This window comes from Rhinoderma darwinii, unplaced genomic scaffold (assembly GCF_050947455.1).
Source record: "Rhinoderma darwinii isolate aRhiDar2 unplaced genomic scaffold, aRhiDar2.hap1 Scaffold_514, whole genome shotgun sequence".
NCBI lineage: Eukaryota > Metazoa > Chordata > Amphibia > Anura > Rhinodermatidae > Rhinoderma > Rhinoderma darwinii.
In genome coordinates, this window is record NW_027464062.1 from 1,925 (window position 1) to 74,013 (window position 72,089).

Here is a 72,089-nt window from a genome sequence, read left to right on the forward strand (position 1 = left end):
TTTTATTTTAATTAGTTAGAACGAGAAAAGTCACGTGTTGTTGTAGTCTTTCTTATGGCTCTGTTGGAATGAGGTCACTTCCGGTCTGAGATTGAGTAATCTGTTTGCGTTCCAGGGCACGTGGACAATGTGGAGCGCAAACAGGAAGCGAAGGAGACGCCTGGCTGCGAGCAAGCGAAACCAGGAAAAGCTGAGTCGATGAGTGAGTAACGAAGTTTGTTTATCTATGTAGTAACCTATTTTCATATGAATGTTAAGTAAATATGAGACATTTTTAAATATAAAAAACCGAATATGTTTATATTATGTTTTAACGCCCATGCACTGATTACTCCGTTTGTGATTGGAGAAAAATGACATTGTTATTGATACTCCTAGGTGTTACTTAGAATCAAACAGTCAATGATATTAATTGATTGTGACCAAGATAAAAGTAAAGGGGAGGTTATTTGAAAAGAAATGCAGGGATAAGGTGGAAGAAAATATAGTGGCTAAAAAACTTTAACATGTAAGAAACATATAACATGCATGTACAGTTGGTTAAAATGTGAGATGGAATAGGTTGGTAGGGATCGACTGGATAGGAATAATTGCGGGTGACTCATAGGGTTTTATGCAATATTTGTAGCTAGGCTGCGTTATTATAGTATATTCTATACAATTTGATTCCTAATGTATGATCAGACATTAGTTATTAATAATGTATATGGAGGAAAAAGCTGGAGGAGAGGAGAGACGTATCTCTTGTGTAGTATGAAAAATTCTCAAAATCGACGGTGTTATGTACGGTGTTGTGTAAATTTCTTTGGTGTGAGTATTATTGATCCGAGGTTGGGAAAATGGTGTTGGTAGTATATCTATATATTATTAATAGTGGAACATCAGTTCCTTTTTAAGGTTGAGGCCATTCGAGATTCGGGTTTTCAGTCTATATATCCAAAAGGCCTCTCTTTGGTAGATCTTATGTTGTAGATCTCCGCCTCTTTTGGGAAGATGAACTTTTTCTATCGCGTGGCATTTGAGTGTTTTTGTTGCTCTATTGTGATGGTGAATGAAATGTTTAGCTACGTTGGAGGTGTTACTAATGTTAGGGTTACGGATATAGCTTAGGTGTTCCAATATTCTGATCTTAAATTTTCGACTGGTACATCCAATGTATTTTAAATTACATCCAATACATTCAATGATATAGATGACTGAAGTTGAGTTACAATTGATGTAGTTTGATATTGTGAACGTATCAGAATTATTTGAGTTTGAGAAGGTTTTTGTGGGATGAGCATAAGAGCATACTTTACATGGATGTTGTCCACATTTGAAAAAATCTTTGTTTTCCAACCAGGTCATTTTGGTTTCATTTGAAGTGAAAAAGGACGGTGAGAGGAGACTGCTAAGTGAGGGGGCTTTTCGGGCCACTATTCTGCAACCCCCTTGAAGAATGGAGCGCAGGCTATCGTCTTCCATCAGGATTGGTAAGTATTTATTTACAATTTGTTTTATTTCAGGGAATTGATTGCTCTGTTGTAAGACCAAAGTAGGTATGTTAGGGTCTAATTTTTTTGGTTGGTTACATTGTTTGAGTAAATTGGCTCTAGGTATTTTAGCTGTGATGTTATTTGCTCGGTTGAGTGACCAATTAGGGTATCCTCTGTTGTGGAGCCTGGATTGTATTTGTTTTTGTTCAGTGATTATAGTATGTCCAACAGATTCAGGAATAATCATTTGAGGCCACATAATGGATGTTCTATTTGACGCAATAGATTCAGCATTGCGGGTGATTCCCTAGTTAATGTGGTAGTCACAGACTATATAGACTATATAGTCCATGCAATCTAAATGTAGTATAACTGCATAAACCATTTTAGTCAAAAAACAAACAAAATGTCAAGTAAATCCAAATATTTGTAATCTACATTATGAGAAAACAAAAAGGGTATTCCCTACCTCTATACCGATCTCTGTTGCTATTTCAGGAAAATGAACATGCAATGCATGGGCAAAATGATGACTTTACAGGACCAATGCTCCAAGGTAACCTTGAGTATCCAGCATAAAGTAGCCCCTATTCTATAATGATAATATCATAGAAGTTTCCTTTATAACTATCCCATTACAAATAGCCAGGGATGGAAGCAGATACAAAGATATCTGGGCTTTGCATATGCTAAATACATTATTAATCATTTCCAAGCAGAACTGAAGTTTTTCTGTCCTCTTCTAAATATAATTGCACAGTTAACTACGGAATTACAAGAACTAAGTAAAGGGGGTTTTACACTGGACGATTATCGGGCAGACGAGCGTTCATAGAACGCTCGTTGATGGTAATTGCCATGTGTAAACAGGGGAACGATCAGCAGATGAACGAGCAAACGCTCGATCATCTGCTGGTCGTATCGTTTTAAAAAAGTGAAATATTATCGTTTGCGGCAGCACATCTCCCTGCCGACATGATAATATTGTATGGGGACGAGCGATCGGAGTAAAGACCGTTCGTCCCCATCCATAGCTCTGTGTGACAGGAGAAAATGAGCGCCGATCAACGATGTCTCCTAGATCGGCACTCGCTGCACCGGTCGCTTAACGGCCGGTGTAAAAGGGCCTTAACTTTGCATTACTTATCTTGCACTGATACTGAGATACTGCCTGTATGATCATGTGTATAGCCACATTCTGCCGATGTGAAACCTCCCATCATTCATTGTTGACTCTATAATCTGTAGAAAATATGTCCAAAAAGCTAAAACTGTCCCTCTGCATTATAGGGAGCTGTTAGGGATGGGTCTGATGACAATATTGGACTAAAATACAAGTTGTATACAAATACATAATAGAATAGTATATACAACATTGCTCACCTTTTATGTAGGTTCACTCCATATGTAAGTTATAAAAAGGTCCTTGAAGATTTAAATCAAACTTCTCCTTAAATGTGTTTACCAGGACCATAATATTGATGACCTATCCTTAGGATAGACCATCAATATTAGATTGTGGGGGTCTGACTCTTGGCACCCTCACCTGTCAGCTGATTAAAGGGGCTGCAGGCTCTCTCTAGTTTTGCAAAATCTCCCCAGTATGCAGCACAAGGAGACAGGTTGTGATAACAGTTGTGGTACTAAAAAGCCATGTTCAGTTCCGTATTAAAGTCTCCTAATTACTTGCGTTTGTTTTATTTACTTTTGTGATATTGCCATGAATTATCAGAAGTGTCTCTAACTTGATTAAAAGTATAATAGCAACTGAGGTTACCTACCATTAAAGGGGTTTTCCAGGGTGGCTTATCCTAGCGAATGCCTCATCTACTTCATTGTATACCAGGCATAGTGCATTTGGTAGTGGCTGCGTCTGGTACTGCAACTTAGTCCCATTCATGGACAACCACTACCAAATGTACAGCGCTGTGCCTGGCAAAGAATGAAGTAGATGAGGCACTCGCTGTAGCTCCCTGGCCCCTTCAATCAGCTGATATTGATAGGCCATCAATATTATAGTCCCAGAAAACCCCTTTAATGGTAGATAACTGATCAGTTACATATTATTTTTATATATTATTATACATGTAATCTATTTCGAGACATTTATGATAATTCATGACAATATAAAAGTAAAAAAAATAAATAAATAAAGAAGTTAGGAGACTAGTGACACTCTTGTGAGACTCTTAGAATGAGCAAGATAATAATCATGTTACAGGTATGAGAGGCAAAATTTAATATTTAATATACCTAGCTTTAATTAAGAAACTAAATATGGCTTTTTAGTACCACAACTGTTATTAAAGTGTAACCGTCTTTTAAATTTTTTCCCCAAAAGATTAATAGTACAAGCGAAAATAAAAAACTTTGCAATATATATTTTTAAAGAAAAATGCCCCTTTCTCCATTTTTCAGCCACTTATTTCCTTCTCTTCCTCCCCGTGCCTCTTGCAATGATCACTCACTCAGAATGCACTATTAAATTCATATTCAGTGAGGCAAAGATGAAGACAGCTCACCGAGGGATCAGGAGAGGGGAGGTGGAGCAGCTGCAGAGAGAGACACAGACAAACGCTGCTGCTTCTCGTAAGTGTTTTACTAGAATCCAGCACTGGGGTGAGATAAAACACCTACTAGAAGCAGCATCTGTGTGTCTCTCTTTCCTCTGTAGTCGTTTTTTGTTTTGTTTTTTGAGACAGGGTTTGAAATCCAAACCAGTGCTTTTGAAAAAATCCACCATTGTTTCTACTCACACTTTGTACAAATTGTTTTAGAAAAGAATGCTGTTACTACTGACCAAGTCAATTTTAATCAAAACTTATCTTAATGGGGTCAATACAGTTTTACCAATTTAATCAATGCCAAAGCTTGATATGTTCTTCGATATCTGGCCATGATTATAATTTTTACTTTATAATTCATAATTTATAATCAAAATATGTATAAGTATACTATAAAAATGGAGAGATGTGATACAAGTACCCCTAAAGCAGGGCAAACAGATCTATGGCCACGGACCGTCATTCTGACTTACCCCTCGACGGCCATGGCCATCCGACTTGTGTGCAGCGTCGTCCTCCTGTGAGGCGCCGGCACTCACTTCCGGATACCGAGACTGTCTCCGGAGGGCCCACGTGCCCGCGTGTGCACCATCCACCGCGCGTGCACGGTCTTAAAGGGCCAGTGCGCGCATATTGCAGGAAGTCTGCAATCTAGCCCAGAGTGCTCTGGGCTATAAAAAGGCCTCTGCCTTCTTGTTCCTTGCCAGAGCGTTGTTTGTTACCCGAAGTTTGTCGTGCTAATGGTCTGCTAGTATCTTCCAGTTTCCCAGTGTACCCTGTTCCTGTATCCTGTTTCCGTGCTATCCTGTTCTAGTGCCGTACTGAGCTGTTGCCATATTGTGCTGCGTTCCACGCCTGTTCTGCTACGCCACACCTGACGTCTACCTGCCGGCTGGTACTTGCTACTGTCTACGTTGCCTCAGGTATCCTCACTGAACTAGTGACTCTGTACTTTACCTGTTTGGCCAGCAGCCATCCCGCTACGCGGTACGGCCCAGTGGGTCCACACCCCACATTGTGACACCTACCGCAGGACACCAGCAGCGTAGCTAGGATTCATAGGGCCCCATAGCAAGGACAGGGATGGGCCACCACGTAGATAATACTAAATTACACTGCAGACAACAGTACAGAGGATAGAGATAGAGAGATAGAGAGATAGAGAGATAGAGAGATAGAGAGATAGAGAGATAGAGAGATAGAGAGATAGAGAGATAGAGAGATAGAGAGATAGATAGATAGATAGATAGATAGATAGATAGATAGATAGATAGATAGATAGATAGATAGATAGATAGATGGACAGCCACTGCTGCAGCTATAGTTACGCCCATGCAGGACCCTTTCCAGCCCCTTCCAAAAATCTATTTACAATAACACTACATGTATGAACATATATTAATTAAATTAATATATTTGTAAAGTTACCAGGAAAAAGCATAAGTAGCAAGAAGTAGCATATATATATATATATATATATATATATATATATATATATATATATAGAGAGAGATAATAAAGAATCGAAACTCAGTAATACTGGGATGTGATATCTTCAGATATGGACTGGAGTCTTATCGACTCCAGCAATTAATTTACGATAATCCAGAGCTCACAGTAAGTACAGTAGATCTATTAGAGGGATGTTAATATCCCAGAATATAAGCAATCACTGTAATTTATTCCCTCTGTAGATCAAAGTCTGTATCCCTCCTGAGACTATTGTTCGCATTCCTGATATATCGCTGCAATAAATAGTGCACCTTAAGCTGCATATATTAATGTGTATTGAAAATTAAAGTCAGCAGATATGTGATATTTTTACATAGGCTAGTTATATGATTACTGTATTACACATTAGCGTAAAGGACTCTTAATATAATATGCTATATATCAAGATGTAGTCGTACCTTGTTTGGGGACAGGATGTATGGTGGTCCTCCATTGGAGATGAATGACAACTGTCTCTGCAGCCATAGCAGCTCCTTCTGGGACTGCTTCAGCAAAAGCTCTACATCACTTGGCTTTTGACCCACTAATCCCTCCTGTATCAGAAGAAATAAAAAAGACATGCTGACATCGAAAACATCGAAAAATAAATGTGTATTTCAATTTACTGATTATCAGTGAACTTAGCCAATGCAGTAAATATTAGAAGAAATGAAAACTAGGAAATGGAAGTCTGGACACATTTTATAAGTGTCCCTGAAGTGATAATAGTAGGATATGTAACTTAGTTACTAACATCATTGATGTCTCCTGGTATAAAGGCTGTATATTAGATCTTTTATGTGGTTGTTAGCTGGAGAGGTTATATAATGTGTGTATATTCTGCATAAAAAGATAGACAAAGCTCTTACTACAATAATTATGTTTCTTATGTTCTAAACCTAAATTTGGCACTCTAGACTATTGGTACTTTCTAGAAACAAAGAGATGTCTGACCTAAATATGGCAGCAATTGATTTGAAGCCTAGACAAGTTTTAATTCTCCATATTGTAATATTTTGTCTGAAAACTTAATTTCTCAAGCCTGTGAATTTTAAGTTGCTGCTAATTTTCTGCATTTAGAAGTTTTCTCTTATTCAGCCCCTTATTTAGCTTATCAACCATATTTCCATACAATTGGGATTTACTCATTGTGCTGCTCCTCCTTTATGCTTTACAAATGTCTGACCTGTCGCCAACAGTTATTTGTGGGCTGTGGAGGTAGGTTATGCAACCATAATACACATTGAAGAGTGCAGAGTCACTAAAGGCCCTTTTACACGGGCCAATTATGGCCTGACAAATGTACTATAATTTACACCAGAAACTGGCATAAATTATAGCGCAAATCTATGCCAGCTTGTAGCTGGAGTAGATTCAACTTTCTGGTGCACGGACGACCCGTGATGCCCCTAATTTATTAAGAGGTGTGCACCTCCTAATAAACTAGACACATCTTACTCCAGCACTCTTTAGATTAAGACTGGCGTCTAAAAGGCCAGACTTAATAAATTCCCCCTAAAGGAATACCAGACACAGCTCCTGGACAGTCTAACCCAGCAGTTAAGATAGAGGATTACGCCAAAATGTTTTTACCTTCAGACATCCTAGTCTGGTCCTTAGCTCATCACACTCCACTTGCAAGAGCCGAATCTCTACTTCGCGCTCTGACTCTTTACTAGGACAGGGGGAAGGAGCCGGCCCTCCATTCACTGATCGCATGATGTCTCTTGTTGGTGGCGTCTTAGCCAATGTTGTAGAAGTTTTCTTCTGCTGTAATTATAAGCAGAATAGATGTCTTCTTACATGACATAAAGGTTTTACCACATCCTTGCTTTTCAGTTCACGGCAGCTCTCATAAATTATTTATGTAAGAGTCAATATATGAGCAAACAGAATAAAATAGATTTGAAAATAACACAAACATATTTAGAATGGTACAGACAGGAAAAAATGGAAATGGAGGAGAGACAGGAAGAGTCTCCATAGAGCCTGAGATGACATGTCTGATGTTGTTCATTAAAAACCAAACTGGATTTTTATATTCTAAACTGATGTTGGATTTTCAGGCTTTCTTGTTTGCTGCCATTACACATATGGAATTAGTTCTATTTCAAAAAATGACATACCAAATAACATATGCTCTTTAGTATTTTGGGCCAGATTTAAGGTAGGGCACATGAGGTATGTGCCCTGGGGCCTCCCCCACCCACTTTCTCTGATGGCCGTTTATTGATCATATCAAGCTAAGACGAGGTGGAGAGGTGCACAAAGAACACACAGAAAAGGCCATACTTACATAATGGGCAGGTAAAAACCCATTCCCAACAGGACACGGACAGGTCAGAAATGCTGCTGAAGGAGAGTGATCAGGTGCATTAAATAATAATAGCCACTCCCACTGGCCTTGAGGGGAGTGGCATGTGGTGCATGGGTATGGATGTGAAGTAAAGAAATAAATAGTGTATAATATACAAGTGGTAATACAATGTGTGAAATATAGGGGGCAGTATAGTGCAGATGGGTCAGGACTGTGAGTAGTAGATAAGGTTTAAGTGCAGTGTGTAAGAACATGGAGGGATAATGTGCGAGTCGTGAGGCACAGCATATATAGCCGAATAGCCACCTATTTGTAATGCCATGTTATTACATAGAGGGGGCTGCCCTGCTTGCTGTACTAGATAACAGCACACAATGCTCTCACAGCATTATAAGACCTGGCCGTGTCCTGAAAAAAATATATACGGTTTAAGTAACCATGGAAAAAAACATTGGGTATTTGGTAGTAATTTTGGCCCAAAAAAAGTGGTGTGGTGGGCACATTTGCGTGTTGCTTTCTCTTTTGAAGTCTAAGGGAGTCACTTGTTCGGTAGTCTCCATAACTTCCATAGACTTTAGTGGAGAGGACCACATGCATGCACTGCTACCTCTCCTATATGGGGCTGTAATGGTGGGGTCAGGTGGGATCTAATTCCAAATGGTAGGATAGGTGGGCCCACCAGCTTTTTTGCCCTCGGGCCTCCACTAACCTTGATCCGCCTCTTCCGGTGATTAAAGGTTGTTGAGATAATATAATACCATTCCATGTGTGCCCTGCTTACCCGCACAGGAACAATCAATACATAAACACTTTCTCCAGTTGGGCGATGGCACACTTTTTTTTAGATGTATCGCACAGAAAGCGCTGTATTACTGATAGTGCTGAATTCACCAGAAAGACAATGCTGTACACATATCTCTCCATCTATACAATAGGGGCTCTTATGGGACTGCATTTGGCTTTCACATTCTGTTAAAACTTGCAGTTCCTCAGCGAGTAGAGCTCTTCATTATTAAAATATCTGTATTACTGTTTGTAGAGTCAAAATGCAAATCGTATCTCTGCATCTCTATAGTAGGTGCGGTAGTGGGAATCCAAGTACCAAACAGCAGTAGATCTTTACAATTGTACTTTGGGCGAGTGGCTCTGCCGGCTGTTGTCGGATTAGTTTTAAAAGGATTGTCCCACAAAGACAACCCCTGTATCAAACCCCTTTTCAGATGGAAGCCGCTGTGGTAATCAGCTGATCTATGTGGGTATGGCTTCTCAAACCCTATAGATTTGTCGTACTACATACCAATTGTAACGTCTGTGGTCGCTGACCACGAACTCCTTCCATCTGGTCGACGCCCTTCTCTCCAGAGATGTCTGCACATGCGGCCATCCTGTTCCACAGTGACCACAAGGGTGCTCAGTCAGCCTTGGTGCGCACACTGGTGTGAGATTGAGCTGATTGTTTCCAGAGCACCCTGGACTATAAGAAGGGCTCTGCCCATGCCTATCTTGCCTGAGCCTTAATGTAGTTATCCTAGTATGTCTATGCAAATGGTCTAGTGTTTTCCAGTTCCCAGTGTTCCCCATTCCTGCTACCTGTAACCTATATCCTGTGCTATCCTGGTAAAGTGCCGAGTTGAGCTGAAGTCGTGCTGTGCTGTGTTCCATGCCTGTCCTGTTACACCACGACTGGCGCCTGCCTGCTGCCCAGTCCCAGCCAAGCCTGTCTTTCTGAGTTACCACAGGTACACTATACGAACTATTGACTGTGACGTGTGTCCTGTTGGCCAGCTGCCATACCATCAAGGCAGTACGGCCCAGTGGGTCAACGTACCCTTCGTGACACCAATCACATAAGTAGCCATCGGCTCGAGTCAGCTTTTTATCAGCGGATTTCAACTGTGGTCCAACCTCTGTAACGTTCATAAATGGACAGAGACTGTTTTTGTGAGACAGCCCTTTTATTAGCATAGTAAAAAGACTATGTACATCATAAGCATTGCAAGAATATTTAGTTATTTTAAAAGGACCAGCTTCCTCTAAGGACGTTTTTCCAGCTTTATTTTGAATTTTTTGCAAGACAATTTAGCCAAAAATTACAGAGAGGCAAACAAGCAACTAATCTCAATGACGCTCGATGGACCCCGATGTGGTTCATCTGAGTGTCCATTCTTTTTAACGTCAAGAATATCGGTGGATGCCGAGCCTTAGAGCACTAACTTGAAAAAAAAGCAACATTTTGTGTGAATTGTAAAATGTATAGATCTGTGATATTGCTATTAATATTGCCCATAAAATATAGGACCAGAAAGAGTATCAATACTAAAATTTTAGATTGGTACCAATAGTAAATTGCTACTTATCTCCTTCCTTGTTATCACTGAAGAATAGCGCACTGACTAGATGGAGATACTTGTCTGAATAAGTGAGAAAGCCTCTGCCCTTTGTGTTTGGAAAAATTGGCACTTGGTCTTGGATGTCTCAGTGAGTAGGTGAGCAAGTATGTGGGTGTCGAGATTGTGAGCACACAAGGTGCAATCACCCAGCCCTGTGTGTCCAGAGAAGTAAGTATGCAGGTGCATGCCTGTCTGTGATGCCTAGATTAGTGCCTGGCTGTATAGCAGTATGTGGGAACAATATAGCTCTGATAATTGGGCACTGTATGGCACTATTATGTAGAAAACGTTGGGCAGGGTTATTTACACCCTGTCACGGTTTATGGGTATGTGGACCCACTAGGCCGCACCGCCGTAGCAGGGAGGCAGCTGGCCAAACAACAGGGAACCCCAGCATTACAAAGTCCTGCACAAGGGTACCTGGATAGTCCAGACAGTGGCCGCAGCTCTGGCACAGATGGAGGTAACGCCAGATGTGGCGGATGACAGCAGGTGCCGCAGGTTGCGCCAGACGTGGCGAATCCCTCTGGATGTGGCAGATGACACAGGATGTGGCGGATGACACAGGACGTGGAAAACAACAACAGGTGCAGTAGACACGACTCCAACTAGTAGGCACAGGAACAAGAACACAGCACGGGATACAGGAACAGGTAACAGGGCACGGGTAACAAATAGAACGGGAAACACTAAGGGACCATTTGCAAGACAGACTTGGGATATACTAACAACACTCAGGTAAGGATCAGACGGACTGGGGACTTCTTATAGTCCAGGAAATCATGTGTGTTGATGATGATAATTTTCTTCATGTGCGCGCGCTGGCCCTTTAAGAGCCGGCACGAGCGTGCGAGCGCACCCTACGGGACACAGCGGACCGGAGCGGAAGTGAGTGCTGGCGTCTCCTGGGAAGGAGATTGGGACCAGCGCTCACATATCCATGACTGCGGGCGTCAGGAGGTGAGTAGACCCGACGGCCCGCGGCCATGGACGCTAAAGTATCCCCCCTCTTATGCCCCCTCTTCTAGGGGCCAGAGCGAGAGAGGAACTTCTTAACGAGAGCAGGGGCATCGAGGTTCTCCTCCGGCTCCCAGGTCCTCTCCTCAGGACCAAACCCTCTCCAGTCCATCAAATAGAAAGTCCTTCCTCCGGGGAGGACTTTTGTGCATTTGGCAGACAGAAGAAGAATTCTCCGATGGGGACACAGTTCTAAACTGGCTGGGCACCCTGGTGTTCGTAAAACCGGAGACCTGATTGCTCGTCACTTCTGGTGGCCCACGCTGCCCATCGATGTTGTGGACTTTGTCTCTTCTTGCATGGTGTGTGCTTCTAACAAGGTTACTCACTCCAAGCCTGCCGGCCTGCTTAAACCTCTGCCTGTACCCAATACCCCCTGGCAGCACATTGCGATGGACTTTGTCACTGACCTTCCTCCCTCAGCAGGATGCAACACTATCTTTGTAGTGGTGGACCGGTTCTCGAAGATAGCACATTTTATCCCGCTGACCGGCCTACCTTCTGCTCCCCGACTGGTGAGTCTCTTCATTTAGCACATCTTCCGCTTGCATGGCTTGCCCCTTCACATTGTGTCTGATCGGGGGTTATGGTTTACGTCGAAATTCTGGAGGGCTCTCTGTAAACTCCTGGATGTGAGATTGGACTTTTCCTCAGCCTTTCCTCAGTCCAATGGGAAAGTCGAGAGGATCAACCAGATCATGGAGAATTATCTCCGTCACTTCATCTCCTTACAGCATGTTTACTGGGTACAGCTTCTTCCATGGGCCGAATTCTCGTACAACAACCACACAAGCGAGTCCACTACTTCCACTTCGTTTTATATTGTGTACAGTCAACATCCTAGAGTCCCTCTTCCAGTGTCTACTACTTCTCAGGTACCCGCTGCTGACTCTGCATTTGGGGACTTTCTGCAAATCTGGCAACAGACCCGGTCCTCTATTTTGCTGGCTGTCAATCGCATGAAGCGAAAAGCGGATACAATAAGAAGAGACCCGCCTCAGTATCTTCCAGGTGCCAAAGTTTGGCTGTCCTCACAGAACATTCGTTCGAAGGTGCCTTCACACAAGTTTGCTGCCAGGTTCCTCGGTCCTTTTGAGATTCTGCAACAGATAAACCCTGTCTCCTATAAACTGTGGCTGCCTCCTACCCTCAGAATCCACAACTCCTTTCATGTGTCCCTCCTGAAACCAGTGGCCCTGAGCCGCTACAGCAAGTCTTCCTGTTCCACAAATGCTCCCAGCGGTTCTTCTGATGTGTTCGAGGTGAGGGAGATCCTGGACTGCAAACTTCAAAGGTTTGGCAGTGACAATACAGGACGGGTCTATGATACTTTGAAGGGACTCCACCGTGTCATCCGTGTCAAATGACCTAGACAGGGCATCAGCCTTCACATTTTTGTCAGCGGGACGGTAGTGGAGCACAAATTCGAAACGGGTGAAGAACAGAGACCACCTGGCTTGACGGGGATTTAGCCGTTGAGCAGACTGAAGGTAGGTGAGGTTTTGTGGTCAGTGTAGATCATGATGGGATGAGCTGCACCATCCAGCAGATGTCTCCACTCCTCCATAGCCAATTTGATGGCCAGTAGCTCCCGATCCCCAATAGAGTAATTGCATTCTGCATAAGAAAAAAGCATCGAGTTGTAGCCACATACTACTGCCCTTTCTTTGGAGCTCCTCTGGAACAGAAGTGCACCTGCACCAACAGAGAAGGTGTCCACCTCCAAAAGAACCTGCCGAGATACGTCAGGATGATGGAGGATCAAGGCTGAAGTGAAGGCTTTTTTGAGACTAATAAATGCGGACTCTGCCTCTGGGGTCCACACCTTGTCGTTCACACCCTTCTTGGTAAGGGTGGAAACAGGAGATGTCAGTGATGAGAAGTTTGGGATAAACTGCCGGTAGAAATTGGCGAATCCCAGGAAACGCTGTATGGACCTCAGGCCTTGAGGACGTGGCCACTCCAGGACAGCTCTCACTTTCTCAGAATCCATCTGGAGACCATGATCCGAGATGATGTAGCCCAGGAAGGGCAGAGAACTCCTCTCAAAGATGCACTTCTCCAGCTTGGCGTATAAACTATTCTCCCTTAATCGTAGTAGGATTTGACGGACATGCCTCCGATGAGTCGTCGGATCTGGTGAGAAAATCAAAATATCATCGAGATAAACAACAACACAGATATAGAGGAAATCTCGGAAAATATCATTAACAAATTCCTGGAAGACGGCGGGAGCATTACACAGTCCAAATGGCATCACCAGGTATTCATAGTGCAGGGTCGAAGGGATCCGTCTTTTTTTTTAACGAAGAAGAACCCAGCCCCGGCTGGGGAGGAAGACTTTCGTATGAAACCCCTCTCCAAATTCTCCTTGATATAGGCCGACATGGATAGAGACTCTGGCAAGGAGAGAGGATATACTCGGCCACGGGGGACAGAGACATTAGGAACCAGTTCAATGGGGCAGTCATAACTTCGATGTGGAGGCAGCGTCTCAGCCTCCCTTTTGCTGAAGACATCTGCAAACTGAGTGAACCTGGGGGGCTGTCCCGCCAATGACTGAGGTAGAGGAGGCTGGACAGGATGGATCTGCAACAGACAATGACCAAGGCACTTGGAGCCCCATTGGAGAACCTCTCCGGAATTCCAGTCCAGGACTGGGGCATGCAGTCTAAGCCAAGGCAGGCCCAGCAGAACAGGACTGATGGCCTTGGGCAAAAGAAGGAAAGAAATTAGTTCAGAATGAAGGACTCTAACCTGGAGCTTCAACGGCTTGGTTTTAGAAACTATGGGACCAGACAGAGGCAGTCCATTCAAAGAGGCAACAGCCAAAGATGTCTCCAGGGGAACTATGGGCAACTGGAGATGATCCACTAGCTCCTTATGGATGAAGTTTTCCGCAGACCCAGAGTCAAGATAGGCAGAAACTTGATGCATCCTCTCACCGTATACTAGGGTCACAGGAATAGTCAGCTTGGAACAGAATGCTTTATGAGGTACCGTTCCACCTAGGGTTGTCTCTCCAACCAATCCTAAGCAATGGGGTCTCTCTGGTCTCTGGGGACACAGACGCACAATATGGCCTCCGAGGCCGCAATACAGACAAAGTCCAGAAGTGCGTCTGCGTTGTTTCTCCTGGATAGACAATTTGACATGGTTCATCTGCATAGGATCCTCTGGTGGGACGACTGAGGAGGATAGTAAGTATTACTGGAAAGTAGAATCCAGCCTAGGAAGTTCTCTCTCCTGGAGAACCTCTTGGGAATGCTCCCAGATCCTTATGTCAACTCGGGTGGCAAGTAGGATAAGATCGTCCAGGGTAGATGGCAGATCACGAGTGGCCAGCTCGTCCTTAATCCCAGAAGACAGTCCCTGCCAGAATGTGGCCACCAAAGCCTCGTTGTTCCAGGTTAACTCAACAGCCAGGATACGGAACTGAATGGCATACTCGCCCACGGAGAGGTCTCCCTGGTGTAGGATCAGCAGAGATGCAGCAGCCGAAGAAACTCTCCCAGATCCTCAAAGATCAAGCGGAAGGTCCATAAGAAGCACTGCAAGTCACGCGTCTCTAGTCCCTGATGTTCCCACAGAGGATTTGCCCATGCCAGGGATTTGCCAGTAAGGGGAGAGATGATGAACGCGATCCTGACGTCATTCGAAGATAAGGACCTGGCATGTAGTCTGAAGTGGATCATGCACTGATTCAAAATACCCCTGCAGGTCCTCGGGTCTCCGTCATAGCGTGGAGGTAGCGGCAAGATGCACAGGGGATCGGCACTTGTACAGACAGGAAATGTAGCAGGAGGAACAGCAGGAATGGGTGCAGTGACGACTGTGGTTGGAGCAAGCAGCCGATGGGCAATGGCGTTCACCGACGGGAGGAGTTACATAGTTACATAGTTAGTACGGTTGAAAAAAGACACATGTCCATCAAGTTCAACCAAGGGATGTGAAAGGGGAAGTAAAAAATTTCTACACATAGGAGCTAATATTTTTTTGTTCTAGGAAATTATCTAACCCCTTTTTAAAGCCATCTACTGTCCCTGCTGTGACCAGCTCCTGCGGTAGTCTATTCCATAGATTCACAAAGTTGGTCTTGCTGTTACTGGAGGTCTTGCATCTCGGCCAGCACGGCTTGTGTCGTCAAGGTCTCAGGTTGACCAGCGGGGTCCATGGCCTGAGCGTACTGTCACGGTTTATAGGTAAGTGGACCCACTAGGCCGAACCGCCGTAGCATGGAGGCTGCTGGTCAAACAACAGGGAACCCCAGCAATACAAAGTCCCGCACAAGGGTACCTGGATAGTCCAGACAGTGGCCGCAGCTCTGGTACGGATGGAGGTCGGTGCAGCAGGTAACGCCAGACGTGGCGGATGACAGCAGGTGCCGAGGTTGCGCCAGACGTGGCGAATCCCTCTGGACGTGGCAGATGACACAGGACGTGGTGGATGACACAGGAAGTGGCAAACAACAGCAGGTGCAGTAGACACGACTCCAACTAATAGGCATAGGAACAAGAACACAGCACGGGATACAGGAACAGGTAACAGGGCACGGGTAACAACTGGAACGGGAAACACTAAGGGACCATTTGCAAGACAGACTTGGGATATACTAACAACGCTCAGGCAGGGATCAGACGGGATGGGGCCTTCTTATAGTCCAGGAAATCATGTGTGTTGATGATGATGATTTTCTTAATGTGCGCGCGCTGGCCCTTTAAGAGCGGGCACGAGCGTGCACGCGCACCCTACGGGACACAGCGGACCGGAGCGGAAGTGAGCGTGGCATCTCCTGGGAAGGAGATGGGGACCAGCGCTCACAGATCCATGGCTGCGGGCATCAGGAGGTGAGTAGACCCGACGGCCCGCGGCCATGGATGCTACACACCCTACATGACACTGTTATGTGGATATGGTTTTTCACTGTTACTTGTGTAGTGTATGACACTATTATTTGGACATTATTTGACATTATTATTTGCACGCTACATGTACAGTTATTTCGACTTTGGGTGGCCACACGAAATATTGATTTGATTTAGATTTTTCTTCTGTTCATTCCCTTTGCATTTTGTTAATTGATAAAAAAAAACTATTATTAAAACTTCTATTTTTTAAAGCATTCCAACTTTGCAGCATTTTTCCACAACTGCCTAAACGTTGGCACAGTACTGTATATGATTAAAATAATGGGTTCAGCTTATTATCCTTTAAACTGGGAAATGTAGATGCCTCTTATGGTTGGCTTTATGTATTAGTATTACTGTAATATTATTATACTGTATATGTAATAAAGCAAACACATTCGCAACGGCCACGTCAGCATAAAAAATAGCATTAGGGATAGAACCAGACTAAATCTTTGCTTCAGATAAAGAAAAAAAAAAAGCTATGTATGATAGTATATAGCATTGACCTTCTCAAGCGTTGTCCTGCTGCCTTCACTGCATAAATCCAATCTGTTCCACAATGGTAAATAGGGATACATAATCTTCGACAGTAGCTATGTAATTTGAGACACATAGTAGTGAATGGAAACTCAGTATCAAATTGTATTGTATGGGCAGGTGCTCTGTTTTTAGGAAATCTTTATTTCCATAGATTTAATTGAACAATGTACATCTTCCCTAGCATAATGGTAAGTTTTAGTGTTCAGGACCTCAGAAAAATTATATTATGTAGTCAAAATAGATTATTTCCATTGAAAGCTGTCGAAACCTACGTGTTACACATGCCATAGATGTTCACACTTGCAGAAACACATACACAGAACTCCTATAAATTCCCATACGTATGTTTGCAAATCAATATTAATTACTCTGAGTCGCACAGTGTAACATATTGAAGCTGATCAATGGCAGTTAATATCAATTTAAGCTTTAATAAGCAGAAAAAAAACGTTTAGGGTCATGATTAAACTTGACTTTACAGTTAAAAGCCCTAAGGCTTCACTTAAAAAACACACAGGATTTTCAGAATTGTGATACTAATTTTAAAAGTAACAATTCCCCTCTCTTTCCATTACTGCTATCAAAGAAATAAAGTCTTATAAATTCTTAAGTCTAAAGACAACAGGGTTTCTTTATGATGTGAAACAGGTTATATGTCATGATCTTTTCTGTTCTTTATGTTGTATTCTAAGCCCTTATTCACACGACAGGGTTTCCCGGCCGGGTGACGGCCGTTTATAAAACGTTTGTCACCTGGCTGCAGTAGGAACAATAGACCCCTAATGGGGCTATTCACACGACCAATTTTTTTGACGGGCCAGGAAAACCGGGCGTCAAAAAATGGGACATGCCCTATTTTCGGCCGTTCACCCGGCCGCCCAGCTCCCATAGAAGTCTATGGGGCCGGGTAATACACGGCCATCACCGGAATGTATCACGAGTGACGGCCATGTCTACCGTTGCTCGCTCTCGCCTCACAGCGCAGAGTGCATGTGAGGAGGAGTAGTTTATACCATTCGGACGAATGGCTGTACGCTGGAGGTAAGTTTCTACACTGTATGGCAGGGCCCGGGTGTACAGCAGGTGGAAGGGAGCACTGCTGTGGCTCCCTTCCCCTGCTTGTTTTAAAAGCGCCCTAGCCCGGCGACACCTCCCATGGCCGATGGCGCCGCTAGCAGCTGCTGCGGCTGCTACTGCTGTAGCAACGCCACTATAGCAGAGCAGGGAGGTATCTCCCTGCTCTGCAATGTGCTAGCCCCACTTTAGCTCCCTGAAGGAGCAGAATCCCTGTGTGTTCGGGGATTCCACTCCTGGACAGAGCGCTTGATGTCTCTGTCCATATATGGACAGTGAAATCAGGGGAAACTCCTGAAGCGGAATCCCCGAACACTCTGTGACCGGGGATTCCACACCAGGCGAAGCCAGTAACGTTCAGTATCCATAAATGGACACAGACGACAGGGGCTTTTCCTGAAGTGGAATCACCGGCCACATGGGGATTCCCCTTCAGGAGTTGCCCCTGATGTCACTGTCCAGATCGGCCCGGAACGGGTGCAAAACGAATGCAAACCGGCCGGGAAAAACGGCTGATTTTATCGGCCGATACTCGGGCTCGGTTGGGACCCTGTCGTGTGAATAAGGCTTTAGTGTTGCTCAACTATGAGCACATTCTATGTGATCTTTTTGTCTGTTAAAAACAAAATTTGAAAATTTGTCAATAAAAATTATGTTTTAAGAAAAAGACAACAGGGTTTATCAGTGTTGTCGGTATCCATTAAAAAATGGATCTGACATACAGCAGATGTCATGGCTTTATAAATGAAATCCATGCTGCTAGTATGAACAGAGCCTTAGTAGGTATTTTAGTTTTCCCTTGACATGCTTGAAACACAGGCGGTTGTGGATGTTACTTTAATTGGAATGACAATTATGATCTTAGACATGGGGAAGAAAAATAAAATTAGGCATCTCGCATAGTATAGAAATATACCCACTTTTGAAATGATATTAATTTTACATGGATTTTTATCATGCTATTTGAAAAAAATCCTCCCTTTCACAGAGTACAGGCACTGTATTCTAAACATGTACTCTGCTGATGGTAGCAGGATAGCAGCTGCAGGGGATTTGAATTTACCCAAAACTGCCCTGCTCTATTAACCAAACCACGTTCTTTCATAAAGAGATCAATTTGGTTGAAATAAAATATTAGGAAATTGCTGATAATGAACCTATTTCTTTAAATTGGCCAGATAATGCAGATGGTAAAAGGAAACAAGAATAGCCTATGTGATCTCCCTCTATGTAGCATTGTGGTTTGTCTGCGTCCTGCCGGGTGGTGTTATACCTGCCCTCGTGTGTAAGTATGGCCTGTTCAGTGATTTTAAAGTAATATAGTTCTTTTTCAGTGATTTGTTTGATAAATAGGAGTATAGGGACTCACAATACGATGAGGACCCTTGACGCGGGTTGCGAGCTTGCGTATTTTGGCCAAAATATTAACCAATACCTCACGTTTGTTATTGATATTTATCGTGTATCATGGATATCTTTTCAGGATGCAGCCAGGTCTAGTGCATGGGGGAGAGTGATTTGTCAGTATATTGGAAGGTGCTGGGCAGCCCGTCCTGTCTAATATTATGGGCGTGACTAATACGCTGTATGCCAGCATGGTGCACTACATGTAACCGTGTGACTGACATTCTTATAAAAGCTACATAGAGGTAGAATACACAGGAGATTACACATGGATATCTTTTCAGGAGGCAGCCAGGTCTAGTGCTGGGGGAGAATGGTTTGTCAATATATTGGAAGGTGCTGGGCAGCCCACCTTGTCTAATATTATGGGCGTGACTAATAGGCTGTATGCCAGCATTGTGCACTACATGCCCCCATGTGACTGACATTCTTATAAAAGCTACATAGAGGTAGAATACACAGGAGATTACACATGGATATCTTTTCAGGAGGCAGCCAGGTCTAGTGCTGGGGGAGAATGGTATGTCAGTATATTGGAAGGTGCTGGGCAGCCCGCCTTGTCTAATATTATGGGGGTGACTAATAGGCTGTATGCCAGCATGGTGCACTACATGCCCCCATGTGACTGACATTCTTATAAAAGCTACATAGAGGTAGAATACACAGGAGATTACACATGGATATCTTTTCAGGAGGCAGCCAGGTCTAGTGCTGGGGGAGAATGGTATGTCAGTATATTGGAAGGTGCTGGGCAGCCCGCCTTGTCTAATATTATGGGCGTGACTAATAGGCTGTATGCCAGCATGGTGCACTACATGTAACTGTGTGCCTGACATTCTTATAAAAGCTACATAGAGGGAGAATACACAGGAGATTACACATGGATATCTTTACAGGATGCAGCCAGGTCTAGTGCTGGGGGAGAATGGTATGTCAGTATATTGGAAGGTGCTGGGCAGCCCGTCTTGTCTAATATTATGGGCGTGACTAATAGGCTGTATGCCAGCATGGTGCACTACATGTAACCGTGTGACTGACATTCTTATAAAAGCTACATAGAGGGAGAATACACAGGAGATTACACATGGATATCTTTTCAGGATGCAGCCAGGTCTAGTGCTGGGGGAGAGTGATTTGTCAGTATATTGGAAGGTGCTGGGCAGCCCGCCTTGTCTAATATTATGGGCGTGACTAATAGGCTGTATGCCAGCATGGTGCACTACATGTAACCATGTGACTGACATTCTTATAAAAGCTACATAGAGGGAGAATACACAGGAGATTACACATGGATATCTTTACAGGATGCAGCCAGGTCTAGTGCTGGGGGAGAATGGTATGTCAGTATATTGGAAGGTGCTGGGCAGCCCGCCATTTCTAATATTATGGGGGTGACTAATAGGCTGTATGCCAGCATGGTGCACTACATGTAACCGTGTGACTGACATTCTTATAAAAGCTACATAGAGGGAGAATACACAGGAGATTACACATGGATATCTTTACAGGATGCAGCCAGGTCTAGTGCTGGGGGAGAATGGTATGTCAGTATATTGGAAGGTGCTGGGCAGCCCGCCATTTCTAATATTATGGGGGTGACTAATAGGCTGTATGCCAGCATGGTGCACTACATGCACCCATGTGACTGACATTCTTATAAAAGCTACATAGAGGGAGAATACACAGGAGATTACACATGGATATCTTTTCAGGATGCAGCCAGGTCTAGTGCTGGGGGAGAATGGTTTGTCAGTATATTGGAAGGTGCTGGGCAGCCCGCCTTGTCTAATATTATGGGTGTGACTAATAGGCTGTATGCCAGCATGCTGCACTAAATGCACCTATGTGACTGACATTCTTATAAAAGCTATACTTGTGTGCAATGATAATACTAAGCAGCCGCCCCCCTCACGAATAGTAGGCGTAAGAGTGGGTGTTCATCAGTATTTTGCACCTGTGTGATCTCCCTCCATCATTGTGGTTTGTCTACATCCTGCCGGGAGGTGTTATACCTGCCCTCAGGAAAAAAGAGGGTAAAAGGAGAGCCAATATTCTGGCCTTCCAAGGTTAAAAAAAATAACCTATCATTTTCAACTAATAGCATTATGAATCTCTAACACCTGTACTTGGCAGACTATTGCCATAACTGCACTTAGTAGGTTGTACTATATCTGTAGTAAGCAAAAAATCTTTAATCTAGACCAAAGTTAGTATTGTTCGGATTTTGGGCAGGAAAATCATGAAGACTCTTTACATGAAAGCATGTAGAAAAGTCAATTGTTTGCAGATTTCACTAGCTTTACACAAGCAAATAATTGTAACTTGGTTTGTTCATTTATCTATAAAGACCAGAGCACACTAGAAATAAGATTGTCATAAGTCTAAGCCCTGAAATTTCCACAACAGTTTATTTGCTAAAAAGTTAAAAACGAAATAAAATAGGAAAAAAAATTAAAAAAAATTAAAAAAGAGAAAGATCCCTTCAATGGGATTCCCTATGCAAGCATTTTGATCATTACTTCTTTGACAAAATGAAGTAAATTAAATTGACTCAAATCATTAAATCTTGATGGCGCTTGACTCTTATGATTAATTTATGTCATAAAAGATGCTAAATAAAGCAACAAAGTATTTTAACAGAACGACAAGATTTTTCCACCTATGTATTTACTGGAAACACTTCAATTTTGTGAGGCTGTTCAGCAGTCAAAATAGATTTCCGCTAGGCAGACCTTCAAGATGCAGAAGTATAAACTTGTAGTTATTTGCACTGACCATTGAGGGGTATTTGTGAAACACAGCTCCTACTACCCATGCTCACAACAAGAAGCCTAGTCACTCGGTGGACCAGCCTTGTAAACCCAGCCATTTCTACCTACCACTTCTTATTTTCCAGTTAAGTCAACCCTTCCACCATGTCCTATTAGGAGAGATTATAGAGAGGGTGTCCATCTTAACTAAAGTTAAGAGCCACGTCTAGTGTAGCTTTTTAATAGAGGACTTGAGACCTCCACTGACTAAAAAAAAATAAAAAATTATAATTGGTCTAATTCATTATTATATTAATCACAAAGCTGAGGGGATGGTATTTATTATGTATTTACCTATAGTGCATTTTTAGGCTTTTATCATATGCATTGGTATAACAATAGTTGGTGCTTACAATACACAATAGGCATCTCCCTTATTACATTTTCAATTACATATTTCTGTATACCTGTAAACTTGGCAGATCATCATGGTTATATCTCAAAGGGTACCTCCTGTTACATACATATTTAGAAATAAAGCAGATCTTGCCTTTTTTTTAGATTAGCCTGCAAGTTAGTAATATTAGACACCGTGCCGTGATACTTGGAAAATCACTTCATATACAGAGGGTCATGGCAACACCCCTGCATAGAATGTACTGTATATTCAATTTGAATACTTGCCACAACTGGCACCTATTCATATGAATAGAAAATATATAGTAATCTGTGTTCAAAATACATACAGATTATTACTAAGAACCCTGTGTGACTACAGTGATTTTCACAGAAAGGGTGCCAGGAGCCAAATGGGGTAAATTTAAGAGTTACCATGAAGGCTAAAGAAGAATAAAATATGCACAGAAGACTTTACCTGTTTGAGTTATTGCCAATTTACGTAAATTCTCTCACAGTTAGTGACATCTGAGTCTTACACATGTGAACCTTTATACGACAATTACCTATATTTGTTAATCATTGAAACGAGCTACAATCATTATTATATTTTTATTTGTTTCGATATGTCCAAGTTTGATTATTTTGTATGAACCACAACTATCTGATGATAAACAATTGTCCTGTTACATGTGGGCACGTTGAATCAGTTGAGTTTCTTGTCTTAAACAAAAAGTAAAAATAATTTTTTTTTGTAAAATCTCCTAATGATCAAAATTCATACAGTGGTTTTATACGTTAAAGTTTGAGTTTAAACACTACGTCTCTAGCTGTTAGGTCTGCCTCACATAATCGTTTCATGATCTCGAAGGACGAATCCAAGCCCATCCTTAATATACAGCTCAGGGGCGTAGCTAAAGGCTCATGGGCCCTGGTGCAAGAATTCAGCTTTGGCCCCCCTACAACTCCCCAACACCAGAAGACCCCTGCCGCGCCTATGGCCAGCCGGCTTGCCCAACAGCCCCCCAGTATACTTCCCCCCCATAGCCACCCCCACACAGTATAATGCCCCCCGTAGCTGCCCCATACAGTTTAATGCTCCCCATAGCTGCCCCAATACAGTATAATGCTCCCTGTAACTGCCCCATACAGTATAATGCTCCCCATAACTGCCCCTATACAGTATAATGCTCCCCATAGCTGCCCCCACACAGTACAATGCTCCCATAGCTACCCCCCACACAGTATAATGCCCCAATACAGTATAATGCCCTCCATAGCAGACCCCATACAGTATAATGCCCCATAGCGGCCCCATACAGTATAATGCCTCCATAGCTCCCACATACAGTATAATGCCCCCCATAAATGCCCTCATACAGTATAATGCCCCAATACAGTATAATGCCCCTCATAGCTGCCCCTACACAGTATAATGCCTTCCTTAGCTGCCCCACACAGTATAATGCCCCCATACAGTATAATGCCCTCTTTAGCTGCCCCCACACAGTATAAAGCCCACATAGCTGTCTCCGTACAGTGTAATGCCCCCATAGCTGCCACCATATCAGCCCCCTGACAGTATAATGTCCCTCATAGCTGCCACCATATCAGCCACCCAGACAGTATAATGCCCCTCATAGCTGCCACCATATCAGCCTCCCATACAGTAATGCCCCTCATAGCTGCCACCATATCTATCAGCCCCCCTCCTTATACAGTATAATTCCTCCATATGTGCATAATAGAAAAATAATAAAGTTACTTACCCATCCCCGTTCCCACGACGGGTGGAGGAGATCCTTCTCCTCCTTTGCCCTGTGTTATAAGTGACTCAGCGCAGACAGGCGCGATGATGTCACTAAATCGCGCCTGTCTGTGCCGAGCCGCTAATAGCTCATGGCAGTTAATACTGGAGGAAGGAGCCGTCAGCTCCTTGCTCCAGGATTAAATTCAACTGGATCTGCGTCCTGAGGATGCAAATAGAGTTGGAAGCAGGACTTCGGTGAGTGGTTCGCGAACCCCGGAGGTCTTCACACGACCCCCCCAGGGGGAGTGCGACCCACAGTTTGTAATGCATTGTGTCGTGCAGTTTATGTTTACTGTGGAGAGAGTGGAGGGGGGGCTGTAATTTAAAGCCTCCCTCTCCTCTCTCCACCGCAAACACAGACAGTACAATACAACAGACAGTACAGTACAATACAATATAACACACATACATTACAGGCCCCCTCTGCAGCTCACCTGCAGTCTTCCATGCTTTTCCGCATCGGCTCTTCCACAGTGGCTGGAATGCCCCCTCTCGTGACATCACAGTCACATGGTTCACTGAGTGTACCATGTGACTGTGACGTCTAAACAAACCATGCCCGTAACCAGGAAGTGCCGGCATCACAACACATACAAACTTTGTATTCGCGCGCTGCGTGGCAACGGGGGCCCTGCGGGCCCCCCAGGCTTGTGGGCCCGGTCGCAACTGCGACCACTGCGACCCCGATAGCTACGCCACTGATACAGTTCCTACACTGACCCGAAATATACTAGTGTGAAACAGGATATAATCCATAGATATTGTCGGTCTAGGGAACAGCGGCGTAGCTGTAGGGGTCGCAGCAGTCGCAGTTGCGACCGGGCCCCTAAGCCTGGGGGGCCAACGGGCCCCCGTTGCCATACCATATGCTTCCTAAATCAATCTTCTGTGCCGTGAAGCCGGCACTTCCTGGTTACGGTCACATGGTACACTTAGTGTACCATGTGACCGTGTTGTCACGTGACACGTCTTCCAGACAGAGCAGTGGAAGAGTCGGTGTGGAGGACTCCAAGTAAGCTGCAGTCTGTAATGTAATGTAATGTATTGTGTTGTGTTGTAATGTATTGTGTTGTAATGTAATGTAATGTATTGTGATGCCTTGTAATGTATTGTGCTGTTTGCGGTGGAGAGGGGGTGCCCGTTAAATCACAGCCCCCCCTCCCCTCTCCACCGCAAACTGCACAATACAACACAATACAGTATAGTAACACATGAATATATGAGAGCGGGGCTGCGGCTGTGTAATACAGTCATTGCCCCACTCCTGAGTCCTGACATGTGCGCGCCGTCAGGATGATACGATGCGGCCGGCGCTGCACTAATGATATGCGGCACTGAAGACAGAACATGGTGGGTGCACTACAAAACACCCCCATGTTCTGTCTTCAGTGCCTGAACCACCGCTTATTAGTGCAGCACCGGCCGCATCACCTCTTGCTGACCGCACGCGTCAGGAGCGAGGCAGTGACTGTATTACACAGCCGCAGCCCCGCTCTATAACCGCGGAGATCAGAGAAACCTCTCATCTCCGCCGCTATTCTCCTGAATGCTGCGATCAAAGCTGACTGCAGCATTCAAGAGGAAAGTGAGAAGGGGGATGCCCCTGGATCGCATCACAGGAATCCCTGTGACGCGATTGAGGGACATACCATATATGGGCAGACAGCCCAGGGTCCATTTTAGGACCCCAGGGCTGTCTTACCATATTTCCTGTTGTTAGGGCATACTTGGGTATGTCCTAACAACTGCCTGTGTACTATCAGTACACAGGCTAATGTACTGGCATATAGATATATGCCTGTGTACTATCAGTGTATAGATATATGCCAGTACATTAAAGTTTGAAAACAAAGTAAAAACAAAGTAATGTTAAATTAAAAAAAATACACATACACCTTTTTTACAATAAACATTAAAATAAGTCTCAATACATAATATATACACATAATCGGTATTGGCGCGACCGTAATAACCTGCACAACAATTTTTTTGCATCATTTGATGTGTACGCTGTAAAAAAATATAATAAAAACTGCTTTCTATCACTTATTGTGGGGCACGAGGTGCGATGATGAATTTAACCTCCATGTGCCTCACATTAATAGTAATTAACCCCATCATGTACCTTACATATTAACCCATTATGACTGAGAAACATGATGGGGTTAATTACTATTAATGTGAGGCACATTCAAAATTCATCACACCTCGTGCCTCACATTAGAAAACGTAAGGACTTTTTTTTTTTTATTACTGTTGGCAAAGTAAACGAAGTATTGGTATGGAAGTCCAAATTTTGGAATCGTGACATCCCTACACTGTGGGTCGCGTCCCCCTGGGGGTTCGTGTGAAAACTTCCGGGGCGTCGCGAGTCACTCACCGAGGTCTCGGTTCCATTCAATCCTGGAGCAAGGAGCTGACATCTCCTTGATCCAGCATTCACTGTGCCCTGAGCGGCTCGACGCAGGCAGGCAGGATGTAGCGACATCATCGCGACATATGGGGGCATTATACTGTATGGGGGCTGATATTGCGGGGTGGGGGGCATTATACTGCATGGGGGCTGATAAGATGGGGGGCATTATACTGCATGGGGCTATTATGGGGGGGCATTATACGTTATGGGGCATTATACTGTGTGGGGGCAGCTATGGGAGCATTATACTGTGTGGGGGCATTATGCTATGGGGGCTGTTGGGCAAGGCGTCTGGGCATAGGCGCGCGCAGGGGTCTGATGATGATGGTGGTGTTGGGGAGTGGTAGGGGGGATCAAGCTGAATTCTTGCACCCGGGCCCATGAGCCTTTAGCTATGCCCCTGCTAGGGAATCTTAAGCTCAACAGGGGAATTTATTGCTCGCCAACTATAAAAAAAATGGATGTTTGCATCAAATTGCATTGTACACTGCTGTTTTTATAGACGGCCATAATACCAGCAAGACATGATCAGCTTCACTGTCAGCGTCTGATGATCAGCGATACTGGGGTTTTCTTGGGACTTGTTGTGGCTGGCCCTACTACCATGTCAGAGTCTGAGAAAGTGAAATGTCCCAGAAGGAGCACAAATAATGGGTGCTACGAAGGTCAGTATCTCAGGGTGATGCAGGTTTTGCCATCTTGAAATGCTGCTTCGGCAGTGCATGTACTATATATTATATTATATCATAAAATACCATAATACATATAAAACATCAAATATAAACTATATAATATTATTTTTCAAATTCCCTCCTTGAGGTTATGACAACTATACACAGCACAGCACCTGTAAAGGTTTTGGTATATGCCGGCGTGCTTGTCTATAATTTGCTACAGATTTATCTTGGATCTTTATTTTAAATTCAGCGATAACATAAAACTATAGAATTGTGGAGAGGTGACAGGTTAAATGAAACAAGAAAATCTAAGTAGTGCATTGTATATCATGATTGTGAGAACACTCTAATGCATGAAAAAAAAACATCTGAAGCATCTTTGATTCAGTACAAAGCAGTTACCATAGCAACCAATCATGCGGCAAAATGCAGATCTGTGTATATGGTAGAAATATTGGGAAAATACTTTGACTGCACAACCATAAAACATGAAAGAAAAAAGAGGAGGGGAACCTCCAGCTCACCTTGTAAGTACAGGTTGGTGTACTGTGGTCTTCGCACGGATCCTCGCGTCGGCACGCGTTGTGTGAGATACAAGAGGAACAGGTGGTTTGGATCCAGCGTATGGCAGCCATGACTAAGAACGCAGCTAGCGTTTGAAACGCGTAGGCTTCCTCCATCCTCTCACTTCTCTCCCAGCACTTGAGGACATCATTCCGATTGACCTCTTTTAATACAATTTTCATTAAACTTGGAACAAGTTCCTTTTTAGTTGCAGCTACGCTGGATCCAAACCACCTGTTCCTCTTGTATCTCATAAAACATGAAAGTTCAGCTTGTGGCCCAATAAAATATATTGGACGCACTTTAGTTTTCTTTGCAATATTTGCTGCCTGGTAGCAGCTCACAGGGGCAGGAGAAACTATTGGTACTCAAAGCAGTGGTTTCAGAATACGCCCCACCCTCTTTAGTCCCTGAAGATAGCTGTCCAATGGGTAATCATCCAATTATTTGTCCTTTGTTGCATCTTTCGCCACCAATCCCCAGCATGCTTATTTATACAGAGAAACACTAATTGGTAAGAAATGTAAAGGCAGCACATAGCTTTTTTGCTTTTTTGCTTTTTGACTTGCAGCCAGCGCCTGCCAAAGGTTAGATAGTGCCCTATATGTATCTTCTCTTGATGCCCTCACCTTTGATATTTAGTGTACCACGCATCCACAGATTCTTATCATAGAGATTAAAGCAGTGCAGGAGATAGCACTGTGCAACTGTGCCAATTGTGGGACCAGATTGAAAGTGCCAGGTGCCAGGTCATCTCTGGTGCCCTATTAACCAGGCGTGGGTAATAAACCCTGTGTGACTGCACAGGTCACAGACAACTAAGGCCTCATTCACACAAATGTGTTTAACGTCCGTGATACACGCGTGAAAATCATGATTTTCACGCAGCGTGTGTCCGCTGTGTAAAACTCACATGTCCTATACTCGGACGTTTTTCGCGCATCACGCACCCATTGAAGTAAATGGGTGCGTGAAAATCACGCGCAGCACGCGGAAGCACTTCCGTGTGTCGCGTGTGATTCGCGCAACAGTAGATAAAGAAATGAAGGCAAAAATAAAAACACTTCCTTCATTTATTTTTCTAAACATCAAAACCGCGTGTCATAAGGATGGCATATGCGTGAAAATCACGCAGCCATGCAGCAAACACTTATGACACACGGAACTGCTACGCGCAAAAAACGCTGCGCGCGCAAAATGCACACGTTCGTGTGAAAAAGGCCTAAGGCTGGCCCTGTTTGCCCTGGTTTCATAGGGTATGAATCCAACTAAAGGCAACATCTGCAAGTTTTTATGTCCTCCCCATGTTTGCTTGTGTTTCCTCCCACTTTTAAAATTGGCCCACTTACTCTGGTTGGAAGCAGAAAGTTAAAAGTTTTCTATACAAGTGCCCTGGTATACACTCTATTTACCTACATTGTATATAAGGACATGATATTCATGTGTTCCTGCAGAAAGGATTCCTGAAGTCCATGTGTCCAAATAACAAGTGGTTAGGCCAGGGCCGCCATCAGGGCAGTCATACTGGTACTGCCGTCAGGGGCCAGGCCACAATGATGAAAAAATAGGGGCCCGCTTCTCAGCTGCTTTAAACATTGTCACATCGTTAGTCACTTGGAGAAAGGAACGGACCCTGCAATGTAATAGGGCCCGTTCTTTACTCTGAAGTAACTAACGCTGGGGCCTTGAGAGGACTTACAGAAGAAGAAGAAGATGCAGAATGAGAATCAGTAGCTCCATGTGGAGAGATCCCGCCCCACAGACACGTCCTTCTCTACACAGCCGACTGGACCTGCAGGCTGGGGGGTGTCCCCCCTCTCCATCCTGCTTCCCATTTTTCCTGACCCCACTTGTTGAATATATAAAGTTTGTTAAAATGTTTATTTTTTGTTTCCCTAGTGTTTTTTGCGGCGATTTTCGCAATCATGGCAAAAATGCCGCAGTTTTGGCGCGATTATATAAAAATCGTGGCAACACTGCGTGATTTCTGCCGCAATTATGAAAATAGCATAAAAAAAAGGATATGAAAAAATAGTCTATTGAGGGATCTGTGAAAATGGACAAAAATAGGACATGTCCTGTTTTTTATACAGGCCCTTCACACGGTCCGTTAAAACAACGACCATGTGAACAACCCCATAGAAATATGTGCAGCCGTGTGACGGGAGTTAAAAAAAAACGTCCTTCACACGGATGATTAACTTGTTAGTCTGAATAAGTCCTAACTCATGTGAATGAGGTTTTGAACCCCATGCATATGCAGCAGAAAAAAAATCTGCATGGAATTTAGGACGTGCTGCAGATTTTTAAATCACCAGCATGCCTATTATGTTGCAGAATTGTAAGATATTTCATCCTTTATAATTTAAAGGGTTAATTTACTGTAAATCCCTAGCAAAATCTGTAAGGCTACACGCACTCATTGAGGAATTTGGTGCACAAAATCTGCATCAAAACCGCAGGTAATTCCGCACGTAAAATCTGCAACTAATAGTGCATTTTTCGATACATTTTTAGATGCGGTTTTTACATTCTGATGCAGAAATAGGTGCAGGGTTTACGCTGCAGATTTTATTTATTTTTTTTCAAACTTGTCAAACAATTCGCAAGCGGAAACGCAGGATAAATTGACATGTACCATATTTTCAAACACGCACCGCAGGTCAATTTTTGGGCAGAAAAAATCTGCGACATGTAGATCTCATTTACATTGCTGGTACTGTATTAGAATGCGGATTTGCCACACGAAAATACTCATGACAAACTCCCTCTAAGGCCCCGTCCACACATGTTGGATTTGATAGGATTAAGATGACATGCCGATGATTCTGCATTCCATGCATATGAGGTTTCCGCAACCCAGTTCACATGCTACGATAATTTTTCACGTGTATTTTTGTCCGCACCATGAAAAGAAATCCACCACAGCAATAAGTAGCATGCTACTTATTTTGCATGGAAAAGCTGAGGATAAGCAAAATTGAATGACAATGGGACTTAGGGCCTGTTCACACAGTTTTTGCAGGCAGAAAAATCTGCCTCGAAATTTCTTCAGGCTTTCTCTGCCTCCCATTAATGTTAATGGGAGGTCAGAGAGGGAAATGGCAGAAGAAACGGCATGTTGCTTTTCTTTCCTGCGAGTCTTTTTTTCCTGGAAAAAAACGCCTCCGCCTCCCATTGAAATCTATAGGAGGCGATTTTGGACGTTTTTTTCCGCAGTTTCCGATGTGGTTTCCACGGCAAAAAATGCGCCAAAAACCTCTGTGTGAACAGGGCCTTATTTTCTTGCGGATCTGTTACACACTTGTGGAACATCTGCGTCAGAATTCAATGGGTAAGCCTCAGATTTTTGCTGTTGAAAAACACATTGAACTTTAATGGCAACGTAAGAATGGAGCATTAGTGCTCCTTACATTCTCACGAGCGCTTCCTTCTCCCTTAAGCCCCTTCACATTGTGTTGTTGCCCTAAGTTTATCGTGTACGTCAGGAAATCTCCAAACGTACACTATAAACAACGTAGATGATAATTCATAGGGCTTCATTATGTCCTTTTGGCCTCCGTCGGGCTGGTAGACATCGGTAAACCTTATATTTGAAGGATGGAATAGTGTAGTAGATTTTGCTATTCCATCCTGAGAGATTCCACAAAAAAACTTATATCGCTCCTGACATTAGTATGTGGACAGTGATGTCAGGAGCTTCCCAATGCCGGAGTCCCCAGACAGAGCATCACAAGTAATGTCAGGGGATTCTCCAGGGCCGGAATCCCTGGTCAGGGCATTGCCGACACTCCGGCCGTGTACTCAGGCTTTGCAAAGCTTCTGACGTCACTTTACGCATATGGACATCAGGAAGAGCACCATAGTCCCTGGGCAGAGCGCAAGTAGAAGGCCCCAGCCCTGGGAAAGCTCCAGACGTCACTGCCATTCATGGACCGTGACTTCAGGAGTTTCCTCAGGGCCATTCCCCGGGTGACGTATCCCATTGTATGCCATACAGTCGGATACGTTTTGGCTGAATAGATCAAAAGCCAGGGCATTAACCGCTCACTGCCTGCTCCATGGTTTCGTTCACTGTAAATTGACATCAGCCCCAAAATCAGTTAATGTGTATAATGTACAAACGTGAGCACCACACTTTCCGTTGCCCACCCTCTGTAATGGAGGGGGCGGGCCCAGACACCTTGGCTGTATGGGGCCCAGAAATTCCTGATGGCGGCCCTGGGTTAGGCCATTATAGGAGGTTGTCCAGCCAGGACAAAAACCTGTCTAAATATCCTATTAGGGTATTTGCAGAGTCCATAGCAGGGTGGTGTGACGTTGTGTTACTTTAACTTCAATGGGCGCAATGTAATACCACCCTTGCAGTCAGTGGCATTCCTATCATGACTTGCAGGCAGGACACATAGCAGCAACTTGGAGCCGCCACTAGGTCTTGAATGGTGTGATAGTTAAATAACTTTATAGAAGTCATGCATCATTGTACCCTTGAATCTACAGCTACAGTCTAGACCACTGTTTCCCAAACTATGGGTTTGCGACCCCCCTGGGGGGTCATGTGAAGACCTCTGGGGGTCGCGAGCTACTGACTGATTTCCCAGTTTCAACTGTATCTGCGTCCTCAGGACGCAGATACAGTTGAATTCAAAGCTGGAGCAAGAAACTAATGGCTCCTTGCTCCAGAATTCACTATGCCGTGAGAGGCTCGGCGCACATAGGCATGATGTAGTGATGTCATCGCGCCCGTGTGCGCTGGGCCACACACTGCACAGACCGGAGAAGCAGCAGATTCTCCTCCACCTGTCGTGGGAACGGGCATACTTGAGTATGTATATACTCTGTGGGACAGCTATGGGGGCATTATACTATGGGGGCCAGCTATAGGGGCTTCATCCTATGTGTGGGCAGCTATAGGGGCATTATACTGTGTAGGGGCAGATAAAGGGGCATTATCAGTGGCGTAGCTATAGGGGTCGCAGCGGTTGCAATTGCGACCGGGCCCAGAAGCCAGGGGGGCCTGCAGCCCCCCGCACCACATCAATGAATAGTTACTAAAGTAACCGGGGCCCATGTAATAAACTACACGGGCCCCTGTTGCTATAGTAACTGAGAGAACTTACCCTCCTCTTCCTGGAGCGCATTAGAGGTTCTGACGTCACAGCGCTATGCATAACGTCACGATGCTATGCGCTGCGCACAGCATCCCGACACTTGATGGAGTGAGGACCTGCGGCCGAAGAGGAGGTAAGTTTAATTTTAGTGTCTTGCTGATGGGTTGGGGTCAGACACCCGGGACCCCCGCTAATCAGCTGTTTTGAAGGGGTTGCAGCAGCTCGTACGAGCGCTACTTCCCCTTCATTCCGGTCACTTTATCACACTGAATCGCCGACACGGACGTGTCAGCCATTCACAGTGTGAGCAAGTGAGGGAAATGAAGCAGTAGCAGCACTCGTACGAGCTCTGCACGCCCTACAAGACCGCTGATTGGTGGGGCTCCCGGGAGTGGGACCCCGACCCATCAGCTATTGATGGCCTATACTGAAGATAGGCCATCAATGTTTAGAGACTGGACAACCTTTAAAGCCTACCGTGTGTTAGGCTTAGATACAGGGCGCCAGCTTATACTGCATAAGAATACTGTCTGCTGGGTCCTATATCTAATCCTATCATGTGTGATACTGTCTCCTGAGCCATTGTATCTAATCTTATCCATAACTTTAGGGTCGCAGTGCTATAGATATGCTGTCTCATATATATATATATATATATATATATATATATATGCACATATTCATACACGCACAAATTATTATTTTTTTTGGGGGGGGGCACATATGTATTGGGGCTATTCCCCCTGATGTTTTAAGTCCTTAGTGACGCCCCTGGCTGCTAGTGCTGCATTGTTGGATCACTTAGGAGACCCAGCGATGCAGCTGAAAGCTGCGGGCCATCGCCCCTGAGAAGTTTGGGGGGGGGGACCAAGAAGAACCTTTGCATCGGGGTCCATGAGCCTTTAGCTACGCCCCTGGGCATTATACTGTGTTGGGGTAGCTATAAGGGCATTATACTGTGTGGCGGCACTAAGGTGGGCATTATACTGTGTGGGGGCAGCTATGGGAGGCATTATACTGTTGGGAGGGCAAATATAGGGCCCTTATCATATTACATAGTTAGTACGGCTGAAAAAAGACACATGTCCATCAAGTTCAACCAAGGGAAGGGAAAAGGGAAGGAAAAATTTCTACACATAGTAGCTAATATTTTTTTGTTCTAGGAAATTATCTAACCCTTTTTTAAAGCCATCTACTGTCCCTGCTGTGACCAGCTCCTGGGGTAGACTATTCCATAGATTCACAGTTCCCACAGTAAAGAAGGCTTGTCGCCTCTGCAGGTTGAACCTTTTTTTCTCCAGACGGAGGGAGTGCCCCCTTGTTTTTTGAGGGGGTGTTACAAGGAACAGGATTTCACCATATTTTTTGTATGTGCCATTAATATATTTATATAAGTTAATCATGTCCCCCCTTAGTCGTCTTTTTTCAAGGCTAAATAGGTTTAATTCTTTCAATCTTTCCTCATAACTTAAATTCTCCATGCCCCTAATTAGCTTCGTTGCTCTTCTTTGTATTTTTTCCAACTCCAGGGCATCCTTTCTATGAACTGGAGCCCAGAACTGGACTGCATATTCTAGATGAGGCCTCACTAATGCTTTGTAAAGTGGTAATATTACATCCCTGTCCCGCGAGTCCATGCCTCTTTTAATACACCACAATATCCTGCTGGCCTTTGAAGCAGCTGATTGACACTGTATGCTGTTATTGAGTTTATGATTTACAAGTACACCCAGATCCTTCTCAACAAGTGAATCCGCCAGTGTAGCTCCCCCTAGGACATATGATGCATGCAGGTTGTTGGTACCCAGATGCATAACTTTACATTTATCTACATTAAACTTCATCTGCCAAGTGGACGCCCAAACACTTAGTTTGTTTAAATCTGCCTGTAATTCATGAACATCTTCCATAGTCTGAACTATATTACATAGCTTGGTGTCATCTGCAAAAATAGAAATAGTGCTATTAATCCCTTCCTCTATATCATTAATAAATAAGTTGAATAATAGTGGTCCCAGCACTGAACCCTGGGGTACACCACTTATTACCGGGGACCATTCAGAGTAGGAATCATTGACCACAACTCTCTGGATACGGTCCTTGAGCCAATTCTCAATCCAATTACAAACTATATTTTCTAAACCTATAGTCCTTAATTTACCCATTAGGCGTCTATGGGGGACAGTGTCAAATGCCTTTGCAAAGTCCAAAAACACTAAATCCACAGCGGCCCCTCTGTCTAGGCTTCTGCTCACTTCTTCATAAAAGCAGATCAGGTTGGTTTGACAACTTCTGTCCTTAGTAAAACCGTGCTGGCTGTCACTTATAATGCTATTTATTGTCACATAATCCTGTATATAGTCCCTCAATAGCCCCTCAAACATTTTCCCCACGATGGATGTTAAGCTTACTGGTCTATAATTACCCGGGGAAGACCTAGAGCCCTTTTTGAAAATAGGCACCACATTTGCGCTGCGCCAGTCCCTTGGCACTATACCAGTCACTAGAGATTCTCTGAATATTATGAAAAGGGGGACAGAAATAACTGAACTAAGCTCTTTAAGAATTCTAGGGTGTAACCCATCTGGTCCCGGGGCCTTGTGCACATTTATTTTATTTAATATAGCTTGGACCATCTCTACATTCATCCAATTCAGTATATCAACTGATATATTAACAGCACTGGCACCGGCTACATCAGCTGCTCCTTCTTCTGTTGTATATACAGAGCTAAAGAACCCATTTAGTAACTCTGCCTTCTCTTGATCCCCTGTGATCAACTCCCCATTACCACTATCTAGGGGTCCTACATGTTCAGACCTGGGCTTTTTTGCATTTATATGCTTGAAGAATTTTTTAGGATTTGTTTTACTATTCTTGGCCACCTGCCTTTCATTTTGTATTTTTGCTAATTTTATTACATTTTTACAGATTTTATTAAGCTCTTTATATTTTACAAAGGCTACAGCTGTACCCTCAGATTTGTATTTTTTAAATGCCCTTTTTTTGTCATGTATCGCCCTTTTTACAGAAGGTGTAAGCCATGTGGGGTTTAATTTTAGTCATTTATACTTGTTACCTGTAGGAATAAATTTTGCACTATAATTACCCAAAGTTGATTTGAAAATCTCCCATTTATCATTTGTTCCATTATTTGACATTAGTTCTTCCCAGTCTATATCCTGAATTGCCGCCCTCATCCTGGGGAAATTGGCTTTCTTAAAATTAAATGTTTTTGCCCTCCCAGCCTGCGTTTGTTTTTTACAGTATAGGTAAAATGTAACTATATTGTGATCACTGTTACCGAGGTTTTCACGAACATTGACATTCCCAACAAGATCTGCATTATTAGAAATGACCAGATCCAACAGAGCTTCACCTCTAGTCGGGTCTTCCACAAACTGGCCCATAAAATTTTCCTGCAACAGGTTGAGGAAATGTCTCCCCTTTGCAGTTGAAGCTGAACCATGACACCAATTAATATCCCGGAAATTAAAATCTCCCATTATCACTACAGTACCCGCCTGTGCAGCCTGCTCCATCTGTTTATATATCTGACCTTCCATCTCCTCAGTTATATTGGGGGGTCTATAGATTACACCAAAAGTAATTTTTTCAGTGTTTACCTCCCTTTCTAGTTCCACCCACAAGGTTTCAATCTCCTCACAGTATTCACCCACTATTGTCTCTTTCACACTCGCCTTCATATCACTTCTCACATACAGACATACACCACCACCTTTCCTATTTGTCCTGTCTTTCCGAAAAAGTGTAAAACCCTGTAGATTTACAGCCCAGTCATGTGAAGAGTCCAGCCATGTTTCAGCAACACCAACTATATCTATATTTTCTTCCAGTATCAAGGCCTCCAGCTCCCCCATTTTGCTTGCTAGACTTCTGGCATTTGTGAACATACACTTTAACTTGCCTGTCAGTTTTTCAGTTTTATTATCAGAAATGTGATTTGACATTAATCGGGCCTTTTTATTTACACTGATGTTTTGTAACGAAAGGATCTCCTTATCTTGTTGTCTAGTCCTCTCCCCACATTCTGTTTCTCCCCCCACCAATATAGTCTGACCCCTCTCTAACCTGGCTACCCCTTTTTTTTCTACATTGACCTCCCTCCTCAGCCCTAGTTTAAATACTCCGCCACCCCAGCTAGAATTCTCTCCCCCAGCACAGCGGACCCCCTTCCATTTAGGTGCAAATCATCTGCAGAATACAGTTTGTACCCCAATGAAAAGTCAGCCCAGTGCTCTAGGAACCCAAATCCTTCTCCTCTACACCAAGACTTCAGCCATGCATTTAACTCCCTGCACCTATGCGGGGGCAGCTATAGGTGCATTACAATGTGTGAGGCAGCTAAATGGGCATTATACTGTTTGCGGGCAGCTACAGGGGCATTATATTGTGTGGGTGCAACTATAGGGGCATTATACTGTTTGGGGGCAACTATATGAGCCAGGGGCGTAACTAGGAAAGACTGGGCCCCATAGCAAACTTTTGACTGGGGCCCCCCATCCCCTGGGTGTCACACAACCCCCCCTTGTAGATAGTGCATTTTTTACAGCCCCACCCTGTAGGTAACGCCATACAGCCCCCCCTGTAGGTAACGCCATACAGCCCCCTCTGTAGATAGCGCCATACAGCCGCATGTAGATAACGCCATACAGCCCCCCCTGTAGATAGCGCCATACATCCCCCTGTAGATAACGCCATACAGCCCCCCACTGTAGATAACGCCATACATCCCCCTGATATCTACAGAGGGGGCTGTATGGCGTTCTCTACAGTGGGGGCTGAATGCCATACAGCCCCCACTGTAGAGAACGCCATACAGCCCCCTGTAGAGAACGCCATACAGCTCCCCCTGTAGGTAACGCCATACAGCCCCCCCTGTAGGGAACGCCATACAGCCCCCCCTGTAGGCAACGCCATACAGCCCCCCCCTGTAGGTAACACTATACAGCCCCCCCCTGTAGGTAACACTATACAGCCCCCTGTAGATAACGCCATGCAGCCCCAACCCCCCAAAAACATCCGACCTACAGTGTGTCCTACAAAAGACATGTATCCCCTATCCACAGGATAGGGGATACATGTGTAATCGCTGGGAGCGATAGGGAGAACGGGGGACCGAAATTCCTCCGAAGTTCTCCATGACTAACCTCTGACTTCCGGCGTCTGCGCAGCTCAATAAAAATGAAAGGAGCGCTGGTCACGCATGCGCACAAGCGCGACCGGCGCTCCATTCATTTCTACGGAGCTGCCGACACAGACCCCGGAAGTCCAAGGTTTGTGATGGAGAACTTCAGGGGACTTTCAGTCCCCCGTTCTCCCTATCAATGCCAGCGATCACACATGTATCCCCTATCCTGTGGATAGGGGATACATGTCTTTTGTTTAATGGCAGAGCGGGGAGATACCTCCCTGCTCTGCCGTAGTGTTAAGTGGCGTCGCTCTGTAGCAGCCATAGCGGCAGCTAGCGGAGCCTCCGGCCATGGTGGGGGCCCGTGCCGGCGGGCGACACGGACCCCCTCATGCCGTGGGCCCCGTAGCAGCCGCTACGGCTGCTACGGCGGTAGTTACGCCACTGATATGAGCATTATACTGTGTGAGGGCAGCTATGAGGGCATTTTACTGTGCAGGGACAGCTTTGGGGCTTTTTACTGTGTGGGGGCAAATATAGGGGCATTATACTGTGTGGGGCAACTATATGGGCATTATACTGTGGGGGCAGATATTGGGGCATTTTACTGTGTGGGGACAGCTATGGGGGCATTATACTGTGGGGAGGGCAGCTATAGGAGCATTATCCTATACTATCCTATGTGGGGGCAGGTATAGGGCATTATACTGTGTGGGGAAGCTATAGCGGTATTATACTGTGGGGGCAGCTATGGGGCATTATACTGTGTGGGGGCAGCTTTAACGGCATTATACTGTGTGGGGGCAGCTATGAGGGCTTTGTACTGTGTGGGGGCAACTATAGGGGCATTATACTGTGTGGGGCAACTATAGGGGCATTATACTGTGTGGGGGCACTAAGGAAGAATTATACAGTGTGGGTGCAGCTATGGGAGGCATTATACTATGGGGAGGGCAGGTATAGGGGCATAATACAGTTTGTGGGCAGCCATGGGGGCTTTATACTGTGTGAGGGGGCAACTATAGGGGCATTATACTGTGTGGGGGCACTAAGGGGCATTATACTGTGTGGGGGCACTAAGGGGGCATTTTACTGTTTGGGGGGCACTAAGGGGGCATTATACTGTGTGGGGGCAGCTATGCCCCACCATCAGTAGTCATGACCCACCATTAGCAGTCATAGTCAGGCCTCAGCGATGCACAGCAGCAGGATACCTTGAGCCCGCCCCATCCCTCGGCCCCGCACAATTGTCATTGTTTTCAATGTTATTTTTTGAATGGAGCTAAGTACTGGCATCTAACTACGAATGATGTTGACATACGTCAGACGAAATGGGGCTAAGTACGTTAGTGGGGGTCCCAAACAAAAGTCTCAGCCAAAAGTGGGTCCCATCAGGGGCGTAGCTAAAGGCTCATTGGCCCCGATGCAAAGGTTCTTCTTGGGCCCCCCTAAACTTCTCATGGCCGAGGGCCCGCAGCTTTCACCTGCATCGCTGGGTCTCCTAAGTGACCCAACAATGCAGCACCAGCAGCCGGGGGCGTCACTAAGGTCTTGAAACGCCAGGGGAAATATCCCCAATACATATACCCCCCTACAAAAAAATGTGTGTGCGTGTATATATTTGTGTATATAGGAGTCATCTATAGCCCTACGACCCTATAGCTATGGATATGATTAGATACAGTTGCTCAGCAGACAGTATCACACGATAGGATTAGATATAAGGCCCAGCAGACAATATTACACATGATAGGATTAGATACAGTGGCTCAGCAGTCAGTATTACATGATAGGATTAGATATAAGGCCCAGCAGACAGTATCCCACATGATAGGATTAGATACAGTGGCTCAGCAGTCAGTATTACACATGATAGGATTAGATATAAGGCCGAGCAGACAGTATCACACCTTATAGGATTAGATATAGTGACTCAGCAGACAGTATCACACATGATAGGATTAGATATAGGGCCCAGCTCGCTGACATTGCGGCTCCAGCGCTGGACCCAGGAAAGGTAAGTATAAGAATTGTTTTGCTTTTTTACGTGTTACTAATTTTTTTTCTTGTATTTGTGTTTTTTTTTACAGATTTGGTTGTTGGACTACTTCAGATTCGATGACTACTACGATAACAGCGTTTTTTTATTCTCAATAAAATAGATAACAAGGATTGTGTGGGATTTTTATTTCAATAAAATATTTTTTCTATGTCCTTGTAGTTTTCTAACTTTATTACTACCTCCTTAGTAATGGCCGTTGGCTGATTGACAACGTCCATTACTAAGGCGGTGCTTAATGTTAGACATGAAGAGGTTAACACTAACCCCCATTATTACCCCGGCACCAACCGCTACCAGGAAGAGCCGGGTACGATCCAGTACCGAACCATCTGTAGTGATGGTAGGGTACTGGCGTGGCCGCAGGCTGGTATTAGGCTGGGAAAGCCCAAAAACAGTGGCCCTTCCCACCCTGGTAATGCTAGGCTGCTGGTAGCCTCTGCACTGGCTAACACTAAGCCTTGCCTCAGTAATAGACGCTGTCAATCAGCCAGCACCTATTAATAAGGCGGTAGTAATAAAGTTTCAAAAAAATACAAAGATATAGAAAAAACTGGTTTATTGAAATAAAAAAAAACACACAGCCCTCAATAACCATTTTTTTGATAATAAAAAAAAAACCGTCATTTAAGTAGTCCTCGAACCGACATAGTTCAACGACCGGACCTGTAAAAAAACAAACACAAGAAAAATATATTAGTAAGGGCCTGTTCACATCACAGCTGCCCTTCCGTCACAGGTTTCCATCAGGTAACCCCTCGACGGAAAGCAAACTGAAACCTCAGCTTCCGTTTCACTCACCATTGATTTGTTCCATTGTTTTGACGGAGTCAATAGCGCAGTCGACTGCGCTATTGGTTGCGTCAAGAACAACGGGACCCTGTCACAACGGTGACAAACGGGAACATTTAGCAACGTTTCCGTCACCATGGAGATTAATGGCGAGGGAAATGGAAGCTGAGGTTTCAGTTTGCAGTTCCGTTGAGGGAAACCTCCAACCGAACCCCTCAACGGAAGGGCAACGCTGATGTGAACACAGCCTAACACATATGGTAGGTTTAGATACAGGGCCCAAGTGCATGTGTGATACTGTTTGTTGGACCCTGTATCTTAGCCTAAGGTAGGCTTAGATACATGGTCCAGCAGACAGTAATCTTATAAAGTATAAGATTACTGTCTGCTGGGGCCCTGTATCTAAGCCTAACACACGGTAGGCTTAAAAGGGGTTGTCCAGACACTAAACATGGATGGCCTATCCTCAGGATTCTGACTCTCGGGACCCCCGCCAATCACCTATTTTGAAGGGGGTGCAACACTAGTACAAGTACTGATTCCCCTTCATTTTCCTTACTTGCTCACACTATGAATTGCTGACACGTCCATGTCGGTGATTCAGTGTGAGAAAGTGAGCGGAATGAAGGGGGAAGTAGCGCTTGTACGAGCGCTGCACCCCCTTCAAAACAGCTGATTGGCGGGGGTCCCGAGAGTCGGACCCCGACCCATCAGCTCCAGCAGAGTGGCATTGAACTTACACTCCCCTTCGACCGTAGCGGAGCTCCTGACTCAATCCAGGGTCAGGATGTTGTGTGCATCGCATAGCGTTGTGACGTAATGCGCTGCGCACATCGCTGTGACGTCAGGACCTCCACTGTGCTCCGGAACAAGGAAGGTAAGTGCTGTCAGTTACTGTAGTAACATGGGCCCATGTAGTTTATTACATAGGCCCCAGTTACTATAGTAACTTTTTATTGATGTTGTGCGGGGGGCCGTGGGCCCCCCTGGCTTCGGGGGCCCAGTCGCACTTGCAACCGCTGCGACCCCTATTGTTACACCACTGGGTCCCGTCCTCAGAAAGTTTGGGCATGACTGATCTAGACTGTTGTTTGCTCAAGGGTTGCTAGTTATGATGATAAAATAAAATTCAAATTTCTTTCTTTTAGTTTTAGCAGTGGCGAAGCTATAGGGGTCGCAGCGGTCTCGGTTGCGACCGGCCCCCTTAATCTGGGGGGCCGACAGGCCCCCTTTACCACACAGTGGAATGCAGCCACTCTGTGTATGCTGTGGTTGCATCGATGGGTCTCTGAGACCCAGCGACCTGAAGTCCGGCGAGGGGGGGCGGAGGTAACAGGAGGAGGAATTTGGACGGACGTGGGCGGGATCTCTTAACTCCTGTCCCAGATGGGGGCTGGGTATCAGTGATGTATTTGGGATGGGCTATGCGGGGGGGGGGGGGCTGAGCTCTGCCGCTGGGGCTGTGCTTTTGAAAGCACCGTCTGGCAGGAAGGAGGGTGGGCTCACTGCTATGGGACGCTTGCTGGGCAGGACGTGAGTGGGGCTCGTGGCTGTGCATGTCACCTGGTAGGCCACAGCGTAGGCAGGCGGGCCAAGCTAGAGGAAGAAAAACTGCTTGCTCCACCTCCTCTTCCTTCCATGGCGGAGAGTGCCTGCTTGGTGTAGTCCTGACCCATGCGGCCTGCAGTTTAATGGTAAGGAACTAGGAACAAGACAGACTGTAAATTAATACCTAATGCACTACTTTCCTCTTACTGACTGCCCTCATCCTGGCAGTGTGATGTGTTGGGACCCCCACTGATCACTAGAATAGGGGTCCCAAGTCACTGTGGCCATAGTTTGAATAGAGCGCTGCCCACAGTGGTCAAGCATGCGTTCTGTAACTACACTCTATATCTATGGGGCCAACGGAGATAGCTGAGTGTTGTACTTGTCTAATGACTGTGAATGGAGCAGCAAGGCGCATGCTCGACCACTGAGGCATCGCTTTATTTAAATTCTATCCACAGTGACAAGGAACAAGGGGCTTGGGACCCCCATTCTATGATCAGTGGGGACAAGTCAACACCTTGAACACTTAAGGCCCTTTTAGATGTGTCAAAGATCGGGCAAATGAGCGTTCATATGAACGCTCATTCTCGATCATTACCCTGTATAACCAGGGTAGCGATCGGCCGATGAGCAAACGCTTTTTCATCGTCTGATCGTATCATTTTTGCAGCAATAAATATTATCGTAGTCGGCAGCACATCTCCCAGTGTAAACAGGGAGACGTGCTGCCGACATGATAGAAATGTATGGGGACAAGCGATCGTAGTAATGAGCGCTCGTCCCCATATGTACATTACTGATCATAGTTCATTGTGAAAGGAGCAAACGAGCGCCGATCAACAAGCTGTCTCGTTGATCGGCGCGCATTGTTACGGCCATAATTGCCCGGTTTTAAAGGACTTCGTTATCTTCCTCAAACCATTCCTGGACAATTTTTGCAGTGTGGCGGGGGCATTATCCTGCTGTAAGAAGGCACTGCCATTAAGGAATAACGCTGCCATGAAGGGGTGTACTTGTCTTACGTGTCACATTCATATGAATGCCAGGACCCAAGGTTTTTCAGTAGAACATTGTCCAGAGCATCACACTGCCTCGTAAATTGCAAGCTGATTTGAACACACCAAGTGTTTGGGCATCCACTTGACAAATTAAGTTTAATGTAGATAAATGTAAAATTATGCCTCTGGGTACCAACAATCTGCATGCATCATATGTCCCAGGGGGAGCTTTACTGGGGGAGTCACTTGTTGAGAAGGATCTGGGTGTACTCGTAGATCATAAATTAAATAACAGCATGTAATGTCAATCAGCTGCTTCAAAGCCCAGCAAGATATTGTCGTGTATTAAAAGAGGCATGGAATCGTGGGACAGGGATGTAATATTACCACTTTACAAAGCATTAGTGAGGCCTCATCTAGAATATGCAGTTCAGTTCTGGGCTCCAGTTCATAGAAAGGATGCCCTGGAGTTGGAAAAAATACAAAGAAGAGCAACTAAACTAATATGGGGCATGGAGAATCTAAGTTATGAGGAAAGATTAAAAGAGTTAAACCCATTTAGCCTTGAAAAAAGACGACTAAGGGGGGAAATGATTAACTTATATAAATATATTAATGGCACATACAAAAAATATGGTGAAATCCTGTTCCTTGTAAAACCCGCTCAAAAAACAAGGGTGCACTCCCTCCATCTGGAGAAAAAAAAAGGTTCAACCTGCAGAGGCGACAAGCCTTCTTCACTGTGAGAACTGTGAATCTATGGAATAGTCTACCGCAGGAGCTGGTCACAGCAGGGACAGTAGATGGCTTTAGAAAAGGCTTAGATCATTTCCTAGAATAAAAAAATATTAGCTCCTATGTGTAGAAATTTTTACCTTTCCTTTTCCCATCCCTTGGTTGAACTTGATGGACATGTGTCTTTTTTCAACCGTACTAACTATGTAACTATGTCTTCTTCCCATAATGCATCATGGTGCCATCTCTTCCCCAGGTAGGCAACACAGATGCACCCAGCCATCCACATGATGTAAAATGAGCCATTGGCCATGAAGAGAAGTTGGGGCCCCCCCCCCAAGAAGAACTTTTGCACTGGGGCCCATGAGCCTTTAGCTACATCCATGAATTTTAGGGAAGATAAAAACTTTAGACTTTTGGCCCAAATAAGTAAGACTGTCGCACACCTCTTAATAAATGTGTCGCAGCTTCGGCTGTCCGTGCACCACAAAGTGAAATCAATAGATATCGGCTATAATTTATGCCAGTTTCTGGTGTAAATCATAGTAAAGGTGGCCACAACCCCTTCCACTTAGCTTTACCCACTTTTAAGAAAAGAGCTGAGAGCGGCATAAAAGTGTAAAGTCTAAGAAAAATTTTAAGAAAATGTGTACAAAATTTGCAGCACTTTAGTAAACCTCTTAATAATTTCTCTCCTTTGTTTTTGTGCAATACTTCCTTTTGTGTGCTATGATACATAGTTGAGTAATGTATTGTTCACACATGAAGATTTGTTGCAGAAACGTCTGTGACTTTACTATTCATCTAAATGAGGTTTGTAAAAATCCATGCAAATGCTGCAGATAGAACAGATATTTCTGCAACAAATCTGCCATGTGTGAACATACCCTAAGAGACAGTGAGACTCTCTAATTATTTACTACTTATCTGTATACAAATGAGGACAATTCCGGTATAAAATGTACAAACATTACAGGAAAACTGTTAAAACAGTTACTGGTCAAACTTTGACAAGATATCGTTGTGGTCAGGAACAGCAAGAGTCCCTAGTTGTAAATACTAAGTGGTTAATATCGCCTAGAGTATTAGTACGAGAGGATGTTTTAATTTGATTATGGCATTGTATTATATTACTGGGTCTTGGATGGATTCTGCAACAATTATCTGCACGACTAGTGCCATCTAGTGTTCTTTCCTATCAATTGCAAGAAACTACATTAATGAATTTGATTGTACCACTTCTCTATTTGGTGGTAAAAATTACATAAAAAATAAGGTGTACAAACAAAATTTGCGCCATTGTAATTAATGCACTGTAAAGACAAAAAAACGGGAGCTCTTACACTAGTTATGTTACCCAAAAGAAATGTCCCGCATATACACCATTTATGGTTTATTAAATCACAGGTCGATACAAACACTTTGGTTTTCCTCATGTTATACTTTAAGTCTGAACTTGGAAATACTATATGTAATTTTGAAGTGACACTCCCTCTTTTGGAGTCCCCAATTTTGAAACAAGATGTTGTGTCTGCCTGATGCTGTGGTGTCTATACTTTTGCACAGCAAGCAATCTTTTTAGTAGCTGTGGTCAATGTGCATTAATGAGTAAAATGTGTTTTAGAATTATTATCATAAAGTCTCTTAAAACATTGAATACTATAAAGCGATAGCGTGCTATTCATTATTTAATCTCCGCTCTCTGCCAATGACTATTTCCTCTCTACCCCTTTAATCACCTCCTTACCCTCTTGGATAAAATACTTCTCTTGTGCCTCCCCTCTCTTCTGGAATTCCATTCCTCATTCCATCCAAAATTGTCCAACTCTACAGACGCTCTCTGAAAAACTACCTCTTCTGACAAGCGTATGACCCGGCCTAAAGAGTCCTAGGTGGTGGCCCAGAGTTTTTCCAACACTTCCTCTACCTGACATGTCTAGAGCTGCCTACTCCATTCCATGACCGCTTGTATCTATGCCATACTCCTAATAGATTGTAAGCTCTCATGGGCAGGATTCCTAAATAACGTAATCTGTAAACACTGTCAGGTTTGTCTGTACCACACTGTCTTTTTGTATTAGCTACAAAGTATTGCCCCAATTTTATGCTACATAAGTTGATGGCACTATAATAAATAAATATTAATAAAACTAATATTTAGCCTGGTGTTTGCTATTTTTACATTTACATTCTGTGTGTTTTACAAGTTTATTGTTTTAAGAGGTTTTAACCAAAGATGTATACACAATAGAGGCAACTTATACCGCTGCTATGGGGTTCTCCCTCCATGGAGAAAGAGGGCCCAGCTCTGGTTTGACCTACCCCCTTGCTATTGGATTGTGAAACTGCAGAACTCCCCTCTCTAGAGGAACTGAAATGTTCGCAAGCAAGGGAAAACCCAGCACCATAATATGGGGCCCATTTTGATCTTTGCTATGGGCCCTCTTTGCTATCGGTAGCGCACATTAATGGGGCACTACCATTACTTCTGAGCCCAGGATTTCAGCGAGGAAGAGGACTATCAGAGGCCGGAAATAAAGGTAAATATTCTTTTTTTATTTTGCCGTTTAGAAATACTTGCATTTTTTAATAGTTTTGCTTTAGGTTCATATTTGGTTCAGCTACACTTGTATATTAGGGATTTAGATTTCCTGAAATGTTCACAGACATTGCTATTATGAAAATCCTTCCCTTTTTGAGCAAGAATAGATCTGATGAAGGAGCAGGGTGAATGCAAGAAAATTAAAGAGAACCTGTCACCTGCCCAAAAAAATGCAGCTGACACCTCAGTTAGATTGCAAGCACCTCACAGATTCTGCCACTTTTTTTTTCTAGCCCCCACCGTTGCTGAGAAATATTGGTGCCGTTAGTTTTGATGCCCGATATGCAAATAAGGCTTTTAACTGTCAAGTGGGTGGGTAACACCTGTCACTTGATAAGAGGTAAACGCCCACTTGACAGTCAAAGGCTTCATTTGCATATCGGACGCCAGAATTAACGGCCCCGTCATCTCAGGAACGGTGGGGGGTAGAAGAAAAAATTCAAAAGCATCTGTGAGGCGCCTGCAATCTAACTGAGATGTCAACTGCAGTTTTTTTGGGCAGGTGACAGGTCCTCTTTAAACCACTGCTATGGCCCAGCAAGACTGTCAGCAAGATTATCGGCAGATATTGTATTTATAAAGAAAGAAAGAAATTTTACAGGCGTTTTTCAACAAATACATTTATCACCTTTAATTGTACGATCTTTAGGAGTTCCACCACTGGGATTCCCGTTGATCACCATAATGTGGTTCCCGAGTCCCCATGTCTTTGTCGCGGTCACGAATAAATTGAAAGTTGAGAAGGAATTGGGGACTCAGGTCCCCCATTCTATTGATCAATGGGGATCCCAGGGTAGGGCTCTTAGTGATCACACACTTGTCTTCTATCCTGTGTATAGGTAATGTATGTATTTTGTGGAAAAAAACAGAAACTTTACAATGGTCATATGTTGGTAAATAAAAAAAATGGAGAGATAACCAAGTGCAATATAACTGGGTTTTTTTTTCATTTGTTTCTTTTTTTCATATCCATTTTGGTTGTCACTTTTTCAGCATGGTCTATGACATTCAAACAAACAGCAGCTACTACAAAAGGGACAAACAATATGATGGCAGATCATGTTGTCACTGCAAAAATCGCTACTACAACAAAACAGAAAAAAGACAATATGGGAGATATATATATATATATACATAGGAATTGGTGTAAATGCCATTGTTAAGCTGCGTGAATTATAAACATGGTTTTGCAACTTTTTCTACGTGCATTATGGGAACGTAGGAAAGCAAAGTAGTGACTTGTTCATTACACCGCTGGGTGTTACAGTTTTGTATGTCTGATCATTGCCACATAGAGCTATCCATCTCTCAATGGGTCACGAAAAGTGACAGGGTATTAACCACAATTCACAAAGCTGTGTCACAGATATTTCTTGAAACAGTGCAAGTAGAACTAGATGAAAAGGGCAATGTGGTTTATTTCATAATGGCCAGTGCTGATGAGATGCTAAACACACAAATTGTGGAATACAAGGGTGACTGATGCTAAATTGCTTTAAGGCATTTGAGTTAAAAGCACTGTGTAAGATGAAACAATAATTATCACTCCTTCTTTTAAAAAACTGATGGCAATTGACAGAATAGAAAAAGTGCTATGGTGTAGGAAGCTGAAAACCAGTAATCGGACAACAGGATACCCAAAGGAAAAATCCACAAAATGTCCCGAATATTGAAAAAATCATCAGTAAATATAATATCATGGTTTAGGTGTGAGGTTGACAGGCTTTTTAGATGGTCTACAAGGCTATATTTGGTGGTATAAAGATGGAATCATGGGTAGAGGGGAGATATTATGTTAACATGTTTCTGTTTTTTCTCTTTTTTTCTTTTTGTTTACTGCTACCGGGAGTGAAGAGGAATATTTTCTTGGAATATAAAAGGGGCTGGGGACAGATTAAAGAGAATGGCAATATCTAATTTAATTCAGTACTATCTCCCGGCAATTGTATGCCTTCAGTAGACACATTTAACAAGCTCATCAGTTCCTCTGTATTTTGCATTTCTTCTATTCAGTATTCTCATCCTTCTCCTGTGGTATGTTTATTTTGTTATATAAAAATATAAAATAGAACAAATATAAGGTGTATGGACCTGGGTGGCAGATATGTTTTTATGTATGGGGACTTTGAGGAGTTCACCTGCATAGTACCCAGGTGTAGTGTGACATAATCATGCGCCAATTCGTAAGCAGAGGCCCGGGCGCGCTCAGGAGAATACGGGGCCAGGCGTGATCCCAGCTTTTACACTGCCTTGCCATGTCAATCAAAGAAGGGAGGGAGGGTCGGACTGGGCAAAGAAGGTAGAGCTGTTTGGAGCAACGGTGACGCCCTCGTTGCTCTAAATAGCTCATTTGCATATAAGAAATAAAGTGATTATCACTGCAACGGAGCAACTCAGCTGAAAAAGGAAAAAAGAGTTAGATTCAGGTGAGACTGCGCTATATTACTGTGCTGCTGGTTTGATGCCAAAAATTTCCGGTGACAGACTCCCTTTAATGTTGAACTTTTCAGTAAATGAACATATTATTGTTTACATCCTGAGGCTAAACCCACATATGCCTAATATTTCTTAAAACTTCTCTGTAATGACGGGGGGTAGGGAAACGGAGAAGTGAGCCCTAGTCTACCCGCCACTCTGTCCCTGCCTACTTGCAACGACCCGCCCAAGGCGACGGGGTACAACTGGGCGGCGGCCCCTGCGCTCAGTAAGTGCACGACAAACACGACAAACATACAAGGGAATACAGGCAAGGGAAAGGGGCAGTGCCCACGGCAACACCGTGAGCAACCAGAGTGGTGAACGAGCCGAGTCAAGCCAGGAGTGTGCGAGGTACCAAACGAAGAACAGAAGAGTAGTCAGTAAGCCAGGGTCTGTATGGAGCAGGATCAAAATAGAAGGAGCTGTAGCTGGGCCAGGAAACCACACGAAAAGAATCACAAGCACCGAGGGACAGGAAGGGCAGGCTTAAATAGACCGAGGGCGGGAGCTAGCTGAGTCTGGCCAGGTTGCGATAGGCTCTCCCACTCCTAAGCCTGCCAGCCTTTGTGGTGGAAGCTGGAGTCAGTCTCAGGGATGTAGATTCAGGTGCTGACTGATTAATTATGGGAGTTAACCCCGAAGCTGTGCCTGGCAGATCCTTTACATTCTCACAGGGTTTGCTACAATAGCATTTAATGAGATTTAATTCTTTAGTATGTGCCTTAAAGGAATACTCCTGTGATTATTTTTTTTATCATGGCTCCAGTACACCAGGTCAAAGGTAGGGCAGGTTATCCTCTTACCAGGTGCTTTGTTGTCGAACTATCTCTTCCGATCCCAGCCGCTGTTATGTCACGTGACTGCAATGTGTCTGCCGATTCCTACAGTGCTGTGTGGGCTGGAAGTCACGTTCACTATGCATTCCTATGAGATGCCCAATGTGAGCATCATAGGAATGCATTGTATAAGTGACTTCCGTTCCACACAGCAAACTCTATAGGAATCAGGCAGTCACATTACTGTCATATGACATAGTGGTAGCCGGGATTGGAAGAGATAGTTGGGCAACAGAGGTTCCAGTAAGAGGATGACCTGCCCTTCCTTTTACCGGGTATACATTCCAAATGATAATGAATATTTTTTCTTAAAAAAACACAACTGCTTACCTTGCTTTTTGTAACCTTGGCTGCATTGAGCTTTTCCGTTTCCTTGCGGTTAGCTTTCAGGTTTGGTTGCTTTGCTGTACTCGCTACTTTACTGCTGCCAGGTTTTTGCTGTGAAAAGTAACAAAACAAGTGATGACATTGCATGCTGTACTACAGTGCATATTCAACGGATCCATCATTGCAGTGAGTCATGTGTTGTATCCTACTACGTTTATGCATAGCTTCATTTTTCATATATTCACAATGTTATCTTAAAGGAGTTTTCCAGTTCTAGGTAAATGCAGTTTAACCATCATCTAAATTAAAAGTTTTAAAACTTTTGAATATAATTTATAGTTCTTCATCAGTTTTAAGATCTCTCAGCTGTGGATACAATTGTATCCAGTCCAGGCAATGCTCTCTGAGTTGAACAGCCTGGACTCCAGACTGATATATGGTAGTAAACTATCAAAGAAATTTGTGCTGCTGCTGATGTATTTCTGAATAGGCTCACATTGCGTTATTGCCTTCCGGTGGAGGTATGCGTCAGGAGGACTTCCGATGTACATCTCAGACGGAAGGTTGCAACGTATTCCACGGCATAGGCGAACAGTGGGATACATAATCCGAATAGCCCGATGCCCTCTCACCATATATGGGCAGTAACGTCAGGAGTTACCCCAGGGCCGATGTTCCCGGGCAGAACACTTCATGATTCTTGTCCATGGCTCCTTTTTATCTCCCTCCGGGAATCTAGTTTAGTGGAGCTTCCCTGGGGTATCTGTCACAGTTACGCCACTGGGGCTAACCCAGGGGAGATAAAAGTCCTCGTTCACACAACAAATTTCTTCAGTGGAAAAATCTGACGTGTATTCTTACGATTTTCTGCTGCGGAAATGTGTGGCTGACCCTCAGATTTCTGCTGCGGTTTGGCAGTTTACAGCCACATTTTCCACACGCAGAATATTCCCATTCAATGGAGAGAATCTGCTTGTTGCTTCCGCGGCTTATTCCGCTGAAAATTATGCAGTGTCCGAACAATGGGGCGATTTCCAATTGACATCAATAAGAGCCTTGCTATCCGCGGAATTCACAATGATTCCGATGTGAAAAACATATCAGCCAAAAGCAGCTGGGGACTCCTACTGCTTTGTCGGGGGGATAGTCAGGCTGCCGGGTGGGTGTGGGATACAAAGGCCGTGGTAAGGGGGTTGGGGAAAACAAGAGAGGGGAGTCCCCTGACTCCCTCTGGTGCGGGTAGGCCAGACAGCGGGCAGAAATGGACTAGGATGATGGTACTACCTGCGGACCTGTGCAGGAAGTTCCAGTGATAACTGTCCATATGGACATTTATGTCACTGAAGCTTCCCGATGTATATGATTAACATATGACAAAAGCCATACATTGGTATTATCAGAGTAATTAGTGATTATTGTTTCATTATTAATCATTCAGCAAAAAAATCTGTAGTATAAAGAGTTAATAAGTATGTGAAGACATATGTTGGGCCTTGAAAGTCTCAGTGAATAAATAGTTTTGAAGAATAACAGGTTGAAGTTTTTACGACCTCAAAATAAGGTCCTAATTTTTTAATGAGACTAAAGTCTTATTTTATGCCACTTTCCCCAAAACAATTATTCCAGGTGCAAAATTAACAAAGCTGGAACTTTAATTCCAATGGAGGGGGCTCAAGAGCATTTCCTGAGGCCACATATAGATATCCTTCCGTAGTTTCTTTATGCAAGTAATATATTTATATACTATGACGTGACCTTTAATGTGATTGGTTAATCTACTTCTATAACTGGGCTGGAACTAAATCATATATGAATGCTATTGGTTTTTAACCCCTTCCCGCACCTTAGCGTAAATGCACGTCCAGGTGAGCAGTAACTTTGCGCACCTGGGCGTGCAGTTACGTCCGCGATTTAACAGTTAACCGCCGCCCGGCACTACACCGCAGCGGCGATTAACTGTGCAGGGCGTCTGCCCTGCTCTCCCCGTCGCCGATCAGCGGCCTGTGATCAAGAAAATTTCTGCCACCCCAAAATGGTACCAATGAAAACTACAGATTGTCCCGCAACGAATAAACCCTCACACAGCTCCGGTGGAGAAAAAATAAAAAAAGTTCTGGCTCTCAGAATATGGCGATGCAAAATGTGCAGAGTGTCCAAAAGCGGATAAGATTGGGCACCATTTATCAGTGCGACACCGGCCACACATCTGCGGATTATTATTTATTTACTGCATTATTATACCCTCTTATTATACCCTGATGTACATCGCACAGATAACCTATGCCCCCACATTATAAACTGAAACACCATTAAAACCCCAAACAGAACAACTACCAAGCTACATCTGCACCCCAAAAGCCAAATGGCGCTCCCTCCCTTCTGAGCCCTGCAGCGTGCCTAAACACCAATTTACGTCCACAGATATGGCATCGCCATACCCGGGAGAACCCGGTTAATGTTTTATGAGGTATTTGTCTTCAGTGGCACAAACTGGGCATAACATATAGTGCACTAAAATGGCATATCAGCGGAAAATTTTAATTTTCACTCTGCACCATCCGCTGCACATTAACCCCTTCGCGAACCACGACATAGCATGTCTTAGTGTGGGGGGTGATGTATGGAGCGTCTCACGTGATCACTTTTTTTTGGTCACCTTCGCTCTACCTAAAAATTTAATAAAAAGTGCTCAAAAAGTTGTATGTACCAAAAAATGGTACCAATAAAAACGACCGCTCGTCCCTCAATAAATAAGCCCTCATACCGCTCTATTGACTGAAAAAAAAAAGTTATGGCTCTTGGAACGCAGGGAGGAAAAAACTAAAAAGAAAAATAAAAAAATGGATCAGTCCAGAAAGGGTTAATTACTTTCTAATGAAAAACCATTTATGACCACACGTGGGGTATTGCCGTACTCGGGAGAAATTGCTTTACAAATGTTGGGCAGCTTTTTCCCCCTTTATCCTTTGTGAAATTGAAAAAATTCAACATTTTAGTGGAAGAAATGTTGATATTCATTTTCACGGCCTAATTCTAATAAATCCTGCAAAAGACTTGTGGGGTCTAAATGCCCGCTATATCCCTAAATAGATTCTTTAAGTGGTGTAATTTCCACTTTTGGGGGGTTTCCGCTGTTTTGGCCTCTCAGGGGCTTTTCAAATGCGACATGGCACCCAAAAACCATTTCAGCTAAATTTGAGCTCCAAAAGCCAAATAGCGCTCCTTCCCTTCTGAGCCTTGCTGTGGGTCCAAACAGCAGTTTATTACCACATATGCCATAAATCCGTAATCGGGAGAAATTGTTTTACAAATGGTGGGGTGCTTTTTCTCCTTTATTCCTTGTAAAAATTAAAAATGGCTACCTTTTTTCAGAAAAAAAGTAGATTTTTACCTTTACAGAATAATTCCAATGAATTCAGCAAAACAACTGTGGGGTCAAAATGCTAACTTTACCCCTAGAAAAATTCCTTGATGAGTGTAGTTTCCAAAATGGGGTCACTTTTTTGTTCCCTCCAGTGCATTTCAAACGCAACACGGCACTGAAAACTATTCCAGCAAAATCAGAATTTCAAAATCCAAATGGTGCTCCTTCCCTTTTGAGTCCTGCTGTGGGTCCAAACAGCAGTTTATTACCACATATGGGGTATTGCTATAATCGGGAGAAAATGCTTTACATATGTTGGGGTGTTTTTTCTCTTTTATTCCTTGAAAAAATTAAACATTTCTGTGTTTTTTTAGAAAAAAATGCTAACTATACCCCTAGATAAATTCCTTGAGGGGTGTAGTTTCCAAAATGAGGTCATTTTTGGGGGTCTTTATTGTTTTGGCCCCACATGACCTCTTCAAACCTGACATGGTACCTAAAATATATGCTAAAAAAAAAGGAGGCCCCAAAATCCACTAGGTGCTCCTTTGCTTCTGAGGCCTGTGTTTTAGTAAATTAGCGCACTAGGGCCACATGTGGGATATTTCTAAAAACTGCAGAATCTGGGCAATAAATAATAAGTTACATTTCTCGGGTAAAACCTTCTGTGGTATAGAATTTTTTTTATTACAAATGAATTCTGTAAAAAAAAAATGAAATTTGTAACTTTCACCTCTACTTTGCTTTAATTCCTGTAAAACGCCTAAAGGGTTAAAACACTTTCTAAATGCTGTTTTGAATACTTTGAGGGGTGCACTTTTCAAAATGGGGTGATTTATGGGGACTTTCTAATATATAAGGCCCTCAAAGCCACTTCAGAACTGAACCGGTCCTTGTAAAAATCGCCTTTTGAAATTTTCTTGAAAATATGAGAAATCGCTGCTAAAGTTCTAAGTCTTGTAACGTCCTAGAAAAATAAAAGAATGTTCAAAAAACGATGCCAAACTAAAGTAGACATATGGGAAATGTTAACTAGTAACTATTTTGTGTGGTATTACTATCTGTTTTAGAAGCAGATACATTTAAATTTAGAAAAATGCTAATGTTTGCAAATTTTCTCCAAATCTTGGTGTTTTGTACAAATAAATATTGAATTTATCAACCACATTTTTTCACTAACATAAAGTACAATATGTCACGAGAAAATCTCAGAATCGCTTGGATAGGTAAAAGCATTCCGGAGTTATTACCACATAAGGTGACACGTCAGATTTGAAAAATAGGCTTCGTCCTGAAGGCCAAAACAGGCTCAGTCCTGAAGGGGTTAAACTTGTATTGGCTTGTTGTGTATAAATAAACGTCACAAGGCCTAAATCTCTAGAGATGTGTGATACTGATGAAATTCTGTGTTTGTGTGAACTCTCCGATGCAACGTTATCATGATTTTGACTCTGAGGCTGGATTCTTAGAGTACCTGTAGCTCTCCCAAACCAAGGATACTAAAAAAAAAAAAAAGGTTGTAGAACTAATATATTTACATAATGATAAAGCATTGTTTAAACAAACCAGAAAAACACATTTAAAGAATGATGCCATTTTCAAAGCTGTTCCAAGTAAATGTGTCAGGCGTCAAAAAAGAAGTTCTGTATATGGAAACTTACTGTACATCTGTATGTGTCCGATTTGATATGAAGGCATATAGAGTTTTGGTCTGTCGAATCTGTTGCATGCATCACAGAGAAGCTAGGGGAAAAATCTCCATAGATAGGGCTGCAAGGCTCCATAACAGGGAGCCGTATGGCCTCCAAGTACTGCCTACAGGATTTGTGTACAGACTCTAAGTGTATGGGGCCTAATACAAAGGCCTTCTGTTTGGGCATTCTGGCAAAGTAGAAGACTGCTATTGGGTACTGAAATAATGGATATCTAGCCTTCATGCCGATACAAGGAAATTAATCCCCATGCACACGACCGTATTTTCATCTATCCGTAAATACTGTACGTAAATATGGTCCGTATTGCATCCGTATTTGATCCGTATATACGGAACCATAAAAAAAGAGGAAGTCTGCAAATGAAGTCACCAACATGTTGCATAGACATGCTTCCATAGATACGGACCAATTACGGATTCACATCCATAGCCATCTGTATTCACAGAAGCGCCCATAGGCTTCTATGGGAGAGTCCGTGCCATAATTACGAACAAGAATAGGACAGGTTATATAGTTTTTTCAGCACGGACACCCATCAGTAAAAAAACTGAAAGGTGTCCGTGGCCAAAATAAATGAATGGGTCCGTAATTACGAACCGTAATTATGGATGAAATATACTGTCGTGTGCATGGGGCCTTAGGCAATAAAAGGTTTATCTATGTAGCGTCCATGGCCGCAGGCCGTCGGATTTACTCACCTCCTGACGCCCGCAGTCATGGATATGTGAGCGCTGGTCCCAATCTCCTTCCCAGGAGACGCCAGCGCTCAATTCCGCTCCGGTCCGCTGTGTCCCGTAGGGTGCGCTCGCACGCTCGTGTCGGCTCTTAAAGGGCCAGCGCGCGCACATGAAGAAAATTATCATCATCAACACACATGATTTCCTGGACTATAAGAAGGTCCCTGCCCTTCTGATCCTTGCCTGAGCATTGTTAGTGTATCCCAAGTCTGTCTTGCAAATGGTCCCTTAGTGTGTTCCAGTTGTTACCCATGCCCTGTTACCTGTTCCCGTATCCCATGCTGTGTTCTTGTTCCTGTGCCTACTAGTGTTGGAGTTGTGTCTCGTTTGCCATGTCCTGCGTCATCTGCCACGTCCTGCGTCATCTGCCACATCCAGTGTGATTTGCCACGTCTGGCGCAACTTGCGGCACCTGCTGTCATCTGCCACATCTGGCGTTACCTGCTGCACCCACCTCCATCCATGCCAGAGCTGCAGCCACTGTCTGGACTACCCAGGTAACCTAGTGCGGGTGTATTACTGGGGTGCTCTGTTTGGCCAGCTGCCTCCCCGCTACGTTGGTGTGGCCTAGTGGGTCCACATACCCACAAACCGTGACAGTACGCTCAGGTCATGGACTCAGCTGGTCAACCTGAGACCTTGACGACACAAGCCATGCTGGCCGTGATGGAGGATCTCCAGTAACGGCAAGACCAACTCCTCCTGTCGGTGAACGCCATTGCCCATCGGCTGGTTGCTCCAACCACAGTCGTCACCGCACTCATTCCTGCTGCTGCTCCTCCTGCTACACTTCCTGTCGGTACAAGTACCGATCCCCTGTGCTTCTTGCCGCTACCTTCACGCTATGACGGAGACCCGAGGATCTGCAGGGGATTTTTGAATCAGTGCCAGATCCACTTCAGACTACATGCCAGGGCCTTCTCTTCTGATGACATCAGGATCGCCTTCATCATCTCTCTCCTTTCTGGCAAAGCCCTGGCATGGGCAAATCCTCTGTGGGAACAACAGGGGCCAGAGACTCGTGACTTGCAATACTTCTTACGGACTTTCCGCTCGATCTTTAAGGAACCTGGGAGAGTTTCTTCAGCTGCTGCATCCCTGCTGACCCTACACCAGGGAGACCTCTCCATAGGCGCATATGCCATTCAGTTCCGTACCCTGGCTGTTGAATTAACCCCTTAAGGGCGCAGCCTAGTTTTGGCCTTAAGGCTCAGAGCCCATTTTTCAAATCTGACATATTTCACTTTATGTGGTAATAACGTCGGAATGCTTAAACCTACCCAAGCGATTCTGAGATTGTTTTCTCGTGACACATTGGCTTCATGTTCGTGGTAAAATTTGGTCGATATATTCAGTGTTTATTGGTGAAAAATTGCAAAATTTCGAGAAAATTTTGAAAAAATTGCATTTTTCAGAATTTAAATGCATCTGCTTGTAAAACGACGGTTATACCACCCAAAATAGTTACTAGTTCACATTTCCCATATGTCTACTTTAGATTGGCATCGTTTTTTGAACATTCTTTTATTTTTCTTGGACGTTACAAGGCTTAGAACATAAACAGCAATTTCTCATATTTTTAAGAAAATTTCAAAAGCCTTTTTTTTAAGGTACCTCTTGAGTTCTGAAGTGGCTTTGTGGGGCCTATGTATTAGAAATCCTGATAAAACACCCCATTTTAAAAACTAGACCCCTCAAAGTATTCAAAACAGCATTTAGAAAGTTTTTTAACCCTTCAGGCATTTCACAGGAATTAAAGCAAAGTGGAGGTGACATTTGCAAATTTCATTTTTCTTGCTGAATTTCAATTTTATTCATTTTTTTTTCTGTAACACAGAAGGTTTTACCAGAGAAACACTACTAAATATGTATTTTCCAGATTCTGCAGTTTTTAGAAATGTCCCACATGTGGCTCTAGTGCGCTCGTGGACTAAAACACAAGCCCTAGAAGCAAAGAAGCACCTAGTGCATTTTGAGTCCTCTTTTTTATTAGAATATATTTTAGGCAGCATGCCAGGTTTGAAGAGGTGTTGAGGTGCCAAAACAGTAGGAATCCCTCAATAGTGACCCCATTTGGGAAACTACACCCCTCAAGGAATTCATTTATGGTTGTTGTTACCATTTTGACCGCACAGTTTTTTCACAGCACGTATTTGAATTGGGCTGTGAAATGAAAAAAATGTCAATTTTTCCAATAAAATGTCATTTGTGATCAAAATTTCTTATTTTCACAGGGAACAAAATACCCCATTTTGTTGCCCAATTTGTCCTTAGTGTGGCAATACCCCATTTGTGGTGATAAACTGCCGTTTGGGCCCATGGGAGGGCTCAGAACGAAAGGAGCGCTATATGTTTGTTGGAGTCCAGATTTTGCTGGATTGGTTTTTGGGTGCCATGTCGCATTTGCAGAGCCTCAGAGGTATCAAAGCAATGAAAACCCACCAAAACTGACCCCATTTTGGAAACTACACCCCTCAAGGAATTCATTTATGGTTGTTGTTAGTGTTTTGACCACACCGTTTTTTCACAGCACCTATTTCAATTGGGCTGTGACATTAAAAAAATTTCATTTTTTCAAATAAGATGTCATTTTTTATCAAAATTTCTTATTTTCACAGGGAACAAAATACTCCATTTTGTTGCCCAATTTCTCCTGAGTGCAGCAATACCCCATTTGTGGCAATAAACTGCCGTTTGGGCCCATGGGAGGCCTCAGAAGGGAAGGAGTGCTGTGTGTTCTTTGGAGTACAGATTTTGCTGGTTTGGTTTTCGGGTGCCATGTCGCATTTGCAGAGCCCCAGAGGTATCAAAGCAATGGAAACCCACCAGAAGTGACCCCATTTTGGAAACTACACCCCTCAAGGAATTCATTTATGGGTAATGTGACCATTTAGACCCCATAGTTTCTTCACAGAACTTATTTGAATTGGGCTGGGAATTAAAAAAATATTTTTTTTTTCCAATAATATGTCATTTTAGCTCAAAAATTCTTATTTTCACAAGAAATAAAATACTCAATTTTGTTGCCCAATTTGTCCTGAGTGCGGTAATACCCCATTTGTGGTGATAAACTGCCGTTTGGTCCCATGGGAGGGCTCAGAAGGAAAGGACCACCATTTGGCCTACTGGGGATTTTCTAGTGCGAAGTCATGTATGCAGAAGCCCCTGAGGTACCAGTACAGTTGAAACCCGCAAGAAGTGACCCCGTTTTAAAAACTACACCCTTAAGGCATTCATCTAGAGGTGTAGTGAGCATTTTGACAGGAGACATACACCCCATAAACTGTAATGTGGGTTCTCCCGGGTATGGCAATACCCTACATGTGGCTGTTATCAGCTGCCTGGACACACAGCAGGGCTCAGAGGGGAAAGACGAGGGGGGATAAGCTGTGCGGAGTGCATCAGGGTAAGTAAAATTGGGGTAAATTATAAACCAAGGGATGTATGATAAATATTAAAACACTCTTTCATACAGAGCTCTGGTTATTCGGGACACGTGTCACATTGATATATTGTGTCCTCCCTTATCCCCCTCTTATAGCAGACTTTGCACCTCTTTTGACTTTTTCCCTTCTTGCCAGTTTGGGGAACTTCTCCTGGAAAGTGATTAGGTTCTTGATCATCACCTCTTGAAATTTCAGGAAAGTTCCCGTCTGGCCTGCACATCGACGTAGCACGTACGCATTGTACATAGCCATCTGTATGATGTGCACGGCCAGCTTCTTATGCCACACCGCATGGCGCTGTAGGGCTTCAGGACTTGATCTGACAAGTCCATCCCTCCCATGTACCTATTGTAGTCCAGGATGCAGTCTGGTTTGGTGGTGGCCTTTCCTTCATATATCCTAAACCTGTAGGTATACCCGGATGCACTCTCGCAGCTTATACATCTTCACGCCATACCTTGCCCTCTTACCCGGCAGGTACTCGCGGAATTGAACCCTGACTTTAAAATGTACCAGGGACTCATCAATAGAAATACACTTCTCGGGGGTGTATGCTTGGGAAAACCGGGCACTGAAACGGTCTAATAGGGGTTTCAGTTTATATAAGCGGTCAAAACTGGGGTCATCTCGGGGTGGGCACGGCTCATTATCAGTATAATGTAAGAAGCGAAGTATTGCCTCATTTATCTATTTTTTTAGGTTCCAGTTCAGTTCTGAAGTTGCTTTGATGGGCCCATATATTAGAAACCCCTATCAAATACCCCATTTTAGAAACTAGACCCCTCAAAGTATTCACAACAGCATTTAGAAAGTTTATGAACCCTTTAGGTGTTTCACAGAAATTTAGAGCAAAGTAGAAGTGAAATTTTCATTATTTTTTTGTCAGAAAATCCTATTTATACCATTTTTTTTATAACACAAAAGGATTTATCAGAGAAACGCAACTTAATACGTATTGCCCAGATTCTGCAGTTTTGGGAAATATCCCACTTGTGGCTCTAGTGCGGTAATGGACTGAAGCACCGGCCTCCGAAGCAAAGGAGCACCTAGTGGATTTTGAGCCCTCCTTTTTATTAGGCACCATGTCCGGTTTGAATAGGTTTTGTGGTGCCAAAACATTGGGAACCCCCCAAAAGTGACCCCAATTTGGTAACTAGACCCCTTGAGGAATTCATTGCAGTTTTCATGGGGTGCATGCGGCTTTTTGATCAGTTTTTATTCTATTTTTAGGTGGCGTGGTGACTAATAAACAGCAATTCTACTATTGTTTTTGTATACTTTTTTTTTTACAGCGTTCACCGTGCGCTATAAATGACATATTCACTTTATTCTGCTGGGCGATACAATTACGGCGATACCATATGTTTATAGTTTTTTTTTATGTCTTATGGCGTTTGCACAATAAAATAAGTTTTGTAAAAAATCATTCACTTTTTGTGTTACCTTATTCTAAGAGCCATAACTTTTTTATTTTTCAATCAATAAAGCCGTGCGAGGATTTATTTTTTGCATAACGAACTGTAGTTTCGATCAGGACCATTTTTCGGTACATGCGACTTTTTGATCTCTTTTTATTCCATTTTTTGGGAGGTGAAACAATTGTGATTGTGGTACGGTTTATTATTATTTTCTTTTACGGCGTTCACCGTGCGAGATAAATAACGAAATAATTTTGTAGTTCAGGCCGTTACGGACGCGGCGATACCAATTATGTATAGTTTATTTGTTTGTATATATATTTTTATTAATAATAAATGACTGATAAGGGAAAAAGGGGGATTTTTACTTTTAATACTTTTAAAACTTTTATTTTCTTATTTTTACACATCTTTTTTTAGCTATTTTTTTACTTTATTACTTTGTCCCACTAGGGGACTTGAGGGCAGGAGGCCCTTGATCGCTATTCTAATACACTGCACTACATGCGTAGTGCAGTGTATTAGAACTGTCAGCTGCTCACTGACAGCAAGCATAGTGGGTCCTGACGTTGTCAGGACCCACTAGGCTTCCGTCTATGGCATAGCCGGACGCCATTGTTTGGTGTCCGGTTGCCATAGTCACCATCGCTGGCCGCTATCGCGTAGCAGGCCGGCGATGGCAGCTTAACCCCTAAAAAGCCGCGATCTCTATAGAACGCGGCTTTTAAGGGGTTAATCAGCGGGGACACAGCGATCGGTCCCCGCTGTAGGAGCTGTGACAGCTGCTGTACGAGACAGCAGCTGTTACAGCTCCTGTATGTGTCGGGAGGACGGCCGAAACGGCCGTTACTCCCGAGACGTACTATTAGGTCATGGAGCGAGAACGATACAGCTGCCATGACCTAATAGTACGTCCAGGAGCGGGAAGGGGTTAACCTGGAACAACGAGGCTTTGATGGCCACATTCTGGCAGGGTCTGTCTTCAGGGATTAAGGACGAGATGGCCGCTCGCAATCTGCCATCTACCCTGGATGATCTCATCCTACTTGCCACCCGGGTTGACATGAGGATCCGGGAGCGTTCCCAAGAGGTCCTCTGGGAGATGGATCTTCCTAGGCTGGGTTCTACTTTCCAGCAATCTTTAAAATCCTCCTCAGTCTTCCCACGAGAGGATCTTATGCAGATAAACTGAGTCAAATTGTCTACCCAGGAGAGACAACGCAGACGCACTTCTGAACTTTGTCTGTATTGCGGCCTCGGAAGACATATTGTGCGTCTGTGCCCCCAGAGGCCAGAGAGACCCCAGTGCCTAGGATTGGTTGGAGAGACAAGCCTAGGTGGAACGGTACCAAATAAAGCATTCTGTTCCAAGTTGACTATTCCTGTGACCCCAGTATCCGGCGAAAGGACGCATCGGGTTTCTGCCTATCTAAACTCCGGGTCCGCGGCAAACTTCATCCAAAAGGAGCTAGTGGATCATCTCCAGTTGCCCACAGTTCCCCTGGAGACATCTTTGGCTGTTGCCTCAGTGAATGGACTGCCTCTGTCTGACCCGATCGTTCTAAAACCAAGCCATAGAGGCTCCAGGTTGGAGTCCTTCATTCTGAACTAATTTCTTTCCTTGTTTTGCCCAAGGCCATCAATCCTGTTCTGCTAGGCTTGCCTTGACTTCGACTGCATGCCCCAGTCCTGGACTGGAGTTCTGGAGAGGTTCTCCAATGGCGCTCCAAGTGCCTCGGTCATTGTCTGCTGCAGATTCATCCTGTCCAGCATCCTCTGCCTCAGTCATTGGCGGGACTGCCCCCCCCCCATTTTGCTCAGTTTGCAGATGTCTTCAGCAGAAGGGAGGCTGAGACGCTGCCTCCACATCGGACTTATGACTGCCCCATTGAACTGGTTCCTAATGCCTCTCTTCCCCGTGGACGGATATATCCTCTCTCCTTGCCAAAGTCTCTATCCATGTCGGCCTATATCAAGGAGAATTTGGAGAGGGGTTTCATATGAAAAAGTCTTCCTCCCCGGCTGCGGCTGGGTTCTTCTTCGTTAAAAAGAAAGACGGATCCCTTCGACCCTGCATTGACTACTGTGGTCTCAACCAGATCACGGTCAAGAACAAATACCCACTGCCACTTATATCTGAACTGTTTGACCGTATACGAGGAGCCAGAATTTTTTCTAAACTAGACTTGGGTGAGGCTTATAATTTGATCCGAATCCGTCAAGGGGACGAGTGGAAGACGGCGTTCAACACTCGAGATGGGCACTATGAATACCTGGTGATGCCATTTGGACTGTGGTCTTCAATGAATTTGTTAATGATATCTTCCGAGATCTCCTCTATATCTGTGTTGTAGTTTATCTCGATGGTATTTTGATTATCTCCCCAGATCCAACGACTCATCAGAGGCATGTCCGTCAAGTTCTACTACGATTAAGGGAGAATAATTTATATGGCAAGCTGGAGAGGTGCGTCCTTGAAAAGAGTTCTCTGCCCTTCCTGGGCTACGTCATCTCTGATCAAGGTCTCAAGATGGATCCTTAGAAAGTGAGAGCTGTCCTGGAGTGGCCACATCCTCAAGGCCTGAGGTCCATACAGCGTTTCCTGGGATTCGCCAATTTCTACCGGCAGTTTATCCCAAACTTCTCATGACTGACAGCTCCCACCTCTACCCTTAACAAGAAGGATGTGAACGCCAAGGTGTGGACTCCAGAGGCAGAGTCCATATTTATTAGTCTCAAAAAAGCCTTCACTTCAGCCTCGATCTTCCATCATCCTGACGTGTCTCAGCAGTTTTCATTGGAGGTGGATGCTTCTTCTGTTGGTGCAGGTGCACTTCTGTTCCAGAGGAGGTCCAAAGGAAAGGCAGTAGTATGTGTCTACTACTCGAGACTTTTTTCTTCTGCAGAGCGCAATTACTCAATTGGGGATCGGGAGCTACTAGCCATCAAATTGGCTCTGCAGGAGTGGAGACATCTGCTAGAGGGCGCAGCTCACCCCATCCTGATCTACACCGACCACAAGAACCTCACCTACCTTCAGTCCGCTCAACGATTAAATCCCCGTCAATGCAGGTGGTCGCTGTTCTTCACCCGTTCTAAATGTGAGAGCCGATGCCCTGTCAAGTTCATTTGAGACGAATCACATGGTGGAGTCCCTTCGTAGTATTATAGACCCGTCCTGCGTTGTCACTTTCCAATCCTTTGCAAGTTAGAGACGTCCCTCTGGGGAGGACTTTTGTTTGGTTGGCAGACAGGATAAGAATTTTCCGCTGGGGACACAGCTCTAAACTGGCTGAGCACGCTGGTGTTCGTAAAACCCGAGACCTGATTTCTCGTCACTTCTGGTGGCCCATGCTACCCAAAGATGTTGTGGACTTTGTCTCTTCTTGCACGGTGTGTTTTTCTAACAAGGTTACTCACTCCAAGCCCGCTGGCCTGCTTCAACCTCTGCCTGTACAAAATGCCCCCTGGCAGCATATTGTGATGGACTTTGTCACAGACCTTCCTCCCTCAGCAGGATGCAACACTGTCTGGGTGGTGGTGGACCTGTTCTTGAACAAACACACAAGCGAGTCCACCACTTCCACTCCGTTTTACATTGTGTACATTCAACATCCTAAAGTCCCTCTTCCTGTGTCGACTACATCTCAGGTACCCGATGCGGACTCTGCATTTGGGGACTTTCTGCAAATCTGGCAACAGACCCAGTCCTCTATTTTTCTGGCAGTCGATCACATGAAGCGAAAAGCGGATACAAAAAGAAGAGAGCCTCAGTATCTTCCAGGTATCAAAGTCTGGCAGTCCTCACGGAACATTCCTTTGAAGGTGCCTTTATATAAGTTTGCTCCCAGGTTCCTCGGTCGTTTTGAGATTCTGCAACAGATAAACCCTGTCTCCTATAAGCTGCGGCTGCCTCCTACCCTCAGAATCCGCAACTCCTTTCATGTGTCCCTCCTGAAACCAGTGGTTCTGAACCGCTACAGCAAGACTTCCAGTACCACAGTTGCTCCCATCGGTTCTTCTGATGTGTTCGAGGTGAGGGAGATCCTGGACTGCAAAAGGGTAGGAGGAAGGACTTTCTATTTGGTGGGCTGGAGGGGTGTGGTCCTGAGGAGAGGTCCTAGGAGCCGGAAGAGGACCTCAGTGCCCCTGCTCTCATTAAGAAATTCCCCTCCCGCTCTGGCCCTAAGAAGAGGGGGCATAAGAGGGGGGATACTGTAGCGTCCATGGCCACGGGCCGTCGGGTTTACTCACCTCCCGATGCCCGCAGCCATGGATCTGTGAGCGCTGGTCCCCATCTCCTTCCTAGGAGACACCAGCGCTCACTTCCGCTCCGGTCCGCTGTGTCCCGTAGGGTGCACGTGTACGCTCGTTCCTGCTCTTAAAGGGCAGCGCTCGTACATGAAGACAATCATCATCATCAACTCACATGATTTACTGGACTATAAGAAGGTCCCTGCCCTTCTGATCCTTGCCTGAGCATTGTTAGTGTATCCCAAGTCTGTCTTGCAAATGGTTCCTTAGTGTTTCTCGTTCCAGTTGTTACCCGTGCCCTGTTACCTGTTCCATATCCCGTGCTGTGTTCTTGTTCCTGTGCCTCCTAGTGTTAGAGTCGTGTCTACTGCACCTGCTATCATTTGCCACGTCCTGTGTCATCTGCCACGTCCAGTATCATCTTTCACGTCTGGTGTGATTTGCCATGTATGGCGCAACCTGCGGCACCTGCTGTCATCCGCCACGTCCTGCGTTACCTGCTGCACCCATCTCCGTCTATGCCAGAGCTGTGGCCACTGTCTGGACTACCCAGGTACCCTAGTGCGGGACTTTGAATTACTGGGGTGCTCTGTTGTTTGGCCAGTTGCCTCCCCGCTACGGCGGTGCGGCCTAGTGTGCCTACATACCCACAAACCGTGACAATCTACTTTTCACCTCATAATGCGGCCTCACCCTCCAAACTGAGCTACCACCATACCTACACTTGGCCTAATTTTATTAAAAGCTAGGCTGTGTTCACACGTCGCAGACTTTTTTTTTTTTGGAACAAACCATGACTTGACTGTGACGTGCGAACCCAGTTTTACTGCTTACGTGATTAATCATGAGTAAAATTCAGCTGATGAGCTAGATCTCTGTATCTGAGGAAATGTCTACAATGTAGTGAGTTAGTCTGCCTTATATTAGCGCTTTCTAAATGATTCATAATTCACAGTTGTTGTCTTGAACCACAACACCATAAGTTAAAATGATAAATTGCCAACAATTGTAAGACCGATCTCTGCCTTGTTCTGTGATCTGGACTGGGCTTCTATTTTGGGTGCACATATTTCATTTCACGTAGATTTTGGCATACGATTTTACAAATATTGCCTACAACTGAACCTGGCAACGATTGCAAAAATCAAAGAGACAAATCAACTTTACCATATATATATATGCTGCATTTGGTTAGCATTTGTCATGCTTGTTTATGTCCCGAAAATGTGCAGATATTTAGCAGACAATGGTCTAAATCTGCCTCTTTGGACATCTGAAATCTTACGTGTATGGCCAATTATTTTTTTTTTCATATTCAAAATTTTTATTGATTTTCAAAACAGACAGGAATTAAAACATAGTGTAAGTAACTACTTCCTTAGAAATAAAGAAAACAACAATAGGGGTATAGCCCCAACGACAAGGTGAGATTTATATCTCTTTAGAAGCAACGATACTTAGTTTCAGTGTGAATAGGCATATCAAGCAGAAGTATTGCAAGATTAATGGAGAAGAAGCACAACAACAGTTTAGGCTCCTTCGTACACTGCATTATATCAACAGCCATTGAAATGAATCGTAGGGTACAAAACATCACCTACGTAAATAAAGAAAGGAGTGGGAGGAGAAAAACAAGAGGGAAACAGAACAAGAGTGGGAAGGGCACAAGGGTGGGTGGAGGTCTTGATGAGCCTGGACTCTAGTTCTGGAATATCATATTAACCCTTTCATGACCAATGGTCATTGATGCCCCTGTGTTCAGATTAAATTTTCCATTTCTGATATACACTTCTTTAAACGATAATATTTTTGGAACCGCTTTGAATATCACAACTATTTTTACTTTGGTTTTTATACAAGACTTATGAGGCTTTCATTTTGTAGATTAGTTTAATTAATTCCATATTTTAAATTTTTATTATGAGCAGACAAATCACAAAAATGTGAAAAAAAAAATAATATTTATATATATTTATCTATATCATATGTATGTGTGTATATGTATGTATATATATATATATATATATATATATATATATATATGAATATATATATATGTATACATACATATACACACATATACACACATACATACATACATACATACACACACACACAAACACACACACACACACTGTACAGCTCTGTAACAATTAGTCATCTTCTCTCTCCGTCACCCTGGATCGCTGTGAGGGGAGAGTGAAGAGGGCTATATTCACACAACGTGAAAAAACGGCAGTTAACAACGGATCAACTGTCAGTTTTTCATGGCTGTTTTTCATCAATGTGTCTAAAAATCTGAATCCATTTCCCGGTCATCTGACCATTCTTCACCGCCATTTGCCATCCGTTTTTCATGGACGTTAAAAAAATGGATGAATTTTATTCGTTAGGGTTTTTTTGTCCCAGCCACCGGAAAACACCACAGTGACCATGTAGATAGTAACGCAATATCACTGTAGATAGTGCCACATTGCCCACTGTAGATCATTCCAGTGCCCGCATAGATAGTGCCCACTGTACATAGTGCTACAGTGCCCACATAGTGCCATAGTTCCCACTGAGTTCCAACATAGTGCCACACACAGTGCCCATGTATATAACACCAGTGTCCCCTGTATGTAGTGCCCATAAAATGCCACAGTGCCCATGTAGATAGTGCAACACCACCTGTATATAGCACCCCCTGTAGACAACACCACACCCCCTGTAGATAGCACCTTCCCCCCTGTATATAGTGTCGCCCTCCCTGCAGATAGCGCCACCCCCTGTAGATAGCGCTACTTCCCCTGTAAATAGCGCCACTCCCCCTGTAGATAGCAGCACCCCCTCAGGAAATGGCGCCCCCTTCCTGTAGACAGCACCACCGTAGCTCCCTGTAGGAGCGGAATCCCTCTGGCCGGGGATTCCGCTCCTAGAGGGAGCCCCTGATGTCTCTGTCCATATATGGACAGTGACATCAGGGGTGACTCTAAAAGCGCAATCCCCTGCCTGAGAATTGGCAGCGCTGTGGTCGGGGATGCCGCTCCAGGAGTAGCCCCTGACATCACTGTCCATATATGGATAGTGACACCAGGGGCTTCTCCAGTAGCGGAATCCCCGGTCAGAATGTCGGCCAGGGATTCTGCTCCCAGAAAGAGCCCCTGACGTCACTGTCCATATATGGATAGTGACGACAGGGGCTTCTCCAGTAGCGGAATCCCCGGTCAGAGTGTCGACCGGGGATTCCACTCCTGGAGAGGGCCCCTGACAGTGGACAGTGATATCAGGGGCTCTCTCTAGAAGCAGAATCCCCGGCACAGAGTGTTCTGACACCGGGGATTTCGCTCCTAGTGGGAGTTTAGGTGCCGCTATATTCAGGGGGATGGAGGGTTCGATGCTATCTATAGCGGGGTTGTGTGTGGCACTATCTACAGTGTGGGGGGTGTATTCCAGGGCTCTTAAAGCCCTGGCAGACATGAGAGTGCAGTTCTGCTCACACTGAAGCAGCACTGCACTCATTAAACCCCGTTCCAGTTTGCCAACGCTTTTATATGTGACTACTGCATGGGGCATCGGTAGTTGGAATGTATACAGCCATATGGCAGTCGTGAAAGGGTTAAAGAAAAACAGTAGAGAGCAGCAATTCGCATGGCATTAGTATGATGAAAGCGGGTGAGGCTACAAAAAACGTTCCGTATATTACGTCTCCATATTGTATTGTGGGTTGACCCTAAAGGGGGACTATGTATCATGTTACAAGAGTAAGGTATGAATGGGGTCGAAGAGAGGAATGTGGTCCAATGGGACGAGGTGGTGTATGGCCAATTTTAAAGCCAATCTTGCACAGGTACAAATTACATTACACTATAGGTCTAGGTTGCGCAAGAAAGTGAAAAAAAAATAACATAGTTGGGAATTATGATCTCAAGCTTGACATTTCAAAACTCAATACTGAGACCACATCTAACATTCCTAAATACAAAGAGAAACCATTAATGTGAATTATAGCAAATCCAACATATACCATAATGACAAATAATACTAATTAACTGGATATTGAATTTGATCATTTTATTGCTTTAGTAGTTTGAAGGAATGAGAGGTGGCAGCATTAAATAATAGTAGGAAAAATTAAACTACACATTATGTTACAATAAGCTTAAACAGGAGACAACAAAGCAACTACTATCAAGAAGACAATACAACTATATTTATAAAGTTTCTACTTCAAATAATGTAATTTGTACAATACTAAAATGCAAAGAGGAAGCTACTGGTTCACCAGAAGGGCTTCCAGAGCAAGATGACAGGAATTCATGAAGGGATATGCAGAAATAGGCATAGCAACTACTATGGGGCCAAACAATTAGAGGTAAGTTGCAGTAAGTGATGACTATGGGTGATGGAAGGGGGTCATGTAAAATTAAAAGAGGCTCCTATTACGCATTATGCCCCAGTTGAATGCATGATCGTTGTACTGTAACATCATTGTGTATAGTGTACCAGTACTGTGACATCATTATGTTTTTTTTTTAGCTTTGTTGTGATGTCACAGTGTGCATAGTGACATTTTGCTGTGCATTATTCCTGTGCCCTAACATCACTGTGTGCCTTAACCAAGTATTTTAACATCACCATGTACTATATTCGTGTGCTCTGACATTACTTTATGCATGATCCCTGTAATGTGACGTGGCTGCACCATTCCTGCACTGTAATTTCCCTGAGTAGATTATCATTGTACTGTGACATCCCCGTGTGTATTGTCTCTATGCTGTGACATCACTTTGCGCATTATCCCTTGTGCATTACATAAAGACACATGGCACAAAGTAGGGAACAAAACAATCTTAAGATTATCATGTTCTGAAAAAACGGCAAAGTGGTCAGGGTGGAGAGTGGCACTATTGAGACTCATGGTTTCTTGTTATGCCTCTGTGTTGAGGTTATCCTTCCTTAAACTATAAAGAATATGCAGTATTTTTACATCTCTATACAGGGTGGGCCATTTGTATGGATACACCTAAATAAAATGGGAATGGTTGGTGATATTAACTTCCTGTTTGTGGCACATTAGTATATGGGAGGGGGGAAACTTTTCAAGCCGGGTGTTGACCATGGCGGCCATTTTGAAGTCGGTCATTTTGTATCCAACTTTAGTTTTTTCAATGGGAAGAGGGTCATGTGACACATCAAACTTATCGAGAATTTCACAAGAAAAACAATGGTGTGCTTGGTTTTAACGTTACTTTATTCTTTCATGAGTTATTTACAAGTTTCTGACCACTTATAAAATGTGTTCAAAGTGCTGCCCATTGTGTTGGATTGTCAATGCAACCCTCTTCTCCCACTCTTCACACACTGATAGCAACACCGCAGAAGAAATGCTAGCACAGGCTTCCAGTATCCGTAGTTTCAGTTGCTGCACATCTCGTATCTTCACAGCATTTTGTTCAGTGATGAGGCAAACTTTTATGTGAATGGTGAAGTTAACAAACAAAACCACAGCTATTGGTCTGACACTAACCCACATTGGATAGATCCCTTCAAGACTGTTGGAACACAAAAACTGATGGTATGGTGTGGTATATGGGGTACAAAGATAGTGGGGCCATTCTTCATCAATGGAAACCTCAAGGCCACGAGATATCTGAAATTGCTACATGATGATGTGTTTCCCTCTTTATGAACTGAAGCTGACACGTTCCCTGAGTTTTTCCAGCAAGATGGTGCACCACCACATTATGGGTGTCAGGTCCGAGCATTCCTAGATGAACAGTTTCCTGGAATGTGGATTGGTCGTCGTGGGCCAGTTGAATGGCCCCCTAGGTCTCCCGATCTGACCCCCTTAGACTTTTATCTTTGGGGTCATCGGAAGGCAATTGTCTATGCTGTGAAGATACGAGATGTGCAGCAACTGAAACTACGGATACTGGAAGCCTGTGCTAGCATTTCTTCTGCAGTGTTGCTATCAGTGTGTGAAGAGTGGGAGAAGAGGGTTGCATTGACAATCCAACACAATGGGCAGCACTTTGAACACATTTTATAAGTGGTCAAAAACTTGTAAATAACTCATGAAAGAATAAAGTAACGTTAAAACCAAGCACACCATTGTTTTTCTTATGAAATTCTCGATAAGTTTGATGTGTCACATGACCCTCTTCCCATTGAAAAAACTAAAGTTGGATACAAAATGGCCGACTTCAAAATGGCCGCCATGGTCAACACCCAGCTTGAAAAGTTTTCCCCCTCCCATATACTAATGTGCCACAAACAGGAAGTTAATATCACCAACCATTCCCATTTTATTTAGGTGTATCCATATAAATGGCCCACCCTGTACATACTGTACACTGGAAACAAATGCTATTGATTAGGTGTTTTCTGACAAGTATGGTCATCTTTGCAGAATCAGAAAAGTAGTGTAAAGTACAGTATATTGCCTGCATGAGATAGACAGACAGACAGACAGACAGACAGACAGACAGACAGACAGACAGATAGATAGATAGATAGATAGATAGATAGATAGATAGATAGATAGATAGATAGATAGATAGATAGATAGATAGATAGATAGATAGATAGATAGACAGACTGATCCTGTGTCGATAGATTAAGATTTGTCTAGTGTAGGAAATCTCTAACTTTTCCACAGTATTTTTTGTAAATGAGCTATACTGTGCCCAGCAACATACACCTTGTTGGTATGTATACAGCAGGTAATAAAAATAAAT

At 43.9% G+C, this 72,089-nt stretch overlaps 1 long non-coding RNA gene across 1 annotated transcript; it reads right to left on the minus strand.

The window, feature by feature from the left end:
• Positions 1–5,997: 5,997 nt before the first annotated feature.
• On the minus strand, positions 5,998–50,521 carry LOC142721108 (uncharacterized). The gene is made up of 3 exons (XR_012873863.1): positions 50,440–50,521; positions 7,124–7,300; positions 5,998–6,084 (listed from the first exon to the last, which is right to left on the minus strand). It is a non-coding gene; the product is annotated as an uncharacterized LOC142721108 (long non-coding RNA).
• Positions 50,522–72,089: the final 21,568 nt, after the last annotated feature.